We start from the raw sequence: 72,089 nt of genomic DNA on the forward strand, positions 1-72,089 counted from the left end.
TATACAAACATGGCTCAATTGAATATTTCATTCATAAGGAAATTAGTTGTTGATTGAAGAACTTGGTGGAATTCTACATTTTTAATGCTTCAAGTAGTCATACAATACAAAGATGTATTTGATCGTTTATCACAACGAGAGAGTCAATATAAAGTTTTTGTCTAGCACACATGATTAGCAAATGGCAAATGAAATTTGCCAAAAGTTGGAAATATTTTATGATGTGACACTCTTGTTTTTTGATACCTCTTATCGAACTGTCGACATTTTCTTTCCAAAGGTATGTGAAATTAAGTTGGCTTTGATGCAATGGCTTAACTCTCCTAATTCTATTATTCAATAAATGGCTACATCTATGGTTTTAAAGTTTAACAAGTATTAGAGTGTGATCAATGGAGTGATAACTATAGGTATTATGTTAGATCCCAGGTATAAAATTAATTTGTTGGATTATTTTTTCTCTCAGATATATGGTTATGAATCTGATTGTGAAATTGAAAAGGTGAAGATTCTTTTTAAGGACTTGGTAAGAGAGTATGAAATGTACATGAATTATAAGAAGTCACTTTTTTCGTGTCAAAATCCGAACATAAATGTAGGCCAAATTGTTGAGGAAAGAAAATATGCTTAGAGGAAAGATTTTGCAAAACATCATATTAAAAAAAAAAGAATCATGAAGTTAGAACTCTATTATTACTTGGAGAAACTGACACTACCGGATTCAGATAAAGAATTTGACATTTTATTTTAGTGAAAGGCTATTGGATTAAAATATTCAATCTTACAAATGATTGCAAGAGATTTTCTAACCATTCATATTTCAATAATTGCTTTTGAATCTTCTTTTAGTACTAAAGATCGAAAATAGTTATTAAAACCTTTTACATGATCAAATGATTACTTAATTGATTAGATAGAAATGATGAAGCCAAAATTTTGGATATTGATCGATATAGTAAGTAAAAATAACTGGCACGGTGAGAGAAATTCGTTTTCTTTATCCAAGAACTTATTTTGGCATTCAAGAGAAACAACACTTCAGCCACTCGGACATAGTATACTGAAATACACAAATCAGAAAGACACAAATCTGTGTCTCAATTTAACTTGGCCAAAATCAAAGCAACTAATATAATTGCATTATATCTCCTTCTCTAAACTAGCACTTTAAGTTATTAACCATCTCACAAATTTATAAACTAGCACGTTAAGTTATTAACCCTCTCACAAATTTATGGATACCACAGTATGTAGCAGAACAAAGCCATACTTAACATTTTTGGGCCTTTGCGATCAGAATCGACGAGTTGGGATACTCTGCTCATGCCTGAAGACGTTTTGAGGATCCACTTCGCTCTTAATCCTTACCAATTTTTCGAAGTTGTTCTTGTAATAACTATAGCCCCAAGAACGTGCCTTTTCGTAGGTCGTACTGTTCTTGGTGTTTTCTCCCAAATCAAGGTCCCTGTAATTCACATATGCTTCCCTTGGGAAGCTAGAAACATAAGGACCCATATAGTTGTAAAGCTTCCTAATCCAATCTATGTGCTTTGCAGGATTCTTGTCTCCCTTTTCCCACAAAGTCAGGTACTGAATTTTATACAGTGTTCCATTTCTGTGAGGAAATGGGGTGTCAGATTCTGAAAACTGGTTCATCTTTCCACCATACGGGTTCCAAATCATCAAGGGGCTATCTTCTATCAGCAACTTTTGCCACAGCCCTTCAAGACCCGTTTCTGGTATTGGTTTTCTCACAAAATCTGATTTGGCCTTGAAGAAGTTCTTGAATGTTGGCTTTCCTTTGAGAAGTACTTCAGGAGGGGTGCCACTTGGAAAGCCTGCAACATAAAGCACAGATTTGATCCAGCTAGTTTCCAAGCAATCCTTTCTTGTCAAACCCAACTCAGGGAAGCTTTTCTTCATGATTTGGAGGAGTGTGCTTGCCCCACCAAGGAAGAGAGCATTGTAAGAAGTTGTGACAGTCCTCTGAGTCTTATTTGAAGCACTGGATGGCTGAATGATGACTCTGGTGAACAGGTTTTCATCAACATAAGGAGCCACTTCCTGCCATCTGTGAAGAATCTTGGTTGCACCTTGTTCAATGCTCTTGGTAACTGTAAAAACAGTCACAGTTGGTGGCACTGGAACCAGGTTTACCTTCCACCAAAGAAGGATGCCAAAGCTTCCACCTCCACCTCCTCTTATTGCCCAAAACAGGTCTTCCCCCATGGCTTTCCTGTCAAGAATTCTGCCATTGGCATCAACAATTTTAGCATCTATGACATTATCCACCCCAAGACCATACTTTCTCATCATGCTTCCATATGCTCCTCCTGTAATGTGCCCTCCAATGCCTAAGCTTGTGCAAAGGCCTGCAGGGAAACCATGAATGGAACTCTTCTCATATATTCTGTAGTACAGTTCACCAGTCGTGGCACCAGCTTGAACCCAAGCAGTGTTGCTTTTGATATCAACATTGATGCCACGGAGCTTGACCAGGTCAATAATTATGAAGGGGTTCTCGATTTCTGAAACATAAGAGATTCCCTCATAGTCATGGCCTCCACTTCTCACAATGAAGTGTATTCCAAGTTTCTTCGAGCAAATTACTGCTGCTTGGACAAGAGAATCACCGTCGGGGGTGAATATAAACTCAGGTTTTGGTGCTGAAGGCACCAAACATCTTAGGTTCTGTGCGGTTGAATCAAGGATGCTGATGAATGAAGGGTTGCTTGGACTGTAAGTTAATGAATCAGGTGAAGAGTTTGTTCCTGAATTCAATTTGAGACATTGGACAAAACTTTGTTCAAGTGAAGCTGAATTAGCCAATGAAACTGATAGAAGGAGGACTAAAAGTGACAAGGGTATGATTGGAGACACCATGCTTTTGTGCTCTGTTTTGTGGCTAAGAAGTGTGTCACCAATGCTCTATATATAATTGGAGCTATTGAGCCTCGTCGTTTAATTAAGCATTATGAAAATATCAAATTATAGAATTATATTTAGTAAAAAGTTACTTTGACATTGACAATTTATATAGGGATAAAATGATTTTAGCAAATGTTAATTTTTATATCTCTAAAGAAAAAGAAAGAGTGACAAGTAGTGAGAGATAAACAGTGAAAGATATGAAGAATAATATCAGATAGGTGTTAAACGTCATTAAATTTATGCTATATTTTATTATTGTCCTATCTTTTAAATATAATATTTGATTTTTTCGTTCTTCTCCATGAAAAAAAAAAATTAGAGATGACAAAATGGATTGAATCTAACGGGTTGGCCTGTCACCATGTCAAAAGTAGGATGGACTGAGTTGAAAATTTTAATTTGAGGATTACTTCCTTTGTTATCACATATTGTTTCCTACACTTCCCAACTTCTTTTATTTTTAAAACTGACCTTATTTAAATATTTATTTTTCACTTTTATCTATTTTAATCTAAAACTCTAATCTAATTTCACTCTCTTTCTCTTTTCACTGCCTGCCGCAGCCCCACACCCCATACCACATAAACTTTTCTTCTTCCTCTCTTCCTATTTCACTTTTTTACCATTGTAGCCTCACACCCCCTGTACCCTCACAGAAACTTTATGTTTTCCTTTTACTTTCTTCTTCCTCTCCTCCTATTACTTTTCTTATTTGTGATTTTCGTTTCTTCCTCCTTTTTCGATGCTTCCATTGTCATTGAGTTGGCTCCAAAGGTGGTTGGTTCGCGAAGAAGAGTCTGGTTTGTGGTTGATTTCGTCCCCAGAAATGTTGGTATCTACGCGTTGTTGTTTGAAAAACGTAGAAGAAACCAAATCTTGAACGAATACGGGAGATCCGTTCAGCCTTCAACGGATCTTGATTTCCGTCGACGGATGTCAAGATCCGCTGAAGGCCCAACGGATCTCCCATATCCGTTCAAGCCTTCGCGTTTTGCTTCTTTAATTTTATTTTATTTTTAGTTTATTAATTTTATTTTTTTATAAATTTGTATGTGTAGTATATAATTTTAGATTTTGAATTATTTATTAATTTAATTATAATTATTTAATTTATTTAAAATTTGTTCTGTATAAAAGAAAATCGTTGAAAGGTCAAACGGATATTGATTTCCGTTGACGGATGTCAAGATCCGTTGAAGGCTAAACAAATATCTCATATTTGTTGATCTGTAGGGCAAAATGGGAACGAGAAGGTGTAAGGAGCAACATGTGGTGGTGGAGGGAGTAACCCTCCTTCAACTTTGTTAGCCTATTTTGGCTTAGCCTGTCCAACTCGTTAATTTAACAAGCCAAAATGTAGGTTAACCTGAGATAACCCATTAGCGCTTTTTATGATTAAAAATTAAAATAAAAAATAATTTAAAAGATTAATTTTTTATATTATTTTTTAAAGATGTAAATATATAATAATATTGTATTTTAAATCATTAACACTCACAAATTAACTTTCAAATATTATTTATAATAGAATAATTTAACATGTAAATGTAATAATTATTTTAATTTATAATTAAATATATATTTTGTTCTTTAACATCCAAGGAAAATTGGAATTAGTCTCTTTTGAAACTTTTGTCCAATTTAGTCACCCAACTATTGAAATGCTTGGGTTTAGTCCTTAGACGGTAACAATCTTATAAAATTTGTAACTTGTGTAATGACGTTCCATCATGTCTTTTCATTTTTGACACATCATTATACATGTGTGTATTATAATTATATTTCTGGATTATATCATATTATGATTAAAAATATATTATGTTATATTATATTTTTTGGATATACAGATTTTCAATGTCCCTCTTCTTCAAAATAAAGACAACTTCGGGTTCTCCTACCTTCAAATTCCATAAACATGAACCGCCACTACCACAACACAAGGGCCTATTGCAGATCGATCCTAGTACAGTCAATGTTACACCAACGACACCAGTCACCATCGAAAGATTCATATGTGTCCGCGTCATTATTCCCCCTTTTTTGTTTCATTTGTGTGCAAGAGACAATCACGTAATAGCCACCACGACACACCTCCACCATCGTCGGATGCAGTGGTCTCTGATGTTGTTGTTTGAAGCTAGAGTCGCCACCGGCGTCACGCAAACTCTGCATGTTCCTCCTTTCCTTACGGATCTCGTCCCTTCCTCTTCCTCTTTCTTAAGCCTCACGACCCATCACCACTAGTGGCTTTGTCGACATCAACACAACGACTTCTTCTTCATCTCAATGGCACGCGAGATTAACCTCTAGATCAAGGTCTTTTTTTTAGTATTTTGTTAAGATTTTCATTATAATTTGGTGTTTTTCTTCTTATATCTTGTGTGAAGATTCCGTGTTTGGTTGTTCGCAATGGGTGTGAGTTTTGTATTTGCAAGGGAGGAAAAATCAAGGTTAGTGATGTTAGAAGTCCTACATCAACTAGAGATAAGGCCAATTTAGAATGTATAAGTGGATGCAAATCTCATTTTACAAGCAGTTTTTTTCTAGTTAAGTTAGACTTAAAGTCTACTTTATTATTAGAATTTATCATAGCGAGATTTTTTGTTTGTTAGGCATATTGTTTCACTCGTTATTGGGTCGTTATCAGACCATCCATTACTACCTAGTCTCACGCATAAGATGTATATATACCTCGATGTGAGGGAGGTGTGTTAGAAGTCTCACATCAACTAGATATAAGGCCAATTTAGTATATATATATATATATATGTAGATATATATATATATATATATATATATATATATATACATATATATATATATGTAGATATATATATATATATATACATATATATATATATGTAGATATATATATATATATATATATATATATATATATATATATACATATATATATATATATGTAGATATATATATATATATATACATATATATATATATGTAGATATATATATATAAATGTGTACAAACCTCACCTTACAAGCTGGTTTTGTGAGAGTTGAGTTAGGTTTAAAGTCCACTTCTTAACAAGGTTTTGGTTGGCACAGATGAATGGAATTGAGATGGAAGTGAGGACTTTTTTGGTCCTCTTTTTTTTGGGTTGGGATGGAGAGAAATGAGTGTGTGTTTTTGTTATGTGAATGGAGCCTTAGGTAATGTAGATGGTGGGTTGTTGATGGATGAAAGTGTGGTTGATAATGGAGGGGACGAAGGGATGAATGGAGGTGTTAATTAATTATACTGGTAGTGTTGTTGGATGAATGGAGTTGTGTTCTAGTATTTTGGTTGTTGGAAATTTTGAAATGGTAGTGGAGGGGATGAATATGGTGAGTTGATGAATGACGATGGGAGAAAGATCAATCCGGATTCTAGAGGAACATGGATGAAGCGTATGTGAGGAAGAAAAGGAAAATGAATATAAGCCTTTGGAAGAAAAATGAAATTGTTGGTGTATATCAATGAAGCCTTAATGAGCTTGTAGTTTTTTAATTATAATATAATATAATCCAAAATTATAATTATAATACAAACACGGAAAATAACATGTTAAAATATGAAAAGATAGGGTGAAACCTCCTTACATAGGATAAATTTTGTGGCGTTGTTATAGTTCGATGACTATATTGAAGTATTTTACTAGTTGAGAGACTAAATTAGATAAAAATTTTAAAAAGTGATTAGTTTTAATTTTTATTGAAAATTGAGAGACCAGAAACGTATTGAACTGTTTAATTTGTCTAATTAAAAATATTAACTAATCAATTAAAAGTTTAGAAAATATTTAATATAATTAAATTTGCTTTTAATATTTATTAATATATAAAAAATTTTAAAATTAAAAATTAAAAAGTTAACACAAAAAAAAGTGACGAAACAGTCTAGTACAATTCATCAATCCATTCTATATAAAACTAATTATCTAGTGATCCATTTTTATTTATCAAGTCAGCTCAATCCAATCCATTTTTAACTAACAATGACAAATCATACTAAAATTTTTTGACACCCCCATGAAAATAAAATATTATTTAACATTTTTATTCATTACTATTACTAACAAATACATTTCATTAGCAAATATATCCTTTTAATACTATTATTCATATATTTTGCTAATCAAACTGATTCAAATGTTTTAATGATATTATCATATATTTAAAATGGACATAAATACTTCATATATATATATATATATATATATATATATATATATATATATATATATATATATATATATATATATATATATATATATATATATATATATTATCAGGATTTTACCTTTTAATTGGATATAAGTACTTACTATAAATCTGAATGTTTTAATGATACTTTTAAAATTCACCTTTTAATGGACATAAATAGTTACTAAAAATCTAATTTAGTTCTGGAAATGTTATTGAGATCGGATTTAGCCCATAACATTAGAGTGCCATATACTGTTGAAGGAAACTTGAGCTCAGACATACGTCATATAGATGAAGAGTGTTGGCATTGATTTGGGGTGAACAATCTAATCTTATAATTACGAAATTCGAAACATAAATTTTTTTCATATTTCTTTTAATTTGAAGAGCATCGACCCATTATGATATAAAAGAAAATGAGAATGAGGACTTTGCTTCATCCCATAAAAGGGAGCGGCAACCCTTTAGTCATGTGCAATGACCCCACACGTTTTTTAATGATTTTGTCAAGAATAAGAGACAAACATGCCTAGATATTTGAGATGTAGTGTGTTCATATGCATATTAAAATTAATTAACGAATTATTCTGTGACTAATGTAAAATATTATTATGGGTCTAAGTATAATTATTATGAAATGTCCGTAATAAAAATAAAATAAAATAACTTACAATAACTAACTATATTTGTGTTTTTTTTTAATTTATTTACTAATCCTAATTATAAAATTTAGGGATTTTATGTGTTTGTGTTGTTTATGATATGAGATTATGTTTGAACCACTATATTTTTTAATTAATTGAAAGCATCTTGTCACGTGAATCGAAAATCAATAATTTTGGATAGTCTTGATTGGAAACACAATTTCATATTATGCAAATTGAAAATTTTGGATGCACACCGATATGAAACTAAAAGCCTTATCTGCAAATAAATGTTTTGAATTGGTTTGCGTTAATGCAAATTGGATTATGTTTGGTCTCTAGTCATATCACTACTAATTATTAGGAGAGTCTAAGAGAGAAAAAAAATAGATAGAATAAAAGAGGTTGGAGAAAAAAAAACCAAATAGTACATTTTATTGAATTTAGCATGAATCAAGTATCTCCCATTATAATTTATGTTAATATATGAAAACGATAAATCTTAATATCAATAGAAGTTTTATGAAATTGACTTAGAAATATAGAAAAACTATAAATAACTTAAAATGCATCGAAGAAACAGAATTATGTGTAAATGGAATCCATTTTCTGGAACACTGGTGGTCATAGCCTTATGGTCCACATCGTTAATCAATTACCATGTTTTTTACTTTAGTTGATTGCGTTACGTAATGTTCGACGATCCATCCTCAAGTAGTTTTGTAATACTTGTTTTCCAAGAGTGATTAAAGTAACAAATATTCCCCAGTGTTGAACCTTGAAGTCACAATTCAAGATGATATGTTGTTTTTGAACGTATACAACTAAATTTTAAGTTGCAGTGTAACTATATGAAAAACAATTTGAAAAACATGGTACTAGAAAAATAATAATTTTTTCATTTGGAGAAATAGTTACATTATGTTTCTAATTTGTAAAAAACTTTTGTTAGTAACTCAACATGTCATTAATGTTTGTTTTGTTATTCAACATAAATAAAACTTATATAAAACTATCTCACAAAAAACGCTTGTGTTTTGAAAAAGAATCAGGCAATAAAAACACATCCTTAACATAATATTTCCTATCAAGCCTGAGTGCATCCATAACTCTCTTTTTTCACGTATTTACAGTTAAAACATAATTTATTTTAATTAAAGACATTTAAATTTTCCCATGTATTATAAATTACAATAGCATTAGAATGCCAACCCCCACATTATTTTAAACAAAAGCTTTGTTATTGGTTAAAGTATTCTGAACATTTCATTTGTTGGATTATATGCGGCTCAACATTATATTTTTATTTTTATCATATTTATTATCTATTAGTTGCATGTTTAATTTCACACTCAAAATTTTTATTTATGTCCGAAATTACTTTTGAATTGAAATGATTATATACGTGGCTGTTGTGTTGGATAAAAAAAATATATTGAGTTTTGCTAATTGGTTATTTTTAAAAACAATATTTAAAAATAAACTACTTCATTCTTTAAATTAATTTTAAACAAAGTTATTTTCATTAAAAGTCAACTTTACGTACATAACATAATAAGTGAGAACAACTTTTGACTATTGGGCAACTCGTTCGTTGACTGGACCCTTCACTACCATAATTAATACTTTCCACAAAAAGAGAAAAACTGGAAATAAGTGAGAAAATAAAAAATGTAAAGGAAATTCAATGGCCCAGTGAGTTAAAAAGTAAAGAATTTATTATTCTTTTGTAAAAGAAACGCTCCAAAAGCAAACTTGGTTAAAAAGTGAAGAATTTATTCATTCCTTTTGTAAAAGAAACACTCCAAAAGCAAACTTAGATAATTTTACGTTGAATATATTCGTAGTTGTAAAAATATTAATAATAAGTCTTAGTGATATGATTAAATAAAATTAATCAATTATCCTATATAACCACTTAAAAAAATATGACAATGTTTTCTAATATTTATCACTTAAATCAAATATAGTATTAATAGTTATGATTTAAATTTATAAATAGTCCTAGATTAAAGAAAGGTTAAACTAATTGGAAGTTCATATTTACGTGGGTTTTTCTTAGTTAGATCATTGTATTATCGATTTCCTCAATTTAGTTCTTAAAAGTGAAAAATTGACTCAATTAGGCCCCTACCGTTAAGTTGGTTTAACGGGGTTAAGTTTTTTATGACCTGACACCTTGACGTGGTAAGTTTTTAATACGTAACATAAGCAGGGTATTACGTGGAATTTCTTAAGTTTGACGTGAAAAATGTTTGATTAAAAATTTAAAAAAAAAAGGTCATCTTCCATTGCAACGAAGCACCACTCAGAAATCCTCTTCCTTGTCCATCACCCAGAAATCTTCTTCCCTATGCATCAAACCTATGAGAAGAAATCCAAAAATCAATTTCAAATTATATTTGAATCGGGCCTCACATCCCAAATTTCAGAACATAAAGAACCCTAGATGCGAAACCTAGACACAAGCCATACTCTACCGTCTCTTCTTCCAATCCCATACTCTATATCTTCTGTGTTTTTGAGAATGAGCCTGCACTGTGTAGATTATGTGAGAATCTTGTTGATAGTCACTTCAATTTTCATGTGCTGACGGTGATGCAGATTTGTTTGGAGCAGATTAAGGCGTCGTTGTTGGTGGGTTTAATTGATATGTTTGGGAGTATGAGCCAATTCCAAAGGAAATGGGGTACGGTTGCTTAGGATTATTTAGAATAACTTGGAGGATCCTCTGAGTCAAACAGTGAAGCAGGTGCATCTCATTTTTGACTTGTTTCTCGACATTCAGTCTTCCCTTTGTGAGGGTGGGGAGAGAATAAAGGAGTTTTGGTGAAGATTGGATAAGATCTTCTTTCGTTGGGTTCTCGGTAAGGGGAGATATATTCCATTAGCCTTGTTGACGAAGAGATTGGGAGCGAGAAAAATGTTGGAAATGACTTCAGATCTACTGTTTTAGATAACACGGACATATATTGATGATGATGTCTGTTGCGCTGCCACATCGTTTTCGGAGTGGAGTGTGCCTTTGCATTTGCTAAATTTAGAGTTGTTGAATTAGGAATGGGATCGGAAGATGGTTTGGTGATCGATAACTTCAAGCACACTAGCCAAACCGAGCTTCACCCCTTCGACATTATCGAGACCCTGATAGAAGAGATTATTGCCGGCACCTGCCATTAGATTGGACTCCACTCCAATCTTAAACCTAATTTAACTTTAATAAATCCTAATTTTTTGTGGTGTGTAATTTCATATTTTAATAAATCCACTTAAACAAAGACTTCCATAGATAAAGATTCCAAGGAGGTTTAACCTTAAAAAAAAAATATCAATACATACAAAAAAATATGGCACGCTCCACAAGGCAGAATTCAACCCTGTTAGAAAAGGAAATAATAAAGAATAGAGGTAGTTGAACAACCACCCTTTACATTTCTCATCTTTATCTCTCTCTAATAAATAAGAAAATAAAATAATCGAGTCCAATCTCATTTCGTTCATCTTTTAATTAGTATAATAAAAATAGGTTAGAATAGAATGATATGGCCTATAATGATGATTGAAAATCACGTTTGGGTTTGTATTGGGGTTAGTACATAGCAGGCTAACCCTATAAATTAAAAAAAAATGTTTAAGTTCTTTTTATTTCGTGAACATAATTTTAATTGTTAACTTCATTAACTTGGCTAAAATATATTACACAATTTAGTTAAAATTTGATTTTAACATAAATTTGTCTTTTAGTATATTAGGGAATTTGAATTTATAGAAAAATTAACCACGATGATAAATATATTTTTGATATTTTAGAGAATACTTTAGAAAAATATATATTTAAGTTTAAACAACTAATAACATTTAATATTATAAAAAAATAAATAATGGTTGGATGGAGTAGTTAGAAGGTTGAATCACCTATAATGTCCCATCATTTTACAAATTAAGTAGATCAATGCAATCTATATTTTTTCATCTTTAATAATGTTTAGTGGATGAAATAAGAAAGAGTGAAAATATGGATGGCGAAAATAATGTTAAATTTTTGTGAATTAAAAAAAAAGGAGACTTACTTGTAATTATCTAATATATTTTCATATACTTTAATTCAATCAGGTTCTTTTTTAATCAAACATTTTTATTTTTTATCTATTCTTCTTTAGTACATTTTTATTTTTTATCTATTCTTCTTTAGTACATTTTTATTTTTTTATCTATTCTTCTTTAGTACATTTTTATTTTTTTATCTATTCTTCTTTAGTACATTTTTATTTTTTATCTATTCTTCTTTACGTGTGAGTTTAGAAAATTTCATTTTAGAATTAACTGTATGATTAGAATAATGATACTTGATTATTTCATATTAAAAATTTAAAATATAAATAAAATTTTTATAAATAAATTTTATTATTTTTTGTAGAAATCATTTCTTAAAACTCTGTCTCCTTTCTTTCTAATATAACCAACCACTCATCTTTTTGAAGCTTAAACAGAGTAGGATCTCTCCTAAAAGTGAACTTTAAAAAATCATTTTATTAGTTTTTCCAATAGGGTAAATTGATTCTTTGTCTATTTCTTGATCAGTTGTGTTTTCTCATGTAAGTGGCTTTTTATCAACTTGCATGTGGCAATTGTGCTTGTTCTATGAATCTTTGTTGAGTAGCGGTCCTAATGTTGTGTTATGATCATGTTTGCGTTGTTCATAAAGATATTTTGGGTTATCTGTGTATCTAAGGGTGCTTAGGGGTTCTTGGACTGTTTTGGGTCATCTGTTAGGTAAGGGAAGCTAGTTATCTTTTTTCTAAGTTTTTTATGCTTTGAAAGTTTGAATTGCATGTTTGGTTTGTCTTAAGATTTGTTGAAATTATGATATTGGTGGTTAAACTATTGAATTTCTGTTGTTTGAACTGGTTGCATGTGGATTTTAATTATTTCAATTGATGTTGAATTTAGGGAATGGGAATATGACCATTTAAGCATATTCACACGCAATCTGATATTGAAACCTTAAAATTAAATAATTATATTAAATCAGATGTAGTCCATTGTCTTAGTTGTATGTGAAATCGAAGCAAAAAAGGGGGCCTATGACAGTGGTTCTTCTTACAACTACTGTCATAGACCCAATTTTATTTATTTATTTTCTATTTTCGTTTTAGTGCTTATGTTTTGTTAACTAAAGCAAAATATGAATTGTTTTGCTTTGGTTTATAATTGAGGCCAAAAACCTTCCATTTTTTTACCTCGTCCTATGTCTTGATTTTAGAACCATTATCAATTGTCAAAAGCAACCGTTGTCGTATCCTTCCCTAGATTAGTGATGGTTGAATATTGAATCCCCTAATCAAAGACTAAGTGTCATCCATTGATAGACACGCTTCTCACTAGAATCGGACACTACCTATTGGTACCTATCTTTGCATGTTGAATACATCAACACACTAGGTAACTTAGCCAAAAATGGCTGCAAATCGCCACAAGTAAAATTGTCAGTAGGCCTATAATTGAGACCCATCCATGTGAGGGCCCATGGCTAGTAAAATATTCCTATAAATATTGTTTCAATCAAGTTATGACTTCACTTTTGAATTATTCATGCTTTGAATAGAATCTATTGACTTAAGTGTTGTAGAATCTTCTGTAGGCACTCCATCATTCAGTAGAGGATAAAAGAAGTTTGGTGGAAGAGTACCAAGTAGTAGAAGTTTGTGAAGTGGAAGAAGACTCTTTAAGAGATACCTTCAGCTATGTAAGTACAATCATTATTACATGTGTTTGGTTTGTACAATTATTTATGAAATAAACTTGTTGTGGAGATGAGATTCATATATAGACCAAAAGTATTTATGTAAATGTTGTAAATCTTTAGTAAACTATATATTTAAATTAATTTTATGAAATGTCTATATATTATTTTGTATACATTGGAGTTGAGATTTATTAGTAAATCAGACAACAATTCTTTTAAATAGGTCAAGTTAAGTTAGTTTAATTTTATTGTGTTGAACACTAACTTTATGAAGTTAGAGTTTGTTTATCAACAATACTTGGAATGATTTAATATTATTAAGTTGGATATGATTTAATTGAATGATAATTGTTTTAGGGTGTAGAGTCCATATCAACGTCCAATGTCCAGAAAGTAGACCTAAGGAATCCCAAAATTATCTTATGCTCCAAGTCTCTTGTAGTTGTTCGTTCAAACCGTTCGGAGGGCACCAATAGAAAGTACTCTAATGTCAAAGTCGGTTTGACGTTTGATAGTTCAGATATTAATGGTGTAGTAAAAACAATCACATATCTCCTTATCTCAAATCTATATTATAGATTTCAAAATAGACATTTGATTAACAACGATCTAATTAGGACACAATTGATGATAATCACATTTCATCTTAAGTTGTTCAGCATTAGAGCTAATTATTCTAACAATTGATCGGTCTGTCAAACTTCGTGACCATTCAATACTAATAATGGTTTATTCGAGTGTCTTATTAACAATTTAACTATCCAATAAGTCACAAACCAAACTGTCATACGGTGTACTAATCAAGAATGTAAAAATATTATGTAATAATTAAATATAATAAAAAGTGTTGGCAATATAAATTTAAATGTCGTATTTACAATTAAAATTAATTTAAATTTTTTGTACTCTACAAATGGTTAAAAAATGTCGCAGGCTTGTTCAAACAAATCTAGAAGAAGATTTCACATCCAGATTATTCATCTATGCAAAATTTTGTGTATAATTGTATAAACTCAATCTTACAAGAGTCTACTATTATATCAAATACTTATGAATATACAATACATACATAGCAAAAGAAAAAGGGTAAAACTTATAATTTGATAAAATTTGTCCGTTGAATATTTTATATAACGTTTTTATACAGATTATCAGTTTACAGAATTTCTTACACAAACAAATTTCTTAATAAAAAAAGTACTGACGAGATAAAAATAAGTAGAAATTTGACTGAAATTAGTTTAAACATAAACCTTGTATGAAATAGTTAAGCAATTTTTTGTATAGAAATTTTATATTAATAATGTGACGATAAATGGTTGAAAAAAAAACTAAGTTAAGTAGTTTATAATTTGGGCATGTGAAAATTTGAGAAGTTATTTGAATTTTCCTTGAAAGAGTCCTTCATCATAGGCTTGATATGCGTCCTTGACCTTGTTATATGTTGTACAAGAGGATTTTAATGTGCTTTTTCAGGGGTCTTTGGTCCACAGCAAATCTATTGCGTTTAATCTTCACCTCATGTTCCACAAAATCATGATGATGATAACCAAAAGAAAGAAAATCAACCTCTCACGGCGAGGGTCATGTTCAGAAGAGTATCAAAAGCTCAATGTTAAACACTAATTAATTTTCAATAATAAGAAATATGTGAATATTAGTAAGCATAATTGATCATGAAAGTAATTTAACATATATAAAATGAGAAAAATTAGAATATTCGAGATTTATCATCAAACTAAATAAAGTCATATTATGGATCAATTAATTGCATTTAAAGATTTTTAAATTAGTCATTTTTCTCTATAAAAAAAAAGTGACAGATTGAAATCTAATTTATCAGAATATCTTTTAGAACTAAAATTTTGACGGGTTATCAAATTCTAAAAAAAATATAATATTTATACATTATCTGATGTGATTATTCACCTTAATAATAAAGTCTTAAAAGACTTGAGATGATTTCTTAACTCTCCACAGCATCTTACATAGACTAATATTAATTCATAGTGTAATTTATCAAGACAATTTTTAAAAATAAAATCATGACAAAAATGAAATAATTGATCCTTTATAATTAGAGAACTTGATGTTTAAACAATAATATATATATATATATATATATATATATATATATATATATATATATATATATATTTAAAGATAAAAGTTCATTTTGAATTAATTTTTATATTAATCACTAGTAATTTATATTAAATTAATATAAAGCCCTGTCCAGCCGTTTATTTATTAGTTTTTCTAAATAACTTTGCTTATTTTAGAATTGTTTTGTTTATAATTTTAGTTTTAGAGTTTTATTATTAAATCATGATCTGTTATTAACTTTTGTTGAATTTTAAGGACTTATAGTTATAGAGTATATAAACTACGTTTTATTTAAACCATTTATTTAGGTTATTAAATTTGTTTATGTTCTTTTAGATTGACTCAATCTGTTACTATCTTATACGGTAAAATGTCACTAATATTACCCAGGAACAAATACAATTAGTAATGTTAACAAAAGTATCTCTAAAAGAAAGCCTGCCATGTTACTTTACTGTCAAATGATTCGTTTAGAACCAAAAATTAATATAGTAACTGAAATTTCAACATATATAAATTATTAAAAGGATAAAAGTAACTTTTTTTTAATCTTAAGAGAAGAGATAATTTAGACTATAGAGTGGCATTGGAAGGAACAAACTCATAATAGATACAATTTGTGCCTGCAATAATCTTTAGTTATATTACTTTGCTCAGGACATGATAGGGTTAATTTCTGGTTTAATTCTTTTCCTCCGTTTCTATTTGCATTTTAGTGTTAATGCAGTTGTATAATACGGAAAAAAGTCGAGAAAGCTATATGCATGAAAGAACTTAAGGTCAGTAGTCAAACAAGTTACGTAGAGAAGACAACATGTGAAGTCGAATACAGGAGTGATTATTTTATATTTCATTCATAATAAAAAAAAATCATTTTATTACAATTTCATCCATTAGATATTCATTTAAAAAATATTTTTAAATATTTTAAACTCATAATTATCTATGAAAACCCGTATATATTTTAAAAGAATATTTTATAAATCTTTAAAATAAAATTTAAATTAAATTACAAAAAATATAATATATAAATTAAAATTTTATTTTAATTAAATTTAATATGATATAAGTAGATTGAAAAATATTTTATTGCATATTTATCATAAAATAGTGATCATGGAAAAATTTTATATTATATACAAATAAGTTACATTGCATTTCACTAATTTTTTATGATATTATAATATTTATATTTATTTAAATTAATATTAATATCAGTGTAATATAATTTCAACATTTAATCTAATTTGCTTTTAATATATATTAAAATAGTTAGTTTAAAACTATTTTATAACATTTTAATTTTTTTTATCATCATCTACATTAATTGAAATGAGTTTGAGGATGAATCATATTTTCTTTCTCAATCTAAAATTGAAAATAAAGTTTTTTTTTCCTTTTGCATTGATTGATGAAAATGGAGAGAAAACTAATTTACAAGAATCTTTTATCAGAGGTGTTACTTAGTTCTTTTCATACACTTAATCATAAGATTAAGATCTAAGTCTTATAAAAATTTATTATTAAGGTATCCTATTAGATTTGTAGTACGAATGAAAAAATATTTTTTGTTTTTAAAAAATATTTTTCTGTCAACAACTAAATAATTTTTGAGATTGTATTTTTTTATAAGACTTTTTTGCATTGGATTAAAAAAATTGAATAAAATGTTAAAAATAACGTGTAAAATAAAACCTATAAAAGCTAAATTAAGATCACCTACAATGGACTTTAGATGTTAGAAGGAAATATCAATAATTTTTTTTTTCAATATCTCTTTAAAAAGGAAAACTGATCTTTCACATTCAATTTACTTTCACTTTTCAAAGACATTTGGTAGGTAAAGCTATTAATTAATTATAATGATTCTCTGGTTTTTAGTTGGTTTCCTCTTGTTCAAAGCATGCTTTAGACCTCAATTTAGAAAAAAGGAGTGATTAAATGTCCCTCAACACTTTTGGATCTTTTTCAATGTAAAGTCATGACATGCTTCACCAACAAAGAGTGTTAGAAAAAAACTTCTTCGTTCACGAAAAAAAAATCATGTATTAGTAACGTTTTTAATATCACGATTATTTAAAATTGGCCTTATTTTTTAAATTGTACTAATTTATTAAATAGTTTAAATGACTCCCTTAAAAATGTTGGTAGTGTCTTTTTTTCTTTCAACAAATAGAACTCATAGTTATTGAACAAACCCTATTCTAAACAATTAGATGGGAACCTATCCAAAAAGCTCAAACTTACACATTAGATATAATTAAATTGCTGTTAATGATGACATATATATATATATATATATATATATATATATATATATATATATATATATATATATATATATATATATATATATATATATATATATATATATATAAAGATGACATTCATAACATTAGCATTGATGGAAAACTTTTAACTTTGAGTTGATTCAAAAGTAGAAAAAGGTTAAGTGCCACAAAAAAGTTCAGTAGGGACAGATCAAGAAAGTTTCAAGTTAAAAGAAAAGTGAAATGTAATTTACCCGAAAAAAATAATATTTGTCAATTTGAAATTTTCTTCTTCAAAATTTAAATTGTTTTCTTTTGATAGTATTTTTATTAATCTTAATATTTTACTGTTATATATTTAAAAATTTTCCTGAAATAAGTATGCACGTTCTTTCATAATTTGAAAACATTGAGAAACTTCTAGCAAACTACTCAACTTTTTCAACTAGATCATGGTGAGTTTCAAAATTCTCATTTTAATTCATCAAAGTACATGCTATCATATGGTCTTAAAAGAATAGTAAATAAATTAGAAAATAAAAAATTTAAACCACTTTTCATATTCTTCTCTCTCATTTTTTTTATGCAGCAAACTTTTTCATAATATAATTGCACCTTGCAAAAAGCAAATGGGTACCATTCTCATTGAAATTGACCATTATAAGAAGTTTCAGCTGAAAGCCCTAAACCGACAACAAATATAGATTGTGAGTAGGAAAAGGATGACAAAATAGTTAAATCAATAACAAAAGTATGCTTTTTATTATTTATGTACATCATTCACTTTCTACTTTAAATTAAACTATGCTTTTGGTGGCACCCCTCTTCTCTAGATATCCAAAATGATTGTGTTTAATTTTTATCTCCTAAGGTTTAATTCTTTCTTTAATCAAAATATTGTTCTTTCTTCCACGTTTTGCTTGGTTAAGGATGATAGATAATTATAACCGAGTTTAAATTAGATTTAAGTAAAACTAAATCAATCAAATGATTATATATATAAAGATATATATATATATATATATCATTGGTTATTATCGTCTCACAATTCTTGATTTGAAATTCAACAATAATGTCTAACAAAATAACGTCTATTAAGGAATCATCTAAGATAACACATAAAATACTATACATGTTTAAGATAACACATATATTACTCTAAACATACTTTTTTCTAAACCTAATATACACATATTAAACTAACCACTAATGAACGTCTAATGTTTAAATAGTGTAGAAAATAGTATTTTATTATCTATTGTGTTGTTTTCTATTTATTTGTGCAGATCATAAAGAACAAAACATTATTCAAAAGTTTTGTATTGGTTCAAAAGAACGTTAAGAGATAGGAAGACATTCTCGAAATCTTTCTTCAATGCCTATTATTTGACGTATCCGTACCAGCAACACATTTGTCATTGGAAAAGCACGATAACATTTGACTTTGTACCAAAAAGTTATACACCTACATGAAAGTCAATGCTTTGAGTAACAAATCTTTTTCGAAAAAGCCTATATAAAGAAGATCGCATGACGAGAAGACAACAAGAATCTTGAATTATTATTACACATACGCTGTCAAAGCCTATATAAGTTTTCAAATATTCTTTTTATTGTGAAAATATCCTCTTTACGAGATTCATTATCTGTACTTGTTTTCATAAAAACACTTTGCCATTTTTGTAGAATCAGAAGTGATTTAAAATATTTGTTTGTTTAACTCAAGTGAGTTAAATGATACAGTTAGTTGGATTATTTTATACTGTTATACTCGTTGTAAACAAGAAGTGGTTAAACTCGTTGTAATATTTTCAAAGATTAGTGGAACCCCTTAAGAGTGCTTCTTATGCATGTAGACCATTTATGATTGCATGTCTCTACTGATTAATGGTTTTAATGACATGATTTAATAATGTTTGTGTGATTCTTAGGGACAAATAGAGTTTTTCTTTGCTTCAAGGGGTTTTTATAAGGTTTTAGATTTTTTTTTATCATCTCTTAGGTAAGGGAAACTAATTACCTTGTTTTAAGTTATAGATGTTTTGAAAATGTTAAATTGTGCATTTAGTTTGTCTGAAATTGTTTGATTTGTTAATATTAGTGATTGAGTTGCTAAAAATCTAGTTGTGTTAGATGTTTGTGTGTTATTTGCATTGATTGAATTGATGTTGAATTGAGAAACATAGGATCTGATCATTTGAGCAAGTTGGTATACCCTAACACTAAAAGTTGTTTTTTTACCAAAGTACTAAGTAAGAAATATCAATTGGACCATTTGAATATGTTCCTTTTTCCCTAAATCACAATTTTAAGTATGCTAAAATCTAATGTAGTGTTGAGCGGTGTAAAGCTAGCGTTGAGCACCTATTCATTGTGCATGTCTCAGAGCATTTTAACTCCAGACTGCGGAGCACTAGGCTTGTACCGTTGAGTGCACAAAATGTGAACGTGGTGGTAGGGTATCACTGAGCGCCACTTTTCACTGGAGGTGTGGAACTATGTAATTCCAAGTCATTAAGCGACAAAAGAATGTCGCTTAGTGACATTCGATTATCCAATTAAAAGGACAATTTAGAAGTGACAAAAAGAAGAATCAAGGTTCTTCTTCAAATTTCAAGTGCTATGGTTGTGGAGATTTGGGGCATGTCAGAACGGACTGCCCAAATGCTAATAAATGTGAAGAGAAAAAAAGGTAGGAAGTTCTTCAAGAAAAACAAATGGGAGGATAATCAATCAAACTCTTCATCAAGCTCTAGTGACTTGGATGAGGAAACATATTTTTGTTTAATAGTAAAAAATGAATCAAGCTACAGTAAGGTTAGCAATTCTAATACTTTTAATGAGACACATGATTATGATGATTTACTTTGTGCCTTTCAAAAGTTGTATGATAAATCTGAAAAATTAATTTCTTTATATAGTAATTTGAAATCAAAATATAAAGCTTTGAAAAAGAAATTTAAAAAATCTCTCTTGAAGAAGAAATTTTGAAAACCAAAGTTTCAATTTTAGAGGATGGTAGAAATGTATTTGATGAGTGTGAATGTTGTAAGGAGCATGAGTTGAAAATGACTAATCTTGAAAAATTAATTGCAAATGTTTCAAAATAAAAAATGCACAATTTTTTTTTTAAGGAAAAAGATTTTCACAAAAACAAACAAGCTCCTAAGAATAAGAATAAAAGAACCCATAGGATATGAGTTGAAAAAGGAACAACCTATTCTAAGAAATTAAATGTTGTCACACATTTTTATTGCGTGAAAAAGAGGTCACACTTCAAATAAATGTAAAATCAAACATTTTGATGTTCCTAACGGAAGATATGCTTGAAATTCTATTATAAAGTAACATGTCTCTAACCTCAAAGGACCTAAATAAGTTTTTGGGAACCAAAATGTTTTTTGTTTTGTTGGTTATGTTGAAATCAAGAAATTATCTTTGGATGTTCAGGAGTTGATTTCAATGGAATTTAGAAAGATTTATTTTTTATAAAAAAGGGAAAATATTACATTTAGAAGGAATTAAATTTTATTAAGTTAAATTATTTAGGGGGAGCTCTTTAACCATGAGATCATTTTTTTTATTATGATAAAAAAAGGGGGAGATATATTTGTGTTGACATCTTGTGATAACTTGTACTTCTTTAAGAGGGAGATATATGATTATATTGATATCTTGTTCTACCTTCTATTTTAAAAAGGGGAGAAAAGTTATTTATCTATCTTCTAGATTAACTACGTTTTTCTCTTAAGTTGTTGATTAAGAACAAAACATATCACAAGTCTTCAACAATTTTTTATCATCATAAACAAGGGAGAAATTATTGACAAAAGAAGATGAAATCTTGCTTCAATAAAGGGTTTTGATGATGACGAAGACTCATGGAAAAGTGTTGAAAATTTAAAGAGTCATTGAAATAAGGGGATACATTGAAGACTTAATAATTTAGTTGTTAAAGTCTTGTAATTTGTGAATCTTATTTAAAATAGTTAAATTAGTAATCTAGAAGTCAAAACGCAGAACCAAAGTAGTAGAGCACTAAGAAAGTTTTAATTTTTCATAAAAGTTAGCTAATAATCGATTATCACTAATGATAATCGATTATCCAATAAAAATAAGTTTTTCAAAAGAGTCTCTTTGATAATCAATTATCACCTTTTAGTAATTGATTATCACAACAAAAAATATTTTCTTAAAAGTTTTTGTAATAATCGATTATCACTTGAAATAATCAATTATCAGCGAAACTTGTGACCTAACTCTTTAGTTTCTTGATATTTTTTATCACTAATAATATTTTTTATCACTTTGATATTTTTATCACTAATTTTCAAAAGAGAGAGTTTATTTATTTTAGGTAAACCTAGTTTTGAAAAGAACTTTTCACTTAGAGGTGTAAAGTTGTGACTGTTAGAAAAACTTTTTATGGTTATGAAAATGCCTTTAAAAAACCTAGTGGGGGTAGAACAATCACTACAGGAAATGTGTTGATTACCGAAGGCATATTACCGACGGCCTTTAGTCCTTCGGTAAACGCCATTTACCGAAGGATTTTTCGACCGCACGTTCTTTATCAAAGGATATGAGCTGGTGACATAACTTACCGACGATCATTGGCCTTCGGTAATGTCCACGATGGGTTAAGTTCTCGAATATGATATTTGTTCCCATTTACTCCAATTTCCCCAATTTCCCTCCCCTTTGCTCTCGTCTCCAGCTCCCCTTCCCTTTCCTTCCCCATTGTGCTCGTGCCTTGATTTAATGCTGGTGCTCTCGTCTCCACAATCTGGTGGTGCTCTCATCTCCACAATCAGTTGCTTGGTCGTTTCATTGATGGCAATTTGAGCGTTGTGTGTTAGGTTCGGTGACGTTGCTTTGTGGGTTGTGTTACTTGTTCGTTTGTGTTAGTTTGGGGGTTCTGCGACTCGCTTAGTTGACTTCGTTTTGAGGCTTCTGCGGGTAGGGTTCGTAATTAGATTCTGCCTCTAGCGTCGTGGGTCGTGGGTTTTGGATATCGTGGGGAGGTCGTTGCGGTAAGCCAATGTGGTTGTTTTCTGTAGTTGTATACTATCTCTGTAAAAGTTAGGTTTAATTATGAAATCTGCAAAAATGAATAGAATGAGAAAAAGGGAATAATAGAAAAACACATTACACTCCAAAGTTTCTAAATGTAAAGAGAAACCTTTGCAACTCCATAAAAACAACACAAGATGATTTGGTCAATATGATGGTTGAAGAAGAGAGATGTCTGTTGATGTAGGATCCGCTTGAATAGGCAGTATACATTCTCCCTTATTTGTTGGGATAATTGTAGTCTTTCAACCATGGCACCAATTCTGACTGCTCCCAACTTAATGATCTCGCAAACAAAGGAAATGTACATAGGTTGAAATGCTTAAAAATGATTTAATGGAGAAAGAAAAAAATTCTTTTCTGCCAGTGATAGAATGTTCTATCCAAGAAATTGGAGGGTAAAAATTATGTAGAGGACAATTAAAATCAAAGCCCCTAGTTCTAAGTAGATAGAACCATGCTCGACTTATAGTAGGACCTAAACTTGCATATATAACACTTATTCCATCTAGTCCTTTGGGAGACCTAAAAATAAAACCTTTTGGTACATTCTTTTTCTTAATATATAAATAATTGGAAATCACAGAAGCAATGTAGAAAGATTTAGAGAGCTTACTGAACTCAAGACCCGAAAAGGATTTCTTGGACAATTTTTGTTAGTGTTTGTCTGAATTAAAGTCTTTGCCACATCAAGAATGAGGATTGAATGAGCACAGTTTGTGATGACATTTCTGTTGTAAGATTTTAGCCAATTTTACACCAATTTTGGTATTACATTTTACAACTTTTGGGTTCTCCATAGTGAATTTTTAGAGCTGTCAAAACGGGCCACCCGGTCCGACCCGGCTGGTCCACCACGGGTTGGTCACTTAGTGAGCCAACCCAAACCAACTCATTTATTAGCGAGCTACAAAAATTCAAACCCGGCTCGACCCACTACGGGTTGGTGGATAAACGGGTTGGCTCACTGACTCACTTAATTACAATTTTTTTAAATAAAAAAAATTTACAAAATTTCTATAATTCAAATCTAAACAAATTTTACTTCTAAACTTCACTCCCAACATGAGTATTTAATTAATTTTGAAAATAAGGAATTTAAATAATTTTTTCAAGCAAAAAAATAATAATAAATATTTTTTTATAAATTTAAAATTAAATTTTAATAAAATAAAATTAGGTAGGTGGGTTGGTGGGCCAACTCGGCCCACCACGTGTTCAACCCGCATGAGCCAGGTTGAAATCTGACCCGCATAAAAAAAATACAATTTTTTCAAACCCAACCCGGCTCAAACCTATGGTGGGCCGGGTTGGCTCACGGGTTGTGACCCATTTTGACAACTCTATGAATTTTCATTTTTGAATGTGATTATTTGTTTCAATCATTGTTCTATCGTTGTTATGATAAATGAATCATGTTTTAATGCTCAATTTCAATTTTAGTGGTACTGGATTTGTGTTGTAGCATTTTGTGGTTTATGGTGCATTTTAAAGATTATTTAAAGATTATTATATGTTGCAAAATGTAGGTTTTTGGAGGAAGACCCAGTGTTCAATTATTATAAGTTGGTGCCAAATTTTGAGGTCTTGCAAATTGGGAGAAGTTGAGCATCTGAAAATAGTATGTAGTTAGTGATATTTAATTGTATTTTTCAAAGTCCTGTTATTGGTGCGTGAATGTGCAATTATTGTAAAACTTGTTGGGTATGTGCTGATTTTAGCATTGTAAATAAATTTATTGGAGTGTTGTGCACTATCGACTTGTATTTGATATAAATTGTGATTTGTATACTCAAAAACTATATAACAGACCTAGAATATGAGCCTTAGATTAATCTTTTTGCATGAACTTTGTTTGTTTCTTTGTATGAGAATGCTTTTTATTTTTTGTCAAGGGTAAGACTTTAATGCCTTTTTTAATTATTTGATGTTTTAAGTTTGCCTTAATGCGATTGACTTTTATTTCTTTATATGCAAGTTTGTTCCATCCATGGTTGCTTCCCAGGCCATCACACGATCAATTAAGCAACAATATTTGAGTCCATGGCCTACTTGAGGAGCAATACCTATAGCCGACAGAGAACCATTCTGGCAACGTTTTAAGGTGAACAATCAATTAAACTAATTGTCATTCTTATTTTAGTATATTCATTAATCAATGTTTCTTTTGTTTATTGTAACTGATGAAGGTGTAGTGGAAACCTGAACAAGAAACTCAAATACAAAGAAATTTTCACAATAAAGCATCTCATCGCCTGTTAGAGATGTTTAGGGATGCCCGCAATGCAGGGGAGCAACCTTACTAGATCGGCGAGCACATTTTGGAACTCTTTACTCGCTCATTGGAATTCAGCAGAGTTTCGCAATAAGTGTGTTACAACCCAGAAGAATAAAGCTTCTAAAAAGGGTGACACTCTGCATACTAGTGGGTCGATGACGGTTCATAAGCATGTCATTCGTATGGTAAACCTTCATTACTTTTATGTTTCTTTCATATATAACTTATGCATTTTCTATTTCATGTACACTTCTAACTCTAAATTATGTTACAAGCACAAGCTCTGGGACAAGCGGTCCATGTTGATGAGGTCTTTGCACAAATTCATGTTCGGAAGGGAACTACTGAATTCGTTGATGAAAGGTCTCGGAAGACTCATATAAGCAAATAACACTAGTACTACTAGTAATTTTTATTTATGTTATTGTATCATTCCCTAACTTTGAATGTTTGAACAGGAAGAATTTTCTACTAGACTTTCGCAGATTAGATCAAGACATGGGTCAGCTCCTGCACCGGATGTTGTGACTAATGAAGAAGACAACGACATTCGTAGGACACAATGCTGGGTCTATGTCGTTGGTGGGAAGAAAAAGGGACGAGTGTACAGTGTAGGACAACTTGCTGCAAACTACATAGTAGAAAGAGGAGGTACTCTGAAGCACCAACCTTCTTCTTCAACCCCCACTACTAACGAGGCCGTCGAGCACCTGACACAGCTACTACAACAACGTGACCAGGAATGTCGTGATTTGAGAGAAGAATACAGTGAATTGAGAGACGAGTTTACAAACTTTAAGTCCCTGGTCATGAGAGCGTTGCCTGACACTTCACAACTTCATTCCACCGTCCCTCCGACCCAACCACGACCCTCCCCGTCACCCGCCGTCCCTCAGCAGCCCATATCAGTCCAACCCACATCAGTTCACCCATACCAGTCCAACTCACACCAGTCCATCCATCTACAAAGTAGTAGGATGATGAAGATCATTCTGATGATGACTGTGTAGATTATTAGTTTTATTTTGTTATTCAATATAGTTGTTAGAACATTTGGATGTTAGAACATTGTGATTATGCTACATTACATTTGCTCATGTCTTTCAACCATATACATTGTTGGTCTAGATGAACATATTGTTTTATGTTTTATGTTTCATGTTTCATGTTTCATTTACAAATACAAGTTCTTAAATTTGAACAATATAAATGATGTTATATTGTTGTTTACTCCATCAATGATTGGATGATTTTGGGATGCATATCATGGAGGTCTGTTTGTGGTTTGAAAATGTTATGCATGTTTGTCTGTATTGTAAACATGTTATGCAAGGTTGTGTAGTTGGATAACAAATACAAATATAACTTGATTTTGTTTAGTTCTTACCGACGGTCATATCCTTCGCTAATTATTGACGGCCTTTGCCCTTCAGTAATTACCAAAGGATATGACCGTCGGTAACTATTACCGATAAAGGATTTACCGACGGATATGTGGTCATCGCTAATCCGTCTATAATTCTCTATTACCAACGAATTTTGGCTGTTTTTGATGGACTACTGATGTACGTTTGGCAAGTGTACCAATCGTAATTGTAGTAACAAAATATCGTCCTTTGGGATTGAATGAGTTGAGTACCAGTTTACTAACTTACTTAATTTTGAGTGATGCAATTTATCCAGTGAAATGATGAACATAAACAAGTGATGAAAATTCAAATGATATAAACAATGTTAGAGAATTGATTTCATACCTTTTCATATAATTTCCTCCCCTTTTCAATCGATGTGTAAATTATAATTATCCCCTTGAGTTTATTTAGAGCTTGTTTACCCCTAATCCCTTAGTAGGCAAACGTATCCCTTGAATTTGAATCCCCAATCCCTTAGGCCAATTACAAATTCAACAAGATCATGAAAAACAATCATATCTCAATTCAAACTAACTAGTCCTGCCCAATTTCCCAATTGTGACAACATCTAATCTGTTCTATTTATAAACGCAAGCAATTCCCAATCTCCCAACTGTGAAACTGCTCATAGAATAGATATTAAAACATAAATAGAACACTGGGATAATTAAAATGAACTTAACATCAATTGAAAAAGGTTCAGAAAATATAATCCAAAGCACTACATCAATCCACTAACAAAAGGAAATTTAGTTCTGCATAATGGAAAAGAAAAATCAAAAAGCAAAAAGTTCCACAAAAATTTGCAGCCAAAAGCTCCCAGAAGAAGATGAAGAAGACCAGCCTTTGTTGTACGTGAATCCCTTTTTGTCTCCCCCTTCCACGTGTTTTCATTCCTCTCCCATCATTTCCACCAATTCCTCCTTTTTAGGAGAGTGGTTTTCCTTTTCCCTAACTTCCTCCAATTTTCCTTTAATTTAATCTCTTTAAATCAGTCATAAAAGAGATCAATAACTGCTCAATAACTGCTCCTGGAAACTTTCACAGCCCATGGAAAACTCCCCACTCTGCCTGTGTTCTTCTCTGCTTTAATTCTGTTTTCTTACGTGAATCCACAGATTACTCCACAGGTTGTGGGAACTTTCACAGCACAATTGTTGAACTTTCTGTTTTGCAACTCCATTTAGAAGCAACATCCACAGGTTGTGAGACTGTTCATATCTTGGTTGTTGAACTCTCTGGTTTCATCTTGGTATCTTGTACATCAATTCTTCCCAAATTGTGATTTTGGCACTTAGAATCATCAATCTACAATAAAAACACAAAATGCCAATGTATGATCCGAAACAAAGATAATCCATGACTAAATCCTTCAATGAATGCAATTATGCATGCAAATGACCTAAACTAAGACATGAATGCAATTACATTTACTCACACATCAAAATACCCCATGCTTAGACGTTTGCTTGTCCTCAAGCAAAGAGAATTCAACTAACACAGAATGATTATGCACACATAATGATATAAAACCTAAATGGAAACATACCATCTCATTTCAAGTTCAGTTCAAACAATGATATGCCTCAAGCCCATACTTCACAAAATTTCAAGCATAAAGACTAACTTATTGGGACCCTAAGTGCAATTACTGAATTGAGGTATGACACAAGACATTAAGGCAGATAATATTTGACATTGAAGTGTCCTGAAAAAGATTGTCTATTAGGTTCCTCACTTAGAAAACACTTACCTGCCAACCAAGCATGGGTCTTCCACTTGCCACACTCAGTCTCAAAGGAGTGTCACTTCCCCAGTAACATATAGTCTCAAAGGGGTGTCAATTTATTCCCTCAATTTATTGTCTTGTTGTTGGTTTTGTTTTTATTTTTATTTTTATTTTTTTTTATATATATATATAAACTTTGACAAACAATTCTCCAGTAACCAAGTGCAGTGAGTGTCACCATAGAAACCTAACAAAAAATATTTTCTATCTTTTCCCCAAATATTATCTTCCATTAGTATCTTAGTGTCAAATCTCACTGTGTAGTGTGTGAAGTTTCCCAACAAGCAATCAAAAATCTATTCACAATGTGCTTAGAAAATATCATTGTTCAAAACATAGAACGCAAAGCTAAAATGATACATTTCCATATAAACGTTAAATGCACATGCAAATGCAAAATGTAAGATGTCATACAGACAAACACCCTAAGCCTACATATTTACAAAGTCCTCAATATATGGAAATTAAAAAAAAAAAAAAAAATACAGGGGGTTAGAACTCACAAGATTAGTGATGACTAGAGTTGAGCTTGGTGAGAACTTCTTGTAAGAGTTGTTCCACCTTCTGCTGATGAAGAATTTGATTGTCCCTAAATTGGATGAATTCCTGATAATGTAGGATTTGTTGTGCTTTGAGTTCAGTAAGGGACTGCTGGATATGAGTAAGAGTGTCAACCGTAGAAGGCCGAGGAACTGGAGGTATGTGAGATGACGGTTCTGGATCATGATGAGGGGGATTTTGGCATTGAGAAGCAGAGAAGGTCCATCTATCTTTACCCCGCACTAATGTGAACTCTGGATTTGGAAGACGTTGAGGTTGCAAGCCTGTGATAGCACTCATGACTAAGCAATAGTGATCTTCCCTTTTCACCAGCATCTCATTATGGATTAACATTTCCAAATAAATTCGTGAATTTCCTGAGATTGCCTTGTCATTCTCCAAAGAAATGTTGAGATGTAAAGCAATAATGGTGATCAATCCACCAATTGCTATTTGCCCAGATGATGCTTTTCCTACCTTGAGAAATTGCCTTGCCAACCAAGCTCCTGAGTCCAACGGAACATCGTTAACCATACCCCACAAGAATAATAATTCGGACTTTCGAACCGCAGAATGACTATCACCCATAGCAAATAGTGTATGAGCCATGAGGCGGTGGGCATATCTAAAACAGGGGTGTTGGATATTAGCCTCCTTGGAATCAGATGAGACAAAAGAGCTTGATTGAGACAATTGATACCAAAAAGACCAAGCATCAAAACTTCTAGGATAGTTCCTTTCACCTCCATTTGGGAAACCAAAGATGGCATTGAACTCAGCTAAAGTGAGTCTATAAGATACATTATGCAACCTAAATGCTATCAGCCCTTCTTCACAATCCTTTTCCTGCAATATCTCTGCTTCCACAGAACTCAAGAATTCCCTTGTGATTTTCTCGTAAGCAGGGTATTTTAAAGTGACAAAAGAACTCTAGCCAATATTTTCAAGCATCCAATTTAATTCATCCGACATGCCTAAAGTGCTCAAAGTATTTTCATCACAATAACGCGTAGGCACAATCACCCGCGTGAGTAATGTGGCATACCTCTTCCGCTGTTCTGTATTTTGAAAAGTGATGCCATTTGAATTAGCAGAAGCACGAGCCCTTTTCCTTGGACGTTGCTCTGTGACTGGTGGCACTATGTTAGGGCGCACAGATTCAGCAGCAGCGGTGGGCTGTTGCGGCAGCGAAGCGGATTGCGGAGTTTGTTGCGGCAGTGGAGTAGAATTCGGAGTGGACGACGAGGATGCATTTCGGTGGTTTGGGTCATGGGAGTCCGCCGCGGAATGCTGATGAGCAGAGCGGAGTGGTGGTGATGGCAACCGAAGTGGCGACGATGGTGAACGGGATGCTAGCAATGGCGAACGGGATGGTGGCGACGCTGAACGGATTCGTGGCGGAGACGGTGTCCGCTGATCGGTGGAGTCGACAACGACGACCGGTGGAGGTCCACCAGGGCGCCGCGGTGCTGTGGTCTTTGTCCGCATTGAACGTCGCAGTGGCACAGTGGGTCGCCGCATTGCAGGCACGGTGGACTGCGGTGGTTGGCGGCGTTGGCGTGTCATCTTGCCGGTGGCGGATTTGCTGCCGGAATTTGGCTGGAGGAAAATCCTGCAAAATTTAGGGTTTTTCAATTTTGTAGATGAGTTCAAATGAGGGACACTATCTTCAGCCCCTTTCTTCACTTCTTCTTCAGTTTTTTTTTTTTTAATTAATTAGAAGAACTAAGGACCTCCAGTTTTGGCAGCACCAGGTGATGCTGTGAATGAAACAATAGACCTATTTTTGTCATAATTCCCTCCCAAATACAACTTTAACCTTTGACCATTTACTTTAAAGCTCCTCTCAGCATGAAGGTCAGAGATTTCAATTGTTCCAAAGGGAAGAACTTTTTGAACCACAAATGGACCTAACCACCTAGATTTGAGTTTTCCAGGGAACAATTTAAGTCTGGAATTATACAATAGAACTTGTTGCCCTAGGGTAAACTCTCTCAGCACAATTTTTTTATCATGCCATTTTTTTGTCCTTTCCTTATAAATCTGGGCATTCTCATAAGCTTGCAATCTAAATTCATCTAGCTCATCCAATTGAAGCAGCCTTTTCTCACCTGCAGTCTTCAAATTAAAATTTAGCAATTTAATGGCCCAAAATGCTTTATGCTCAAGTTCCACCGGTAAATGACAAGATTTTCCATACACCAACTGATATGGTGACATTCCAATTGGAGTTTTAAAAGCTGTTCGATAAGCCCAAAGTACATCATCTAATTTCCTTGACCAATCTTTCCTAGATGAGCTTACAATTTTTTCCAAAATTCTTTTCAACTCCCTGTTAGAAACTTCCACTTGTCCACTGGTTTGGGGATGATAAGGGGTAGCTATTTTGTGTCTCACACCATATTTGCCCAAAAGTGATGCAAATTGCTTGTTATGGAAATGTAAGCCCCCATCACTAATGATTGCTCTTGGTACCCCAAATCTGGAAAAAATTTGTTTCTTGATGAAAGAAATCACCACCTTGGCATCATTTGTTGGTAACGCAGCAGCCTCTACCCACTTAGATACATAGTCCACAGCAACTAAAATGTATTGGTTTGAGAAAGAGCGTGGAAAGGGCCCCATAAAATCTATTCCCCAAACATCAAAAATCTCCACTTCAAGTATGTTGTTCATGGGCATCTCATGTCGCTTGGAAATATTGCCAACTCTTTGACATCTATCACAGTGTTTCACAAAACTATGGGCATCTTTAAAAAGGGTAGGCCAATAAAAGCCACTTTGCAACACTTTAGAAGCTGTTCTCTCAACTGAAAAATGCCCCCCATAATCTGACCCATGACAATGCCAAAGGATGTTCTCAAATTCATTTTCAGGAACACATCTTCTGATCATACCATCTCCGCATCTTTTGAACAATAAGGGGTCATCCCAAAAATAGTTCTTGGCATCATGCAGGAATTTTTTCTTTTGCTGAAAAGTAAGGTCATTTGGAATTATACCTCCTGCTTTAAAATTAGCAAAATCTGCAAACCATGGCAAGGAAGTAATGGCCATCAACTTTTCATCTGGAAACTCCTCTTCAATAGGCTTGATGTCCTTATTCCCTTCTTCAAGCTTCAATCTTGAAAGGTGATCTGCCACCAGATTTTGCTTCCCTTGTTTATCTCGGATCTCCAAATCAAACTCTTGTAATAAGAGAATCCAACGTATTAATCGTGGCTTGGCATCCTGCTTAGTAAATAGATATCTCAAAGCAGCATGATCAGTGTAAACAATGACCTTTGACCCAACCAGATAGGATCGAAATTTATCAAATGCAAACACTACTGCAAGCAATTCTTTTTCAGTCGTGGCATAATTCTTTTGAGCTTCATTTAACACTCGACTTGCATAATATATCACATGAAACACTTTTTCTTTTCTTTGTCCTAATACAGCACCCACAGCATAGTCACTTGCATCACACATCAATTCAAATGGTAAAGACCAATTAGGTGTTGTCATAATAGGAGCAGAAACAAGTTTTTCTTTTATAGTTAAAAATGCTTGCATGCATGCATCATCAAACACAAAAGGGGTTTCTTTTTCAAGAAGATTAGTCATAGGCTTTACTATCTTAGAAAAGTCTTTGATAAACCGCCTATAAAAACCTGCATGACCTAAGAAACTTCTTACCCCTTTTACATTCACTGGAGGAGGTAATTGTTCTATTACTTCCACCTTTGCTTTATCAATCTCAATGCCTTTTTCAGAAATGTGATGACCAAGAACAATTCCTTCTCTTACCATAAAATGGCATTTTTCCCAATTTAGCACTAGATTAGTTTCTTGGCATCTTTTTAACACTAAGGTTAAATTAGCTAAGCAAGAATCAAATGAAGAGCCAAATACAGAAAAATCATCCATAAAGATCTCAATGCAATTTTCAATCAAATCAGAAAAGATGGAAAACATACACCTTTGAAATGTTGCAGGTGCATTGCAGAGACCGAATGGCATTCTCCTATAGGCAAAGACGCCATAGGGACATGTAAATGCTGTCTTTTCTTGATCTTCAGGGGCTACTGCTATTTGGTTGTAGCCAGAGTACCCATCTAGAAAGCAGTAATATGCATGCCCCGCTGACGAAAGGGTCGCGCCTCTCGTAAAAAGTTGTGCATAAAAGAATGCAGTACAGTTACTAGGAAGTGACTCCTAGGTCGTCTCACAAGGACCAATTTGGGTTCAGTCTCAGGTCAACACGTAGGGGGGTTTTGTGAAAGTTTTGTTTGTGGATAAATTAAAAAGCGTTGAAATAAAATTCAAAACAGTAAAACGAAATTAAAACAGTAAAAACGAAATTGCTACAGTAAAAACGAAATTACAGCAACATAAAACAGTAAAAATAAATCTGGAACAGAAAATAAAAATACAGAAAACGAAAATACAGAAAACAATAAATACAGTAAACAGTAAATACAGAAAACAGTAAAAACAGAAAATAAATTACAGCAATAATTAGTAACAGCAAAACAGAATTACAGAAAATCATTTCAACATATAAAATATTTTAATGCAAAAGAAATGGAAAGACAGTAAAACTTCCCTATTAACTGTGACCAATTCATCTACCAAAAGAAATTGAAAATTCAACTGCTTAACAGAAATTGCCATGACACTTATGTGTTGCAAACAAAGAAAAGTTAAAACAATTAATTGGGATGCTACTTCCTTCCAGGAACAACGTGCACTTCCAACTTCTTCCTAATTTAATCACCACATGGTCCACTCATTACAAAAACAATTGAAAGCAATTAAATGGAAAGCTAATAACGTGTAACTATTACTCCCATACATTCCAAAAGAAATAAAGAAATGCAATCAAGGTGGCCGTGGGCCACTTGCCAATTCTTCTTCACTTTTCATGGCTCCACCACTTTTGGTTTCTACCTAAACTTGCTGACTTGCATTCTCCACATTAATAAGTCCAATTGCTTCTCCAAATTAAATGAAAGATGCTTGCTGGAAACTAACGTCCCACTCCAAGTAACCGTCCACTCTTTTCCTTTCCAATCTTGTACTCCTTTTTCTCCATGCTCAATCACGTTCCCTTTTCACCAAAAGCCACTTCTCCTCTTCATTACAAGTCCTTCCTCCCTACGTGAGCTACCATCCAGCAAGAACAAATCAACATCCCCAAGGTTTCACATGCTTCTCCTCTTCTCTTTACCGTGAACTCCTTCCTCCAACTGAACAACCCTTTTTTTTTTGGTTCATTTCTTTTAAGTGATAGCATCCTACTCTTCTCTATCATCTAAGGAACTAAAAGAAGTAAAATCTTGCTTAAAGAAACCGAGAACTCCCTCAACAAATAAACAACTTTCATTTTGAGTTTTTCTACTGATTAAGTGACGGCAGTGTACTACTCTACTGCTAAAGCAAAATAAATGAACTTGATCATTGGTCCAACACAAAACCGTGCCCTTCCCACAAATTACAGAATGGAGATTGTATAATTATGCAGAAAATCAAAAGATGCAATATCATTCAACAAGAGGAATAAACAACCAATTCATTCATCATCAGAAATATTTTACAGATCTCTTGAAGTTAAAAAACATCAAAGTAAAAGAACAAACAAGTGTGGTGACTGGCTTCCTCCTGACCGTGTGCTTCTTCTTCCAGTATGCAACACCAATTTGCTTTCCTCTTGTTCAATCCATGCTGGGTGTACTCCTCTGTGTATTCTCTCTGTGTGTAATCATGGAAGTGAAAGAAAATCCAAGAGCCTCCTCAAAGAGAAGTTCTGGGAAGAGCCCCCTGACTCTAAGCCGTCCACTTCCCTTTCTTCTCCTCTGCATCCTCTCCCAAGAAAAACATTCTCTCCTTCTCCCTAGAATCCATGGACCGAGAGATGTTCTTCAGCAAGCATGCAGTCCCCCTTCCAATCATCAAGTGGCAGCTGGACTTCCAAATGCTTCTTGTGTTTGCTGCTGACCGTGTAGCTCTCTTCTCCATGTGTTGGTTTTTGTTCTCCTCTTTTGTTTTGCTAGCCGTGTGATGTTGTGCTTCTCCAAATTCTGAATTTGCTCTCTCCTCCTAAACGTTCCAGCCAAGAGTAAGTGTGCCCCCTTTTTTTTACCTTTTGTTGACTTGCCAATGTTGCAAACCGTGTGGAATGTGGCCAGCTGGAAACTCCTTAATTTTGTTGAGCTTTGCCAAGTCATCCTTTCAACAAAAAACCGTGAGAATCTCTTGTAATGGTGGCCCCCATTTTTCTACTTTGTTGTCTCCCATTTCTTCATTTGTTTTTGTCTTATGCGTGAGAAATGTTTTTGGCCATGAGGTGCAAATGTGTTATGCCGTGTGGTGTTGTCTTTCTAAGCCACTTTGATTTCTTCTTCAACCAATGGTGGTGGCCCCTACTTCTTTTATGTTGTCTCCCATCTAAAAGAAAGAAGACTCCTCATTTGTGTGATGATAGCCGTGAGTTAGCTTGGTGTTTTTCTGATTTCCACTTGCTTCCAAAGACCATGCACCTACATGAGAATGTGCACCTACATGAGAATGTGTTTCCCACTTCAATTTAATCCCTTCCAATTCCATGCATGTGTTGGCCGTGAATGCTTGAACAATGGCAGCAGCTTTCTTCAAAAACAAAAACCGTGAGCTCCCTTGAGTCCATGTGGTCTTCTTTCAACAAATTAATTTTCCAATGGACCTTAGCTATTGCAAATTCAAGAAAAATATTTATCAACACACAGAATAAATAAATACAGTGTAGCTTGTTCCAAACACAGTGTGTGAATGTTTTTCCAAATGTTCCAATTTATATTTCCAAAATTTTCCCCGCAATTACTAATGCAAATAATTACCTTAGATAATTCAAATTAATTAAAATAAGAATTATTGGTCAATTTAAGCACAATTAGTAAAAACGGGAAAATATCGGACATTTTAGCACAATTCCCTGATTAAATTCGGCACAATAAGCTAAGTGAAATTGAGACAATATTGACTCATCACCCGCCAATTTCTCCACCATTTGATCTATGAATGGAAGTGGAAAATGGTCCTTTCTTGTGGCTTGATTCAGTCTTCGGTAATCTATGCACATCCGCCACCCTGTGACTTTTCTTGTAGGAATGAGCTCATTGGCTTCATTGATCACCACTGTCATTCCTCCTTTCTTGGGTACAACATGAACAGGACTTACCCACTCACTATCAGAAATTGGGTAGATAATTCCTGCATCTAGCAATTTGATTACTTCTTTCCTTACCACTTCCTTCATAGTCGGATTGAGCCTCCTTTGTGGTTGCCGCACAGGTTTGAAATCCTCTTCCAAATAAATTTTATGCATGCACACAGTAGGACTAATACCTTGCAAATCATCAATTTTCCACCCAAGGGCAGATTTATACTCCCTCAGCACCCTTAAGAGTTTATCTTCTTCAGTCGAGGAAAGCTCATTGCTCATAATTACTGGATTCAGCTTTTGCTCATCAAGGAACATGTATTTAAGGTGAGAAGGGAGTTGTTTCAATTCCACCTTGGACGTTTCTACTCCTCCATCTTCACTCTTGTGTAAATCTTCTATTCCTCTAGTGGAATTGAATATTGGCTTCAACACTTCCAATTGATGAGCACACTTCACCACCTCTTCATCATTAATTTCTCTTTTCAACTCCTTTGCTTCCATTCCTGACAGTAGAGTTCTCTCTAATGGATTCTGCTTTACATGGAAATTTATCTCCTCCAACACAAGAGACTCAATTATTTCAGCTTTGAAACAGTCCTCTCTGTCAAGTTTGTGCTTCACTGCTTCAGTCATAGAAAATGTGACTTTTTCATCTGCTACTCTTAACATCAATTGTCCTTGTTCAACATCTATCAATGCTCTCCCTGTTGCTAAAAATGGTCTTCCCAAAATGATTGGGACTTTAGCATCTTCTTCCATGTCAAGAACCACAAAATCAGCTGGGAAAATAAATTTGTCTACCTTTACTAGAACATCTTCCACAATTCCATAAGGATAAGTCATTGATCGGTCTGCCAATTGTAGAGTGATCATAGTGGGCTTTACTTCACCAATACCCAGCCTTTTAAAAATGGACAAAGGCATCAAGTTGATACTTGCTCCAAGGTCACACAATGCCTTACCCACCATTATATTTCCAATCTCACATGGAATGACAAAGCTCCCTGGGTCTTTCAACTTGGGAGGTAATTTTTGCTGAATTATTGCACTGCACTCCTCTGTGAGCATAATTGTTTCATCATCTTGAAGCTTCCTCTTCTTTGACAGCAAGTCTTTCATAAATTTAGCATAACTTGGCATTTGTTCCAATGCTTCAGCAAATGGAATATTAATGTGGAGCTTCTTAAAAACATCAAGAAATCTTGCAAATTGCTTTGCATGTTCTTGCTTCTTCAACCTTTGAGGGAATGGAATGGTAGGGACATACTCCCGCATCTTTTTCTCACTCTCTTGATTTTTCTCTCCCTCTTCCTTCTCCTCACATTTTCTCTCAACTTCTTTTTCAGCACTCTCTTCTACTATTTCATCAACTCTTTTCTTTTTCTCTCTCTCCATCTCACTCTTTTTTTCATTCTCTAACACTCTTCCACTCCTCAATTGAATTGCCTTGCATTGTTCCCTTGGGTTTGGTATAGTGTCACTAGGGAATGTGCCAGGAGGACTCTCAGAGAGTTGTCTTGAAAGCTGACCAATCTGGTTCTCTAAATTTCTTATTGAAGCTTCCTGGTTCTTGAAGTTTGTTCTTGTCTCACTCATGAAATTTGAAGTCTGCTCCACAAAGGTAGAAGTTTGAATAGTTAACTTCTCTAGTGCATTTTCCAACGTAGACATCTTGTTCCCTTGATTGCTGGTTTGAGCTTGATATTGATATGGAGGCCTTGGCGGGTTAGATTGGATTGGATTACTCCAAGGTCTCGTTTGTTGGGGTCTCCAATTTGCATTAAAGTTGTTAGAAAATTGATTTTGTTGTTGTCCCACTACATTCACTTGTGCCTCTTGTTGATTGGCTTGACATTCACCATTCTGATGCATTCCTCCACAAAAGTCACACACTGGAGATATTGTATTAACATTATTTTCTTGCATATTTCCCAACTTCTGAGTCAAATCAGTGATCTGTTGTGTTAACAACTTGTTTTGGGCTAGGATAGCATCCAAAGTATTAACCTCCAACACTCCAGCTTTTCTATTTTGACGATCAAACTGCATATTCACTGTGTTGTTTGCCATTAGCTCAAGAGTCTCCAAAGCTTCTTCTGGTGTTTTGAGATTGAATGATCCTCCACTTGCTGCATCCAAAATTCCTTTAAAAGAGGGAGAAAGACCATTATAAAATATCTGCACCTGTAACCAAACTGGTAAGGCATGATGTGGGCACTTCCTAATTAGCTCCTTGTATCTTTCCCATGCCTCATATAAAGATTCAGTGTCTTGCTGCACAAAAGTAGTAATCTCGTTTCTCATTTTAGCTGACTTGGAAGGAGGAAAGTGTTTAGTTACAAATTTTGTAGCCATATCCTCCCATGTAGAAATACTTCCTTGAGGTTGTGATTGTAGCCAGTTTTTAGCTTTATCCCGGAGAGAAAAGGGAAAAAGCCTCAAACGAATTGCATCATCTGAAACTTCATTAATTTTCAAGGTATCACATATTGCCAGAAAATTCTCCAAGTGAGAATTAGGATCTTCTGAATTTGCACCTCCAAATTGATTTTGTTGAATGACTTGCAACAATGCAGGCTTGATTTCGAAATTGTTAGCTTGAATAGGAGGTCTCACAATGCTCCCTTGATAACTATTAGGATTTGGCATTGAATAGTCACGAAGAGTCTTTCTAACAGGTTCTTGGTCTGCCATTGTTGATGTCTCCTCTTCTCGCTCAATTCGTCTCTGTTCCTTTCTTCTTTCTCGCTTTCTTCTTCTTGCACTACTTCTGTTGCTTCGTGTTGTGCGTTCAATTTCTGAATCAAAAAGTAGATCTTCCGGAGCAACAGTACCTCGCATAAACAACTTAAAGACACAAAAACACTACACAAAAATTATACGTTACTAAACCTTAAGCTAATTAGATCACTAATATCAACTAAAATCAATCCCCGGCAACGGCGCCAGAAACTTGATGTACGTTTGGCAAGTGTACCAATCGTAATTGTAGTAACAAAATATCGTCCTCTGGGATTGAATAAGTTGAGTACCAGTTTACTAACTTACTTAATTTTGAGTGATGCAATTTATCCAGTGAAATGATGAACATAAACAAGTGATGAAAATTCAAATGATATAAACAATGTTAGAGAATTGATTTCATACCTTTTCATATAATTTCCTCCCCTTTTCAATCGATGTGTAAATTATAATTATCCCCTTGAGTTTATTTAGAGCTTGTTTACCCCTAATCCCTTAGTAGGCAAACGTATCCCTTGAATTTGAATCCCCAATCCCTTAGGCCAATTACAAATTCAACAAGATCATGAAAAACAATCATATCTCAATTCAAACTAACTAGTCCTGCCCAATTTCCCAATTGTGACAACATTTAATCTGTTCTATTTATAAACGCAAGCAATTCCCAATCTCCCAACTGTGAAACTGCTCATAGAATAGACATTAAAACATAAATAGAACACTGGGATAATTAAAATGAACTTAACATCAATTGAAAAAGGTTCAGAAAATATAATCCAAAGCACTACATCAATCCACTAACAAAAGGAAATTTAGTTCTGCATAATGGAAAAGAAAAATCAAAAAGCAAAAAGTTCCACAAAAAGTTGCAGCCAAAAGCTCCCAGAAGAAGATGAAGAAGACCAGCCTTTGTTGTACGTGAATCCCTTTTTGTCTCCCCCTTCCACGTGTTTTCATTCCTCTCCCATCATTTCCACCAATTCCTCCTTTTTAGGAGAGTGGTTTTCCTTTTCCCTAACTTCCTCCAATTTTCCTTTAATTTAATCTCTTTAAATCAGTCATAAAAGAGATCAATAACTGCTCAATAACTGCTCCTGGAAACTTTCACAGCCCATGGAAAACTCCCCACTCTGCCTGTGTTCTTCTCTGCTTTAATTCTGTTTTCTTACGTGAATCCACAGATTACTCCACAGGTTGTGGGAACTTTCACAGCACAGTTGTTGAACTTTCTGTTTTGCAACTCCATTTAGAAGCAACATCCACAGGTTGTGAGACTGTTCACATCTTGGTTGTTGAACTCTCTGGTTTCATCTTGGTATATTGTACATCAATTCTTCCCAAATTGTGATTTTGGCACTTAGAATCATCAATCTACAATAAAAACACAAAATGCCAATGTATGATCCGAAACAAAGATAATCCATGACTAAATCCTTCAATGAATGCAATTATGCATGCAAATGACCTAAACTAAGACATGAATGCAATTACATTTACTCACACATCAACTACGGTCGTCAGTAATGCCCTTCTTTTTTGTAGTTTCACAAAGTGAAATCTTGAGTAATTGAGTGTTGTTGTTGTTGTTAGGAGAAGTTGTTCATCCTTTGTGTGATTCAAAGGAGGTGATCATACCTTGTGGATTCAAAAAAATTGTTTCTTCATCTCTTGTGTGATTCAATAAATGTGTCTTCATCCTTGGGGGGCTCAAAAGAGGTGTTCTTTCTTTGTGAATTTCAAGAAAGATGTTTTTCATCTCTTGTGACGTTAAGAGAAATATTTTCTAGACCTAAATTATCTTCTCTATGATTGTGAATTATGGTTTAGTTTAATAATTGGTTAATCTCTTTTAAGTGATTAACAACTGGATATAGGATCTTTTGATTCAAACTAATATAAAATTTGTTTGTACGAATTTTTCTTTCCCTTTACCTTTTATTTATTTGTTATTATCTTGAAAGGAATATTTTTTATTATAAAGTTATATTTATGAAAAGGAATTTTCTTTTAAAAGCATAGCTTTATTAACAAACCGATTCATCCCTTTTAGTTTTCGTCCAAACGCAATTATTCGAAATTCTAACCATACATCTTATTTATGCTCGGGTAAGGAAAAATATGAATATTAGGATATTTACTTGGAAACAAAATATTCGCATCACATTGATGAAATAAAACAGAGGATATTTGATTTATTAGTATCATTACCATGCAAGAAAGAACATACTTGTTGAGAAAAATATTTTGTTATACTTAATCAGACATAGACACATCTTTTTACACAGAAAATGAATTGTATTTGTTTGATTTTCTTAAAAACTTTCTTTGACATATAGATGCTTCAAACTTCCCAATTATTCACTCCTAAAATATGATAAAGTCATATACGTGCAGAAACCCGTAATATAATACATTAATGAAACACGTGTTTTATTCTATTGTCTTAGTAATATAATTTTCTTCAAATTTCATAATGGAACTACTTTTTCTTGTCAGCTTTGAAACCCTTTCTCTTTATTTGTTTAAAAGACAATTAAGATCTATATCGTGTCTCTAAATTGCAAGAGTCAAGATTCTATGCATTTTATTATTACTACAACTTTGGAGAATGAAATTAAATGGAGATGTGTCACCCATGATGAAGATTACCAATTATTTTTCAAAACTACGGATAGAGAATAAAATAAATGGGAAGTTCTTTTTTAAAATTGCTTTAATAGCTATAGTCTTTTGTTTTTTTTTTGTGTGTGCGCTCTAAATTAACACCACCTATAGTGTAGGAGAGAACAATTTTTAACATGAAATATGTATATGATGTTATGATGACGTAGGGCAAGAGTTGTGTTCCGTTACTAACCACCATGTGTATATTGGCTTGTTTTGGTGCCCACATGCACATGGGTTGACCCTTTTGATTTGAACTTCAACCTTAATTTGAAGACCCATTTGAAATGTGGAAACAGGAAACTTTCACAAAATAATTGCAGTGTTCGGTCACAAAAAGACATCCACACCCACAAATCTCAAACTCTGCAAAATGCAGTTTTTAGCTTCTGACCAAGCATACACAATGCACTTGTTTGTTTCAATCATTCAACTAAGTTTTCTCCCGGTTAATGCGCAGGACAATGTCCCTTTTCTGCTTTCATAACTAGAGCTTAATTTGCGGTCTAATTTATTATCTGGTTCAACCTTATATAGATTGTACATATAGCTTTTACATGGTGTCAATTCTTCAACTTAAATCATGCACCAAACCTAACACGCAAGCTTTGTTTGACAATATGCTGGTATAGACCATTCATTGTCTCCACCAAGTTTTGCCTCTAGAGTTTCGTGCACCAATTCAAAATCCACTAAGGTACCCAGACTTGGGAAATCTTGGCTGTGGTGCAACTGTATACAGATTAAAGACTTCTCAGCTCTGAAGGATTTTGTTTCAAAAAAATCTTTTTGCATTCATATGAGAATAAGAAATTATTTTGTAACTTTTGTTTTAATTTCTATTTGGATGCCATTCAAACCTAACTGGTTAAAAACACACAAGTTTACAGACTTCCTCTTGTGCAAATATCATTCACTAAAAAATCACTTCGAATTAAAATTCGTTTATAATAACAAAATTTTATTAAAAAAAACAAAAATTTTCAATAAAAAGATAGGTTTTCTTTTGGTTTTTAGGCAAAAATTAGCTCCTTATTACGAATTTAGGCATTTTTTTATTTACGTAAATGGACAAATCATACCGCTCCCACACAACTTCAATTGAATAAATTGTGCAGAACATGACTTCTTGCACTGTCACATAAAAAAGGTAAAATCGTGCACCCTATTCGTTTTCAAGTATTGATAATTGATTACGAACACATGTAATCGATTATACAGTGTTAAAAAACACCACAACTTCACTGGTAATCGACTAACCGTGCTGAAATTCAAATAAAAGGGTCTGATTATGAATTACATTAATTACATTTATAAAAATTCGAATTACCAAAGGTATTTTTGTGCATAAAAAAATTGTCACAGTTTCCTTTATACTCATCATAAATGAGATTAATTGTTTTCTTTATATTGAATTAAATACTCATGTTTCCTTTATACTTATCATAAATTGGATCAATTGTTTCTTTTATACTCAATTAAATAGTTTATACTTAATTTAAATAATTTACACTTATCTTTCCTTTATATTCATCATATTGGAACAATTGTTTCTTTTATAGTGAACTTAAATAATTGACATCATTGAATCAATTGTTTTCTTTATACTTAATTTAAATCCTTTATATTCATCATAAATGAGATCAATAGTTTATTTTATACTGAATTAGATAATTTATACGGAATTTAAATAACTTACACCAATTTATAATATTAGACACTCATGTCTTCTTTATATAATCATTGGATGAATTGTTTCTTTTATACTCCATTAAATAATGTATACTAAATTTAAATAATTTACACTCATGTTTCCTTTACAACGAGTAATTTTTACCTAAAAATATAAAAATATTAAAAAACAAAAAAATAACTATAAAAAATTTATCTTCGGTAAATTTTGCTTATGAATACAAATAAATTATCAATAATTATATATTGATAATTATCATAACTGTTATATGTGTTTTCTTTTGATCTTTTTCTTAATAACAGATATTTTATTGATGAATTTATTATTGACATAAAAAAATATTAACAATAAAAGTTTTAAAATTTATTAATAAAATTTATTTTATTAATAATTCTTTATTAGTAAAATTTTATTGGTATTTATGAAAGTTTTTATAGTTATTACTAAACCATAAATATAATTAAGAAGATAATAAATTAAAGATATCATCGAAAGAGTTTATTCACAAGCACTTTAAAAAAAATGTCTGTTTAATTTATAAAGAGTGTTATATTTTAAAAATTTGTCTAGTGTCAATTGAATTAGCTTACACCATGGTCTTTTCACCTTTTAATATAAATGTTGCACATACAGACTAATCTGGAAGAGCCAAGATCCAAAAGCATTTGGTGAGTGTTGAGTGAATGATTGGTTTGTCCATTATTTAAGCAAGTCTTGGGTTTTATACACGAGGACTACCACGAAACATTTACATCTCATTTATATAATATAATTTTATATTTAATTTAATTTTATATAGGAGAATTATGAGTAAGTTAGAAGCAATGACAGGGTGGTCCTGGTTTTGGTGATTGCACCTGAACCTTGCCATAAGTGTAGAATCAGTAATGCAAATGGTTGTTAAAAAAATTGCAGAAGGTGTTGAGTGGGGCGAACAAAGGACAATGAAACTCTTCCAAAAGTATATGTATACCATACTTTACAATGTGTGTTCTTCCTCTTTCATGATAATATATATCAGTGCCAAAATCTTTGATTCAATGCAATCAGTTTCAACCACTGAAAGGTGAAAGAGCTATAACATCAACTAACTACCGGTAATAAGTCACCCATTTGAGGCTTATTCAGGGACATTTTTCTTATGTTCATGAAAAAGGTGCAATTATTATTAGATATTTCAACTATGAAATGGCCCATGGAACTTGTGCTTTTTGTCCTTTCCTCATTGTTTGTTTCTTCTTTTTGGTTCTTGACCACCTCATCCCCTCAATTATCATCCATCAAGTGATATTTGCATGTATGGAGGAAACTTACATAAAATATTATAAATAACTTTCTAGTTATTCTCCATTTATATCATATCCAATTTTTCACTTTTTTATACATAATGTATTCAATAAAATAAATGAATGAATTAAAACTTTAAATTTGATTAAAAATAGTATTTTTTATTATTTTTTCAATTATATTTAAAGTTTTTTTTTATAATATATGATAAATCTTATAAAATATAAGTAGATTTATATATTTCACTTTTAGCACAATAAAAAAAATTATAATATTAGTATAATAACTTAATTCCACTACTTTGCTTGAACCGTTAAAAGTTAATATGGTTGAACAAGTGTTTAATATTCTGTCACATGTTTAATAAAAGCACATCTTGCCTTAATACATGCAATTAATCTTTTAAAGGAATTTGCAGAAGGACATTTAGTATATTCAGTCTTTAGCCACATGAAAATTTGGTCGGCAAACACATTGACAAATCAAAAATTATTTTTCACACGTATAAATACGCTTTGAGTATTCATGTCTAGGTATACTTGGGCCTCATGTTATAACCTAGGTGATTTGATCTCATACATGACAATTAACCGTGACATTTACACGACGTTGACTAAGTTCACTTAAGGTTACCATTAAGGTAGAATTAATAATCTTGATTAACTAAAGGCTAATAAGGATAATTAGCTAAATGGGCTAGGTCCACATAGGTAAGAAACCCATAAAGTAAGGTTAAATAACTCATAGAAACTCATTCACTATCTCTTCTCTTATATTCTCCATCCTTTTCTTATATTTCATGTTATTTTTACATGTAGTTTTAAACCTATGAGTTGATTTGTTATAATTTCTTAATTGGATTATGAGATTAGATGAATAAATTTGCTTGTTCTTTTTTGTTTTTGTTGTGATTTATTTTTATTTGTGTCTTTTTCTTCTTAATTAAGTAAAAGTAATGATTTTTACATTATAGCAAGTTAGCACAATGTTAAATCTACATAACATATCAATCATATGAGTAAAAGTTTTTATTTTTAATTAAAAATTTTACTTTGATTAAAGTTAGAAACTTTCATATGATTGAATGAGTTTTTGCCAATAATTGAGAATGTACTTTGATTATTGGTAAAAAGTTTAACAAGAGTTAATCAAGAATGTACTTTGATTAATTATCTTTTTACTTGATATAAGAGATAAAAAAATAAACATGATTATGTTGGGTATCCAAGTGTGAGAGAAATGAGAAAGTAGAGCAGTTTATAAAGGTGAAAGACCCATTAATCTATTGCCTTAAGGTTTTGGGTAAAGAGTAGTGTCGATCCCTTATATTGTTGGCCCAAATGTTATTGATGTTTGTGTAACCCACAGGGTAACCTCCTCCTCGATAGACCCAACAGTGGTATGAGAGCCGATGGTTTGTCTTGGTGATCGGCTTAGACGAGTTCCGTCAAGATACGACCCTTCGAAAGGGCTACTCGTAGTTGTGGTTGGTTGGGAATCCTTCCACTAGAGGGAGAGTGTACCTATGTGGAAGGGACTCACCCTTGAGGGGGAGATTGTTGGGTATCCAAGTGTGAGTCCAAGTCCCACATTGGATAGAAATGAGAAAGTAGAGCAGTTTATAAAGGTGAAAGACCCATTAACCCATTGCCTTAAGGTTTTGGGTAAAGAATGCTGTCGATCTCTTATATAGTTGGCCCAGATGTTATTGGTGTTTGTGTAACTCATAGGGAACCTCCTCCTCGATAGACCCAACAGATTAGACATAGTAATATTTTAGTTAAGAATGTACTTTAGTTAATTTTATTATGATTAATCTACATAGTTCTTGCTTTTAGTTGAGAATGTACTTTGGTTAAGAGTGAGAATGCCAACAAATTAATTAAGAATTTACATTGATTAATTTGAAAATATAAGACAATAATTAATTGAACAATAATATTTAAATAAGTAATGATGAATCCTATTTTGAAAAAACAATGAAATCAACCTGTTTCCTTTATCATTGTTTTTATCTTTTTAAATCTTTTAATAAATTTATTTCTTTTTATCTTTTGTTATTTTGTTCTTTAATGTATTATTGATCTTTATCTTCTTTATTGTTTTTATTTTACTAACCTTTTTATAGTTTTTATTAAGAAGCACTTGCTTTTTGTTGCATTTTGTTAATTTTATTTTAATGATGAAAATAAGGGGTGGAAATAATCAAATAGGTAGCACAATTTATCTTTGGTGGCAGTAGAGTCTATAAACACTGAAAAACCTATTAGAAGTTGGAAGTTTTCATTTGTTATGGAATAAGCACTAGTAAAAAAATAGCATTTAAACTCACACAATAAGTCTCAGTTTAGGAGAAACCGAAGCCTATCAGAATGCGGTGGCATTTTTGTAACTCTGTCGAACTTATATGCCTCGGTTCAAAGGGAACCGAAGCATATAAGCTGTATTACCTCAGTTGCAATTTTAACCGATGCCTATAACCTTGAAAAATTCAACAGCTTTTCAGATCCTGCTTACTACCTCGGTTTTGTGGCGAACTGAGGCATATAAGTTGAATGTAATTTCAAAAATGCCATTTTATATTTTTCTTTTATTTATTTCTGAGGTGTATAGGCATCGGTTGCTTTGTTAACCGAGGCATATAGGCATTTATTGCCTCAGGTAAGTGAAGAACCGAGGTAGTATAGCTTTTTATACTTCAAAACTCGTTAAAAATTTTAACCTACTGTTTAATCTTCTTCTTCCTCCCGCAAGAGCTCTTCTTCCTCGCGCACCCAAGAAGTCTTCTTCTTCCTCGTGCAAGCCTCCATTGCTCTGGCGCCATCCTCGTTGCTCGCTTTCTTCACACGTTGGTGCCTGTGCTTCTCTCGCTGCTGCTCCAAAGTGTCTCGTTGGGCTTGGCTGAGTTTCGCGAGATCGGAAGGAAACTCTTTTCTCATGGCACGACGAGGACGCGGCGACAGCGATGTGGTGGCGGTTAGGCGCTGGATCTCGTGATTTGGGGCTTGATTTCTAGTTTTGGTGATTTTTGTTTCTAGGTCGCAAATGGAGTTTCTGTGAAGACGAAGCTTTCAAAGGCGTTGTCTCGCAATTTCCATGGTGGCACGATGGCTTCGCGTGATGAAGATGAGTTCTTGCGGTGGTTGTTGTAATTAGTTTCGCGTAAGGAGGAGATCGCGACGAGCTCGCATGCTTGGAGGTTCGGAGATGATTTAGTGGAGGCGCGGAGAAGGAAGAAAACGCGGCTGGGGTTTCTGGAAAAATGGATATCCGATTTGGATCTAAAAAAATTAAAAAAAAAATTAAAAACACTCTACTGCCTCGGTTGGCTGTGAACCGAGGCAGAATCCGAAACCTTTTGCCTCGGTTCTGAACCGAGGCAAAAAGTCTACTCCTTTCTATCTTGCCTGTATATGTCTCGATTGCGGAACCGGTGCCTATAAGCGAAAATAACTGCTGTCGTTTCTCTTAACTGCACTAATGAAGTTTGCTACTGTTTGCCTCTTTGGAGTCTTCTTTCAAAGATATAAAAGGAAATAGAGAAACTAAATTAATACTCATGAGATTTGAGTTAAATGTTCAAGTTTTCTCAGTGTTTTGCAAATAGTTTAATTGTACAACTATTCTTCCATGAAACAAAATAAGTTGGTTGACCAAAAACACTTAGTCTATTGCTTCTTGTACTCTCACAATTCTTAATTGCACTCTCGTAATCACTAATCACTAATTGTGATTCCACAATAATAGGAAAAGACTCAAACACTCTCTACCACTACACACTATTACCATTGCTATCGTCATTTTGTCGATCACCATTGTAGTAGAGAAAGAAGAAGGGGTGAAGAACACTACAGAGGAAGAAAAGAAAATGCAAAAGAAAAAAACTTATTCCAGAAAGATCTTTTCGGAACATTTTATATATGTTGGAAAGCCTTTTTCAAAAGTATTTCATGTTGAAATATTCTGGAAGACATTGTATACATTCCAGAAAGTTCTTTCCAGAAATTCTGCTGTAAAAAACTTTTTCAGGAGTGTATTCGGTGCATTTCAGAAATCTGATTTTAAAAATTCTGTTCCGGAAACTTTATTCTAAAAATTTTTTTCCAAATAGTCCAAAAAGTTCCGGAACATATATTCCAGGAGTCACTATTTTAGAGGATAAAATATCATTTTGTAAATTTGTGGGGTGCACGAAGAAATTGTTAAGATGCAGAAAGTAAAAGTAAATATTTTACATATGAGCTGGACTTGATTGTTGTCGGCCATCAGAAAGGGATGAACAAGTTCTACTGTTTCATTTTCAGAGAATGGTTGGCCTCGGTTTTATTTTATGGTTTGTAGTTAGCTAACTCTACAAAAACTTGTCCTTCTGTACTCTGTTCAAGGTGTGAAGTTGTTAATTTTATAATGACTAGTATTTGAACCCGTGAACAATATCTTTTTTAATTATTTTTAATATTTAATAATAAAATAAATTCTATAAAATTATTAATTTTATATATTGAATAATAATAATAATAATAATCAAAGTAATAAATTATTAAAATATTGTGTATATATTAGTTTAAATTATTATTAAATATATTTTATAATAATTAGAGATAATATAATGCGTTAAGTTTGAAATAGATTAAAAACAATTAAAGTTAAATTGTTTTTTAGTTACTAACTTTTGATTTGAAATTAGAATTCATTCCAATTTAAAACTTTAATTTAAAAAAATTGTTATTTTAATTTAATTATATTAATAAATCTCGTTATTTTGATTAAAACCGAGTATCATTCATTTTTTATTGTGCAGTATTTTTCACTACTCCTGGTATCCCTAGACTATCCTGGTATCTTCCTGATATGTTGTCTAGTTAAGTTTCACCCACTTCTGGTTTCCACTAGACAAACCATGTATCAACCTGATACACTGTCTAATTAACGTTTAACTCAACCTAATTAATCGTTAAGTGTTTGTATTCTCTTCAGAATTTGCAATCAATCAAATTTCTTACAAGTCCTTAGACGATTATTCTCACAGAGAGGATAAGTTTACAATACAATTCAATCTAATAGACTTTTTAAAATTTTCTCTCTTCTTACCAGTGTAAGCTTATGATTATGTGAAACTGGAGAGTATTTTCTTTCTTTTATATTTGCTTTTCTTCTGAGATATTTCTTTCGTATTTGTGCGTCTATATATTCTCTTCATCTTCTCTTCAAGAATCTTCAATTTGTTAGATAGTGCTTGTTTTTTATCTTTGAATTTTCTTAGCATTTTCATGGGTAGAAGTCATAAGTTAAAGTCAACTTGTCAGACCAGGCATGATTTTCCAGTACTTTATGAAAAGTAGGTTGTATGAACCCTTTAGCACGACTTTTGATTGTGAGAACATTCCATGAATGTCTTCTTTATCTAACGTTCACTTTTGACTTATATATGATAGAGAATACTTAACATAAGAAACTGCAAAAAGTATAGTAGATATGTATGCAAGAAGATATATCATTTTTCTTATCACTTTTTTTGTTTTAAAATGTTATGCATTTAATGTTCTTTAATGCATGTTCAGAACAACTACGAGCTTTTCAAATTTCCTATCATTCAAACAAGATCTGAGTGTTTAAGCATTTTTGTAGAGATGCCAAGTAGTTCTTAAGAATTTTTCATCGTTGGATGAAAATGTCGTTTGGTACAAGGTATCGTTTTGCCTATACGAGGCGTTTATTAACGAAGCTTTATTTAGTGATCCTAGTTTAGTTTAAGAAGTGTTTAGAAAGATGTTGTTCAACACATGTTTTGGAGCAATGTTTATATCTTTTAGTGTGTTTACCAAAAAGCTCATTTTACAAGATATAGTGAAAGATGACTTCATATTGTTTAGCAAAGTATAACAAGAGCACGTTTAGTAAAACTCTTTTATGTCATATTGTCATGTTTACTCAAATCTCATTTATTTGTACGTTTGTTGAAATATCAGCGCATTTGTTGAAATATTAGCGCATTTGTTGAAGCTTTTCTTTTGGACATTCAAATTTCAAAAGGCTTTTTCACAAAACACTTATCTTTCAACGATATTATTTTCCACAAAGATATCACTTTGTCATATGCTCATTTCGTTTATTGTTATTTGTTAAACTTCAAAACATATGAGGATGTTAGACAATCCAGTCTTATAGATGATCTTGTCTTACCAGACGTGTGTGTTTTTTCAATAAAGCGCTTTAGGAAAACATTTTAAACAAGAGAAACAATAACAAAAGTATTTTTATAGTGGTTCACTCAACCTAAGCTACATTCAATCTCCCTTAAGATCTCTTAAAGGGTTTCAATAATCTTTTTCAAATATTACAAACAAGTATAAATTACTTTTGGTATACATCGAGTATTACGAACCACACCTGGTTCCCCTAGTCAACCTGACTAGTTTGAGTTTAACTACTCCTAGTATTAACCCTAGAAATTGTCTAAAACATTTAACTCAATTGAGTTAAACAATATAAGTGTTTTAATTCATTTATAAATATACAGAAACAATTAGTATTTTAATTACAAATACAAATTTAAATAGCTCTCAAAGAAAGGATAAGTATAATATAATGAAATATGAGAACTTGCAAAGTTCTTTCTCTTAGAATGAAGAACTTTAGATGTATGAACTTGTAGAGCAACAAAGTAAGTATTCAAATGATCTCTTATATTTTATATTCTTTTTTCTCTTATCTATGCCACAAATTTCTCCTCTTATGCAAATCCTCTTTATATAGTCTTCTTTAAGAGATGACCGTTGGAGACAAAGTTGACTTCTTAATAGACTTCACAGCCTTTTTAGGTATTAGTAAGACTCGGCTCTATGTTATAGAGTGACAATGCTTTATCATCGCTTTCTTTCATAGGTAGCTTGTACGATCTTTCAAAGCTAAAAAAATTGAGGAAATATTCCAGAAATATCTTCCTATCTCTCAACGTCTTTTTGTTATTTGTGTAGAGCTTTTGAATAAAGCTTGGTGTTGCGTATTTAAAACACTTTTCACTTTTTCGTATAGCATTAAATGTTTTAAAGATTGATGATCATTATGCATGTCACGTATTGAAAACACTTTCGCACATGTCAGCATCGTTTGATAAAAGCATTGTTTGAAGGCAATGCATTCGATGCGTTACATTTTAGATGATATGATGTTTAGAAGCTTGTTTCATAAAGTTGTCTAAGCTATAATACATCGTTTAGTTATGCTTAGCAAGGGTAAAGGTTCAGACGCCTTATCATTTTGTTCAACAGTTATGGTGATTATACACCCTGTTAGGAGTTGTATAGTGTTTGCCACTTTTTATGTCAATTAATTAGACACATTTGAGATATCATATAATTATGTATCATTTGATGACATTTAGCGTGTTACACTGATACCTTAGTGTTAACCCTCGGCAAGTGTAACCGAATCGTATCAAGTAATAATAAATGGTAAGACCAAGTATCGTTTCCCAAAGGACTCACGGCCTAAACAGTTGTGTAATTTGTTGATTAAATTAGACTTGTGAACGAATTCTTATAGATTTAAATGCAAAGACTAAAAAGTAAATATGAATGCATGTATTGATCAATTGGACAAAAGAAGCAAAACATGATTGAAATATATGGAATGATGATGTTGTTGGGGTTTTCAATTAATCCTATCCACTCTCATGTATTCAAGAATTCATCTTTCTTCATTAATGTTAATGCCACTTTCTAATTTACCTTAAACCCGATGTCTCGGTGAAGAAAGCCTACTCCTAATCACTAGTTTACAATGTCTTGTCTCCCTAGCAATTATTCATGCATTACATTCGCAGAGAAGCTTAAAGGCAACCAATCCTCCTATCCCTATGTCTAGGTAATATTGCTCTTGGGAGAATTTCTTCATGTCTAGATTTATCTATATGTGTCCATACAAATAAAATCAATGATCATGCAATTGAATGAGTTAAACAAAGCATGCATAGAGTATAGAAGAAAAACCCTAACAATTAATGAAAGAAAGCATATGGATTAAAGAACCAATTCAATACATGAGAGTTTCAAAGGATTACATTGATTCCCCAACAACAATGAAGGTTTAGTTCACCATAGTCATGGTGAAACTAGATGAAAAATAATGAAAGAATGAAAGATAGAACCCTAGAATTTGAAGAGTGGAGCTTGAGCATCCAAAATCCTCCTCCAAGGGGTGAAAAAAGTGTGATTTTGCTTCGTTCTGGCCAAAGATGTCTACCCTAAGTCAACTAAACCCCTTTTATAATTTCTAAAAATTACACAAAATAAGCCCAAGCCCATAAAAATGGCGCTCAGCGGCACTTTTGTCGCTCAGCGGTAAGTGCGACTCTTCAGAATGAAGCTCAGCTGCATTTTTAGCCCTCAGCGGTGATTTCGCCACTTCAAAAGTGACGTTCGGCGGTAATTACCGCTCAGCGCAACTTTTTCTGCACTCTAGTTGACTTTTCTGCATTCTGGTTGACTTTTCTGCATTCCAACCATTCGGGACTTTAACTCTTCTTTCAAATCATTCCAATAACCTACAGAATCAAAGGAATCTAGCACAAAACCATTAAATTGACCTTCAAGTCTCTTATTCACAAAACTAAAGCAAAAACATGAGTTAAAGGAGGTTTCTAAGTCAAAAAGGGTTGATTGATTATCAAAATTAAGTATAAAAATACCGGTTTTTCAACCGTTATCACTTAGATGATTCATTATGTTAGACACTTAATGGCTCAACACATTTGGATATTAAATCTTAAGCATCAGCATATACTTGAATTATGTTTCTATTATATCAAACGTTGTTGGCTTTTAGACAAAATTTACTTCAAGTATATATTCTTTATAAATTTTTATCTTGTTTAATTCTCTGGATAAACTGTTATATCTGATAAACACTTATTTCATTCAGTATTATTCTTTAGCACATGCGAACGTTAGACGTTACATTCTATAATCAATATTTTGTTGAGTGTTGTTTGAGACTAGATTGTCTCGCAACTCATGTTTTGAAGTTTAACAAGCTATGTGCATGATTTATAGTAGGGAACCTAATATTTGCTTAGTTCTTTGAGAGAAAATGGTTGGAATATCCATGAGAGAGTTTGACAGTTGCAAAAGTAGTTTATAAAGTGATTTTGTATGAACCGATGCTTTGCGTTAAGACCATTTATGTGTTGAACTAGACTATGAGATCTGTTGGAAGTCCCACATCGACTAGAGATATAAAGTCAATTTAGAGTATATAAGCGGGTGCAAACCTCACCTTACAAGTCGATTTTGTGGGATTGAGTTAGACTTAAAGTCCACTTCTTAACATGGTATCAAAGCTAGGTTAAAGTCTATCTTAGCGAGATTTGTGTGGATATATTGTTTCACCCACTATCGAGCCACTATCGGATCATCCATTAATGTCTAGTCTCACACTCGAGATGTATATACCTCGACAATGTGAGGGAGGGTGTGTTGGAAGTCCCACATCAACTATAGATAAGGCCAATTTAGAGTATATAAGTGGGCGCAAACCTATCCTTATAAGCCGATTTTGTGGGATTGAGTTAGGCATAAAGTCCACTTCTTAACAAAATCATGAGTGATTGCATTGTTGCTTTAATAACATGTTTCATGATGTTTTATAAGACAACATATGTTATGCATTATAGGATATGATCATGGGTGTGGTTAGAATATTAGTTGAGGCACTAGTACAAATACAGCGTATAATGTCATACGTTCAACGTCCAACCACTGAATAACTAATGTTAAAAATGACCGGTGGTAGTTTTGTAAATAAATGCAATTATTAAACGTCGTTTAGAATTGTAATTTGACGTAAAAGGATATAAAACGTCGAATGCCACAGAGTTTGAATAGGAGATTGAAAATTCATTCACTTTATCTTAGCGCAAGAGACGTTCTTGTCTTCTCAAACTTTTGTCGAACGAAGTTTGACGTTCATCACATGTAATCTTTCTTTCATTTGATACAAATGCATGTTAATTAACTACTTTATGTATGATTTTCGTTTGTTTTGACCGATTATTTTCGTGTTCTTGTCCTTCATAGGCGCATTCTACTTTCTCTCTCACTAGTAACGACACTTTATTCCGACGAACCCACCTCTTGAAGGTTAGTTTTCGTTTTCGTTTTGAAGAACTTATTTTTTGAACTTGTTTGTTGTTTTTTTTATTGAACTTGTTTGTTGTTGTTGTTTGGTTGAACTTGTTTGTTGTTGTTGTTTGATTGAACTTGTTTGTTATTGGTTATTGTTGTTTGTTGTTGATACTACACTACACGTTATAGTTTTTTCTTTATAAAATACTAGAAACTGAATTTTTTTTTCTGTTTTTCAAGTCTCGTAAAGTTGTAAAAAATATCACAATTAATTAAAAAAATAAAAAAAAATTGATTAACGTCGTATATTGACAAAATTCGACGTTAAGTTAACGTCAGATATTGACAAAATTCGAGTTAATTTAACATCGAATTTTTTAAATCCGACGTCAATTTAACATCTTCTGATATGACGTCGTTTGCAAATTTACCGTTAAAAGCCCAAAATATTTGACATTGCACGCGATTTTTGTACTAGTGAGGGATAAAACATAATTTTTATATTTTATTTTGATTATAAAGTTGATTGTTTGTATGTTAATTTATCCTTATTATTTGTGTGACTGCGAAGGATCGTTCTTTACACGGGAATATAAGATAATGCAAATGTAGTTTGGTGGATAGTGGTTAAGAAATGTATTGAGGTTTTAATGGAAAAAGTTTTATTTTGGCAATTTTGCATAATAAAATGTATTAAAGATATTTAACTTTTTTTATTGTTAGTTTATTTGGCAACTTTTTTTATTGTTAGTTTTTCCTTATTAGCGTTTTTCTTTACATATAGTCAACTAACTCGGTGCTACCTTATCTTCATTACTCAAAACAAATAAGAAAAAAAAAAGAAAACTAATTCTGTTTTAATTTTTTTTCCTAACCTTATGCGCAAAGCCTTTGTTTTGCCATCCCATCCATAAAACTAAAAACTAAAATCAGTATACACATTTGATTCGTTGCCAATAAGAAAGCACAGTGAAGGAGAAACCAAGGAATGAAGGAGTTTTGTCTGAAAGGATGAAATTTCCCCACATACACAGATTCACAATGTACTACAAAATGAAAAGGTTGAAGCACTCTATTCGAGAAAGACAGCAAAGTCAACTAAATGAATTGATCAATTTAGGTTCCTTATGCCTTGATTGGATATGATGGAATGCTCTGTTCATTCCAGAAAAAGTTTTCACGATCAACTTCACTCTTAACCTTCACCAACCTTTCAAAATTTTTCTTGAAGTACCTGATACCATAGACTTGTCCATCTTGAAAGTTATCTTTACCATGACTATTGATACCAATATCAAGGTCCCTGTAGTTAAAGTAGGCACTCCTTGGATTCTTGGACACAAAAGGGGTCATGTAACTGTGTAGCATTCTAATCTGACTCAGAAACCTTGCTTCTGCTGCAGCTCCTGCTTCCTGCCAACTCACAGTGTACTGAATCTTATATAGATTCCCCGCACGGTGAGGAAACGGGGTAGCATCAGAAGGGACCTCATTCATTTTCCCTCCATAAGGGTTAAAAACAAGCTCCACCTTTCCCAACTCAGTCATCTTTTTCCATATCCATATCAACCCATTTCTTGAAATTGGGGTCTGAACATAATCAGATTTCCTTTTGTTGGAATGCACCGAGTAATGATTTCTGTCAAGCAATGCATTAACTGAGGAACCATCGTTGTAATTAGCCCACCAAACCACAGAATCAATCCACCCCATTTCATGACAAAGTTCCTTCTTCAGTCCCAGCAAAGGAAACTCCTTCCCCAACAATGTCACCACCTCATTAGCCTCTCCTAGAAATAAAGCCTCAACTGAGGCTCTGATGGTTTTCTGTCCCTTCACAACAGGTTGTAGGACAAGCCTCAAGAAAAGCCTATCATCTGTGTGTGGTGCAACCTGCTGCCACTGAACAACCAGATCAGTGGCATTCTGCTCCAAAGTCTTGTCAACTTGAAAAACCGTAACCCTCTCTGGCACTGCAACAAGTTTAACAGTGTATGATAAGATGACTCCAAAACTTGCTCCTCCCCCTCCTCTAATAGCCCAGAAAAGATCTTCCCCCATGGTTGCCTTGTCAAGAATCCTGCCTTTGACATCAACAATTTTAGCATCAACTACATGGTCAACAGATAACCCATATTTTCTCATCATGTTACCATATCCTCCTCCACTCAAGTGGCCACCGACTCCTACAGTTGGACAAGCCCCCGCAGGAAAGCCATGAACTTTACTCTTCTCCCAAATCCTATAATAAACTTGTCCAAGACTGGCACCAGCTTGAATCACAGCAATCTCATTCTGCAAGTCCACTGTGACACTCTGAAAATTGAACATGTCAAGGATGACGAAAGGTGCCTGGGAGACATACGAAACACCTTCAAAATCGTGGCCTCCACTTCTGATCTTAAGTTGAACACCGATGCTTTTGGCGCACACCACAGTGGCTTGTACATGGTGTTCACTTACAGGGGTGACAACAAGTAATGGCTTTTGGATGAAGGGGGAGGTGAACCTTGCATTTCTAGCAAAGGCTCGAAGAACTGAGGTGAAGGATGCATTGGCTTGGGCATAGACTATGTTGGAAAAGTGATCTTGTTGGTTTCTATGGCTTTGAAGACACTGAAGAAAAGTGTGGTAGATGGAGTCTCTTGATGTTGTAGCCTGAGAGTTAGAGACATGAAGAAGCAGAACAATAACACACAGAAAAAATGGTAGGGAATTTGGTTTTTCCATTTGTTCTATTCAGGAAAGTTTAGAACATGGTTGGTTCCTTTTATGACTTTAAGTGATCCAAGTTGGACCACCCATTATGTCTTCCTTGTTAGCAGTGCAACATAATAATTTATTTCTGGTGTCATCAACCCATTTGAAGATATTTTTATGATTCACCCTGTTTTAATGACTCGATGCCAAAAGTGTGTCAGTATTTTTCCTGTGTGCTCGATCATTTTCTAAATTTGTTGATGTCCTTTGATGCACTCGGATAACATGGGAATATATATATATATATATATATATATGTTCAACATAAAAAAATGTCAAGTATAGGAACGAGTAAAGAACACCTACATGTAGAGAACTCTGTCAAAGAATTTGACTTTATTAATTATCTTGATTCTAATTCCAATTAATGGACTGAGGATTTAGTAATATGTTAAAAGTTATAGTTTGTTATTGTGTTATAGTTATTACTTAAGAGAATGAGACATAATTAATTTTGTTGACGAAAGTAGCATTTTAAACTTTAAACTATAAGTATTTATCTAAATTTTCACATAACGATAATGATAAATGTGATCTATAATCATAAGTATGTACCAAATAAGTGTAATAACTCTAAAAATAGAATGATTTTATTTTTAGAATCTATATATTTTTTATATTAGAAAAATCTTATCAAACAAGAAAAAGACATATATAGATATAAATAAAGTGTAATTACACTATTGTGAGTTAAAGTTTTTTTTTAAAAAAAATTGTTTATGAAAAGACTAATATAATGAGAGATTATTACTACATAATACATATACTATATACATAGATTTATTATAAATTTATTATTCTAGACATCTACTTTAAATAATTGTTCTATCGTCTAGTTTTATTGTCTTTACATCATCGTAGTGAACAACATTTATAAATAACTTTCCTCAAGAACTGTATTCAATCTCATAATTCTACACATTTAAATAACTAAGAACAACTTAATACGCACTACGATTAGACATAGAAAGCACCCAATACTAGTCAGGTAGAGAGCTCCTTGAAAGAAAATCTCAAACTTGTCATTATTTCCCTAATAATTTCTAGTACTTAAGAGATGTCATCCTCCAAATAATTTATCACACAACTCCTAGATTATAAATCCGTTATATTTGCATGAAGTTATTCTTCAAAAGAGGAATGTTATGTTTCATATCACTCAGTTGGATATGAAATCTTATAAACACAACTTTATTGATGTATCAACTGCAAAACCTCTGTGTACTTAACTTGGAAATGTGTTATGTATTTGATGTTAAATTCAAAAACAATTTAGTAGATAATTTGGAAACACTTTGTATTTTTTAAGCCAAAAGTCAAATTGATAATACTTATAAATATGTATACTTAGTGTAACCTTTTGCAATTTAGATAAATAAAAACAAAAAGCTAAGCTATATGTTGTTTCTTTTATTAGTCACACGCTATTTTTTTTTTAACTTGTGAAAACATTTTTGGAAAAACCTTTGTGCACATAAAAGTTTAGAGACCCGTGTATTTTGGATAACAAATGCATAATTAATAATGAAAATCTAGATTCCTCTTTTATTATTTTTAAAAAACCTTTTTTACAAGAAAAACTTTTATTCCGGGTATATACATGTACCTTTGAGTGAATATGGATAATTATATTTATTAGAACTGTCAAAATGGATGACTCGGTCCGACCCGGCTCGATCCACCACGGGTTGGTAACTTAATAAACCAATCTAACCCGACTCATTTATTAGTGAGTCAAGAAAATTCGAACCCGGCTCGACCCACCACGGGTTGATGGGTAAACGAGTGGGCTCACTGACTCAGTTATTTACAATTTTTTTAAATAAAAAAAATTTACAAACTTTCTATAATTCAAATATAAACAAATTTCACTCCCAAATTTTACTCCCAACATGGCTGTTTAATTAATTTTGAAAATAAAGAATTTAAATAATTTTTTCAAACAAAAAAATAATAATAAATATTTTTTTATAGAATTAAAATTAAATTTTAATAAAATAAAATAATAAGGTAAGTGGGTTGGTGAGCCTACTCGGCCGGCTCAAACTCGTGGTGGGCGAGATTGACCCGTGGATTATGACCCATTTTGACATCTCTAATATTTATACTTTAAAAGTGGGACATGCAGTTAGATATTAATAATTATTTACTATGCTAAAATTTATCCAAATGTTTTCATAGTAGTCAGGTTTTTATAATACATTTTAATGTCTTTTTCAATTTAAATGTAAAAGTAACTAATACAATATTTATCTATGTAAAGAAGAGTTTAAAATGGAATAAATTCTAGATGACTGAGTCATAAGTTTATCTATTTTTTTTGCAATACATTATTAATTATACTTATTTATTTAAATAAATAAAATAATGCAAGTAACAGAAAATATTTTAATATGTTAGATTACAAATTGCCATTTGCAACATTTTCTTAAGGGTATTTCACCATGCACCTCTCGTCCCTTTATTCTATACTTTCAAAGTTTTTTAAAATATTTAAATTATCCTGTAATTAAGAAGTTTTTAATATTTAAAAAAATAAAAGTAAAATGATCCAAGATTTTTTTTAACTTTGTTGTGTAGAGTGATATTCTTCTCTCATACTTTTCTCTCGCATTTCAATACTCTTCGCATCTCATTTTTCTTCTTCTTGGCTTTCCTCTTCCTCTCTCCATTCTCCTAGTACACATGCCATCTTATTATTAAACATTTGGTTTAAATCCTCGGATGGTCCTCGAATGGTCCTTATATTTGTATGAGAATCTCAAGTGAATCGTCATTTTTGCAACTGTCTCAATTGGATCATAATATTTGTAAAATTGAGTCAATTTTTACAAACGGCGTTAAACTAATGACGTGTTTATGCTGATGTGTATTGTTTGATTAGGTGAAATTTTTATTTAAATTAAATAATTATGACATGACAAATTAGGGTTTTTCATTTTGCAGAGGGGAGGAAAAGGTTGCGTCGTCACACACGCAGTGGAGGTACGAAGGAGATTGATTTCATGGTGGAAGGGTTCCCTACTCTACAAGTTCGGGATTATTGTTATTGCCATGGAGGAGGCTCGTAGAGATTTGCGAATCATAGCGGCCATGGAAGTATTGCATGAAGAAGACGAACTGATGAAATTGATTTGGAGTTCCTCCTATTTCTGGTTTTTCTAAGTGCAGGTTCGGTAGTGGCGCCACCGCCGCGTGAGCTCACCGGCTCCGCCTTCCTGCCGCCGCGCATTATGCTCCTGTGTTCCGTAGTTCCCGATGTCGTACCCCAAAACATCGCCTCTACTACTCTGATTGGCCACCATCCCTATCCCGTCTTCAAGATCTTCCTCAAGGGGCAAATGTTCCCGATGGGGAAAACATGCATCACTAGCAACGTAACAGTCTGGCTGGAGTATATCAGCGGCGCTGGCGTGGATCCAGAGTCGAATCTCGTATGACCCGGTTTGAAACCACGGACACGGATTTGGAAATGGACGAGCTTCAAGACAATGTCGGCAAAGGAAGGTTGACGCTGGTGAACTATCGCAAGTGAATTAGGAGAGTAACTACTTCAATCAAATCCCTCAACTTCTTCAATCTTGCAAGTATCTGTACTTTATCAAAAGGAAAGCTCCTTCTCCAAATGAATCACGTGACCCCTTCTCACAATTAAGGGACAACCCCAAAATGGGGATTTCAAGTGGTCAATGACCACCTTCACGGACCATGGCAAGCTTTTTTTTTCTTCAAAAGTTGTGTTCACAGGTTGTTTTTCTCTAGTTTTGTGTCCAAAATTTTAAATTCGTTATTCTTGATGTTGTGGGGGGATTTCTAGTAAAGGTGACACAATTGTGGCTATTGTGATTTTAAAAACCTTGATTTTGTGTTCAAAATTGTAGATGAAGATTTTTCTTAACTTTCTCGTGACCCCTGTTGTCGTTAAATGTGTGATCCTAAGATTATGTTTTGAAAACAAGTTTTTTTTTCTTCCTTTTAAATTTCTTTTGGCAAAGTTATATGATCCTTTTCAGTGTTGATGCTTGATTTTATTGAAGCAGGGTTCTCTTTTATTCTCCTGCCCTTTCGTTTATGGTGATCTGTTTTGCATCTTTGTTTGTGATTTTTGGTCCAATTGATTTATAAATTTAATATATAAGAGTAAAATCGCTACTACAGACGCGGGTTCAGAGACAATTTTTGGCCGGTGGCGGTATTCGTTGGAGCCACTGTCCTAGGCTGGAATCCCAATCCGGAATTGATGGTGGAGGGTGATGAAGACGATTGAGGGTGATGAAGACGATGGAGGAATCCCATTAACATTTCCAATTAAATTTTGTGTCATGTCATAAACTGTTCATCTAAAAATGTTTCACGTAATATAATATTACTACGTCAACATATTAAATGTGCACTACGTCATCAAAGTTTAACACCGTCTGTGACAACTTAACGGATGAGACAAAATTGACTCAATTTTACAAATAATATGACCCAATTGAGACAGTTGCAAAAATGAGGACTCACTTGAGATTCTCATACAAATATGAGGATCATCCGAGGGTTTAAACCTAAAAATTTCATATCAATTTGAAATACCAAAATTTTTTAATAAATAAAAGAAAAATTAATAACTTATTTTATACAAAAATTTTAATAAAAAAACTAATACAATAAATTAAAGATTTATAATTAAATTATAAAATCATAAACTAATACTATAAATTATACATTTATAAATAATATAATCAACTCACAAATAATTTAAAAACTATTGTACCGTACGGTCTCCCAGGGACGATCAACCACTTTCTACCGAACGGCCTCCAGAGGCTGACCGAGCATCCATATCGAACGGCCTCCAGAGGATGACCGAGCATCCAGACCGAATGGCTTATCCCAAGCCGAACGATTCTTCTTAGGCCGACCACTAGGCCTACAACCCTGACCGACCGTCCTGGCCGACCAACCACTAGGTCGGCCACATGGTTAGCTAATAAACAGTAATCGCTCATTAAAGCCCCTAATGAAGATTAAGGTATGGTTGGGCCATCATCAGGCCAACAAAAGGTAAAAGCCCATTACAACTACTATAAATAAAGGTCCCAGGTATGATTTCTGGCGCGGTTGCATAACACATGCTCTACTTGCGATAATAACTACTTGGTCACTTTACTGACTTGAGCGTCGGAGTGCCTTTAACAGGTGCTCGTCCGCCCGGCTTGGAGAACGAGGAGGGAGAACAAATACTACAACTGGAGAACGAGAAGAGGAGAGAACCCGTCCGGTCTTCCTCAGTTTGGAGCGCTTGGAGGAGCAACGTCCATCCGCTTTGAGGAAGCCCGCCCGGTCTCCTTTAGTTTGTGATCTTTACAAGCCATCCGGCCTCCGAATACAGCATGAAACGCTTAGGTCCGCCTGGTCATCATAGTCTGCCCAGTCTTCGAGATTCGTCTGGCCTTCGACACAATGTTATTATCGAAACAACTATAAATGTGACTTTTATATTATAAAAATTAAACATTTAAAATGCATTGTTTATATTAATAAAATTTAATAATTATAAAAGTTAAGTTAACTGGTTTCAAAATTGTTAAGTTAAGTTAAGTTAAAATGCATTGTTCATATTTGATACACATATTTCAAATTTTATCTTTTCAAAAATATTTTTATTAAATTTATAAAAATTATTTTTTAACAATTAAAAATTTTATATTTAAATTATAAATTCATACAAATTGATACATAAATTTAAAAATAATTATAAGCAAATAAAATAATTAAATAACTAATATAATTAAACTTTTATATAACAAAAGCATATCAAACATTCGGATATGGACCCCTAACAAACAACACATCGGATATTGACATCTAATATAGTTAAAATCGAATTTTCATATACAATACGCAGATATGAAGTTTTTTTCTATTCCATTACATGTTGATGTGTTTCTCATGCTAGCAAAATAGATTAAAACAAAAATAAACTGCTAACCTCCCACTAATCTCCCACCGCCAATGCAACCAGTACATTGCCAGGAAGTATGCACCCCAACCAACAATGCAACCAAGCACCCCAATCAGCAATGCAATCAAGCAACAACACTCCAACCAGCATCTCTCCCACAAGTAATGCAACCAACAAACAATACTCCAAGCTCCCCTACAACACTCACTAAGAAGGAAAACACTCGCTCAAGACAACAATTGATATGGAGTACAGAGAAAAATGTTGGGAGAGAAACACCATTAAGCAACTGAAGATATTATCAGGGATGCAATTCAAATGGGGTGTAGTAAATAGTATACAATTTATGAACAAACATAAAGTTAACAAATAACCACCTCATTAATTTGGGATATTTTAAGAAATCGGAGGTGCAGAGTAAAAAGTTTGGAGACCTAGGGTGAAACATTTTTTTAATGGTCCATCCAGTACAATTCAATAATTCAGGGCTCCTTCTTCCTGCGGCCATTTTTTTTACTGCATCCCATAAATTTGAAGTTCCCATTTTACTCCTATACTTAAAAAGTCCTAATTGTAAAAGGCTCACCCACACCATTCTACCTCCCTTACTCATTCTCTCTTCATTCTTTTCATCCGTGTGTTCCTGCACCTCCAATCCCTCTCTATTGCATCTCTATACATCTTATCTTTACCTAAACATAAAAAAAAAAAAAAATTCATTTACAGATCTAGGCAACATAAACCAAAAGATATATCCCCATCAATACAAGCTTTGCGTAATGCCATTGCAGCATGAATTGTTTCTGCAAATGCTATAATGGTTGGATTCAATGTGAGTGTTTCAAGTCCGCACCAATTCTCGTTCTCCCACATCCAAACTTCCCATTCTCCAAATTTCACTTCCCAAAGTCCCAACCCTGAAACTAAAAGATGTAATCCCTTTTGGGCGGAATAACACCATTGGTTTTGGCTCAGCCCTCCGTCGCAAGCGATATGAAGAAAGTTGCACTATTCGACTTCAACCTGACCCTATCTATTACAATGGTGGAGTTTCTGGTTTTGATGGCTGCACCGGACATGATATAGTTCACCCCACTTGGTGAAGAGGAGTGGTATTTGGCTCGAGATGCACTTGTAAGATGAAAAAAAAGCAAAACCTGTCTAGAATGAGTATTTTAAAAGCAATTTTTCAATTCGAAAATATATTTCGAAATACGGAAACTATTTTATATTTCATGCGGGGTATTTCAAAATACATTTTTTCTAATCTATAAATACTTTATGAAAAATTCAATCCAAAATATATCTTTTTTATATTTTCTTAATTGAGTATTTTGAAAATTATTTTCTAAATCTTGAAATACTTTCCAAAACACCAAATCCAAAACATATTAGAAAAAATAAAAAAAAAGCCGTATAAGGATTTTTGTTATATTTTTAACTAGAGATAATATAGGAATTAGATATTTTTATGGAAGAAGAAAAAAAAAATTAATATCATTTGAATATTATATATAATGAATTCAAATAAAAATATAATAAATAAAAAAAATATAAGGACAAGGTTGATATTATATAGGTTTAATGATTGGATAGGTCATTTTTTTGCAGAATTTCATTGGTTTTTTCAATTGTGTCTTTAATTTTGAAAAATTGAAACAATTTGAAAAATTGAAACAAATAGAACCTGCCCTTAAATTAGATAAACACCGTTTAAGTGGCATATATGTGGCACCCTAGTGTTTTAAATGACGTGGCATAATATATATGGTAATTAGATGATTGTGACATATATTTTCTAATTTTTGAATTAAAAAATTGGGGGAATTGTAATTGAAGACAGCCCCTTTCTTACGAATTTGCTTAATCACATTTGCATAATTCATAATTAAAAAAATGGTAATTCACATTTGCTTAATCAAATTAGAAAAAAGTGTGAGAGCTTTTGGAAGTTTTTGGTTCTGTGTTTGATTGATAGTCAGGGAGTTTGGGTTCGTGATGAAGGCAATGGAGATGAAGGATGCATGAAGAGACTTCGCGAATTGGGAGTTTCTACAATTAGGGATTCTCTCTGCTTCGAAGATGATGATGGTGATTTGGTTTCGCGACAACAATTTTTGTGCGAGTTGCGTTTCTGTGTTGTGGTTGCAGGTGGTGGCTAATGGCGACATGGTGGCCTGAGAGAGGAGATTCTTTGGCGACACGGTGTTGAGAAGGTTGATGGTTGCGGTGTGGATGGTTGGTGAGGCAGTGACAGGGGCTAGGGTTTCACAATAGCGACACAAGGAAGGGAAAGAGAATTAGGTTTCTAGAGATAGAAGACGAATTTGATGAAGCAAATGTGAATTAGAGAAAAGGGCTGCCTTCAATTACAATTCTCCCAATTTTTTTAATTCAAAAATTAGAAATTACATGTCCCAATCATCAAATTATCATATATATTATTGTCAGCATATCAAGTAATGACTATTCAAACGATGTTTATCCAATTTAACAGCAAAACTCTATTTGTTTCAATTTTTAAAAATTAAAAACTCAATAAGGATCCTATTTGAGATTCTGCATAAAAAAACTTTCGGAATCATTAAATAGGTATGCAAACAATACTTGCTTTCAAGAGGACTTTAAGAGAACTTTAACCTTCAGAAGACCTCTGTTCTATCCATTAGACAATGGACACTTCTAATTTATTCTGGATTCCTTAACCTTTTTAATTAAATCTTATTAACTAAAAAAAATTAAAGAATCAAATATAAAGAATTCAAGAAATTATAAAAAGATGCAGGAAGAAACTGCCATCATTCAGCTTTGTTTCACTAGCATTCTTTGACCAGAAGCTCAAATTCTGAGGCCTTACTTTCACATTGGATTATTGAGCTAATTGAATTATCAAGTTACAGATATCTTAACTTAATATGTAACTTGAATTAAAATAATAGATATCTTAAAATCTTATCTTATGATTTTTATTAGTCAATTTTGAATGAGATCATTAACCAGCAATCACTTTCTGCCATACTTCAATGGTTCCTTTCTTTCCAAAAAGGAAACATTTACTTGACTTTAACTTATCCTTTCTGCTGGACTATTCAACAAACCTAAACACCAATTCGAAAATTCCCAGTACACAAAAGAGCTAGATATACATTTTTTCTTTGCAGGAAAGATAAAAATAAAACAACCTAATTACTATAACTCCATATTCGATTACAGCAATCATATAAATAATTCAAGGAGGAGCAAACCTCCCACCTTTACCATCAGTTTCCAATAAAGACTGAAGTGTGACAATTCGGAAGCACCAGATTTACTTGCACCAGTAGTGTTCAATCCTGCAGTCAGTGAAGAATGACATTAGAACTCTAAGTAGACAAAAAGGTATTAAGTTCTTCTCTTCTGTTTTTTAAGTAGATTGTAACTGTAAGAAGAAAGATTATTAATATAACCTGTAACCTAGAGTGCTTAATGATTCATTCCAGAAAATCACATACTAAATAAATCATGTTTTACATTGCGTAATGTGTAACTTTGTGCTGAAATTCACGTAAGCAGGAATCAAAGTGATGGAATTTCTTGAACTACGCAAATTCCACACTATCACAATCAAATTATCTACTAAAATAGTAGGAACAACTAAGCCAAGCAATTCAAAAGAACTAACAAGAGCATCAATTTAATTGTTGTATTATCTATATTACTAACCTGTATGAGTTGGAATACTCTGTTCATTTCTGAAGAAGTTTTCTGGATCAACTGCAGTCTTGATCTTCACCAACCTGTCAAAATTGTCATTGAAGTACTTGACTCCATAAACAGCTCCTTCTTCATAGCTATTATTTCCAAAACTATTGGTACCAATATCAAGGTCCCTGTAATTTAAGAAGGCACTTCTTGGATTTCTGGACACAAAAGGGGTCATGTAACTATACAACATTCTAGCTTGTCTAGTAAAATTATTTTCCAATTCAATCCCCGGTTCTTCCCAATTCACTGAGTACTGAATCTTGAACAAGTTCCCTGCACGGTGAGGAAAGGGCGTTGCATCAGACGAAACCTCACTCATTTTCCCTCCATAAGGATTGAAAACAAACCCAGTTTTCCCCACTTCAACCATCTTCTTCCATATCCCTTCCAAACCCTCTTTGGAAATTGGTTTCTGCACATAATCAGATTTCCTCTTGAGGAAACTTGCTGAATTTACATTCCTGTCAAGCAGTGCATCAGGCTTTGTGGTATTGTCAAAATTTGCCCACCAAAGCACAGAATCAATCCAACTCATCTCAGTGCAATTCTCCTTGTTCAAGCCAAGAGTAGGAAATTCCTTCCCCATCAGTGTAACAACTTCATCAGCACCTCCAAGAAACAAAGCAATGACAGTGGCTCTGATGGTTTTCTGGCCCTTCACAACCTTAGAACTCACAGGCTGCAACAGCAGCCTCATGAAAAGCCTATCATCAGTGTGCGGCGCCACCTGCTGCCATTGCAAGACAAACTCAGTGGTATTCTCATTCTTATCCAAACTCTTTACCACCCTATAAACAGTAACAACTTTAGGCACTTGAACAAGTTTAACAGTGAATGATAATATGACTCCAAAACTTGCCCCTCCCCCTCCTCTGATAGCCCAGAAAAGATCTTCCCCCATACCCTTCTTGTCAAGAATCCTACCCTTGACATCAACAATTTTAGCATCAACAATATTATCAACTGACAACCCATGTTTTCTCAACATGTTACCATACCCGCCTCCACTCAAGTGGCCACCAACACCAACAGTGGGACACACCCCAGCAGGAAAGCCGTGAACTTTACTCTTCTCCCAAATCCTATAATAAACCTCCCCAAGTGTGGCACCAGCTTGAACCACAGCAACCTCGTTTTGCACATCGACAGTGATGTTCCTGAACTGGAACATGTCGATGATGATGAAAGGTTGATCGGAGACATACGAGATGCCTTCGAAGTCATGGCCACCACTCCTGATCTTGAGTTGAATCCCAATGCTTTTGGCGCAAATCACAGCACCTTGGACATCGGATTCTTCAAAGGGAGTGACTATAAGCAAGGGTTTGGGGGTTGAAGTGGTGTTGAATCGGGCGTTTCGAATGTAGGCTTGGAGAACAGAAGAAAAGGTCGAGTTGGTTTGAGCAAAAACTATGTCGGAAACATGGTCTTGGGATTTAGTGTTGTTTGTGAGACACCTGAGGAAAGAGGTATACACAGATTCTGCTGTGGGTGCTGCCACTGAAGCGGTCACATTGAGAAGAAGAAAAATCAAAAGTACAAATGGCAAGGGACTTAAATTTTCCATTGGTTTGGTAGGTACAACTGTTGCGATTGTAACATTTATTTCTTGTAAAAAGGAGTTTTCTTACTAGAGAATTTTTTTTTTCTTCCCACCTCAAAAGTTCAAACACCCACAGTTTGAAGTGTCGGAACAAGATTAGATAAATCTCGACTTAGAACCCAAGAGAAAACTAAGACGCATACATATGTTTCAACTACATCGTGCATTCCCGTCAAATGCGGCACTTTGTTCGGTACACGTGATTGTTATACTATTTTGTACTCGTGCATTTCCTGTGAGCAATATTCAAAGAGTTGGGGTTGGATCATAATTGAATACTTGTTCTGTTTTTTTTTCTAATTAATAAAAGCATAGCACAACTACGGTCCATTACCATAAAACAAATAGGAAGCAACAAAGAAATGGTGATGATGTTTGTGGCTATCTGATACTGGAGTTTTTAAGATGCCTGTTTTCTTTCCATTTAGTAGAAAATCTGATACTGAATATATCTACGCAATCACAACAGCTTATCCGGCAAATGCTTCCTTAATCAAACTGGCAATCAGATTATTAACAATTGATTGAGCCTAATTGTCACTATTTTTTTCTATCATATGATAACTACGTGTTGACCGATCGATTGTATAATCAGTAATCCCTGTGTGTTGCCACACTCCTTAATAATAATAGAATAGTATACAGTTTGATTTAAGTATACTGAAAGAATAAGTTTAATTTGTACAGGTGTCAATATTTTAACTCCTATTTTAATGCTTACGATTCATTTTAAAAGATTCTTTTCATCATTAAATGCAGCATTTCCGAAGTCTTTAGAAATACTATTTACGAGGAGATAATAAATATTTTCTTGTTGAATTGAAAAACATTTTGAAAAAAAAAAAAGATATTCTGAAAATAAGTGTTCTTGTTTAAAGTTTGATTTTCGCAAAGAATCAAAATAAATAAAACATTAGTGAATACCTTAAGGAAATTTCAAATATTTTATAAAAAAGACATTAAATCGAAATACTTGCTCATATATTTAGTATTGAGTTATTTTCTTTCACAATTCTATTAGTTTAAGATATATATAACTATGAAAAGAAAAATGATTTCTTGGGCTCATTTCAGAATATGTGTGTAAGAAAAGGAAAAGTTAAAGCAAGAAAAGAAAAAATAAATCATTTTGTGAGCACTTAAAGACAAGGATAAAAGACAGAAAACAGAAAATTGTGGATCCCAACAATAAAACTCTTAAAGGTTCAACACACAAGAAATAAAATCACGGTGACAACACTTTCTTTTGCAAAGGTTGAATACGTAAATGTATCAAATATCTGGTTTGACGTGCAAAAGAGATATATGCTTTTTGAGTCTCTTTTTAGGTCAATACAAAACTTGACAATACTAGTTCAAAAGCATAATGACACCTTCTTACATTTCTATAAATAAAGTTGAACAACTTGTATCAAATGGAATCTTGGATCCATTAATTTCTCGAACCTTGATGTTTGTGTTGAATGCATTAAAAGTAAATAAAGAAATTAGTTATGTATAGAGCTACAAATATCTTAAAATTGATACATAGGAATATTTATGGACAATTTCTTAACTTTCGTGAAATGGTAAATACTATTTTATATCCTTTATAGATAATTATTTTAGATATGCATGAGTTTATTGAGGATTAACATATGATTTTAGTATGCATATTGGATTTATATAGGTAAAAACATGTGGTTAGATACAATTAATAATTGTTAGAAAACCCCTTCAAAAAGAAGATGAGATGAAAGAACCCTTTATCTCATACTTGTTTGGAATTTAATAATGACAATGAATTATTTATTGAAGGAAAATGAAAATTTAGCATATTACAAAATAGTTATGAACTAGCCATGAGTATGAAAATCTAAATGATAAATAACTTCTAAGAAGTATCATCTCAAAAGTTTTCTTGATATCAATTTTAATAATTATGTTTCTTACAAAAATGAAGGTGATTAAACTTTTGATGCAAGATCTATGTAATATGTAATCTTTCTTCCTTTTAATAATATGGTATAAATCTTGAAGCCAAGATTGCCACCTTGTCAACATATAGTTTAGTTATAATCTTACATTTAAAGTTGGCTAAGGTAATGCATTAAAAATAATCATTTATTAACACCATTTTCTTGGAAAATGACCACAACCGTATTGGAGTTTTGACTAAAAGTGATCTATATCAATCTAGGAAAAATTGAAAAACAACTTTAAAAGACATTAACAAATATCACTTTGTTAAGACAAGATCGTCTAGGGAGACAAGACCGTCTAGCAATACTTGTTTTGAAGTTTAACAAACGAATATTTAATGAAATAGTGTTTATTGATTAAAATGAAATGTTTTCTAAAAACATTATTGAATAACATAAGCAAATCATCATTGATAAGTTATTGTATACAATATTATAGGTTAAACTACTTCTGTAGTCCCTATTTCTATTGGGTTTTTCCAAATAGGTCCCTTTCTTAATTATTTCTCCAATTGGGTCCCTAAAAGTGAAAAATTGAAGCAATTGGCTCCCTGCCATTAAATTAGGTTAACGGGGTTAAGTTTTTAAGACTTGGAAGCTTGACATAGTAAATTTTTAATATGTGGAATAAGCAGAGGGTGTTACATGGAATTTCATTATATTATACATTTTAAAATTAGGTTTTCTGAAATGTATAATATCATTACGAATTAGGGTTCATTAAAATTGGGATTAAAATTCGAAAATTCACTAATTCTTGTTTCATCAACAAAGATTCTTGCAGCCTCTAATGCTTTCTTCCCCAACATCTTCACCTTCACGTTCCAGTCAAAACTTTTGTTGTATCTACCAAGTATGATCTCCTAGACTTCACTACAGAACTTCTCTGTGTTTGCGCACAAACAACCCTCTCAAACAACACAATATTACTCTACCCACTAAATATGATTTGCTACTTTTCTTAAAACAAAAAAGAAAGAAAGTGAGTGACTTTGAAAACCAATTGATGACACAAATGTTACTCCAATGTTTTGGACCCAGCAAAACTCCTTGCGCCTCCGCGAGACCATGCCACGAGAGCTCCAACGCCTTCATTTCTCCTTCCTCGAGCAATTGTGAGAACCAGCGTATCCTTCATCTCCGCAAGTCTCTTTCTTCACACCAACCTGGAAACCCAGAGACATCACAAAAAAAAACAAAGCTTAAACCCATTGCGAGTTCATCTCTCTCGCGCAAACAAAAACATGAGAAAACCCTCAATCTCAAAGGAGAGGCCATGGGAGACATTGGACTCTACTCCAATCTCGAACCCTATGTATTCGTGATTTGTTGGTCTTTAATCGCGAACCCAAATTGATTTTGATAAACCCTAATTTGGTGA

The 72,089-nt window shown here is 32.9% G+C and overlaps 4 protein-coding genes and 1 non-coding gene across 5 annotated transcripts; 1 reads left to right on the forward strand and 4 right to left on the reverse strand.

Annotated features, from left to right (window-relative positions):
* Positions 1-987: 987 nt before the first annotated feature.
* Positions 988-2,890, reverse strand: LOC108319387 (berberine bridge enzyme-like 13). The gene has a single exon (XM_017550501.2). It carries the CDS (start codon positions 2,881-2,883, stop codon positions 1,294-1,296), a length of 1,590 nt encoding a protein of 529 aa, XP_017405990.1. The 5' UTR covers positions 2,884-2,890; the 3' UTR covers positions 988-1,293.
* A 27,832-nt stretch (positions 2,891-30,722) lies between these two features.
* LOC108319358 (uncharacterized) lies at positions 30,723-47,505 on the reverse strand. The gene is made up of 6 exons (XM_052872137.1): positions 47,341-47,505; positions 37,601-39,027; positions 36,006-37,417; positions 32,853-33,121; positions 31,834-32,750; positions 30,723-31,716 (listed from the first exon to the last, which is right to left on the reverse strand). The coding sequence occupies exons 1-6, from the start codon at positions 47,503-47,505 to the stop codon at positions 30,723-30,725; spliced, it is 5,184 nt and encodes a 1,727-aa protein (XP_052728097.1).
* On the forward strand, positions 38,381-38,487 carry LOC128195121 (small nucleolar RNA R71). Its single transcript, XR_008246693.1, has one exon. It is a non-coding gene; the product is annotated as a small nucleolar RNA R71 (small nucleolar RNA).
* An 8,075-nt stretch (positions 47,506-55,580) lies between the features above and the next one.
* LOC108319382 (berberine bridge enzyme-like 21) lies at positions 55,581-57,505 on the reverse strand. The gene has a single exon (XM_017550494.2). The coding sequence runs from the start codon at positions 57,418-57,420 to the stop codon at positions 55,816-55,818; it is 1,605 nt and encodes a 534-aa protein (XP_017405983.1). The 5' UTR covers positions 57,421-57,505; the 3' UTR covers positions 55,581-55,815.
* An 8,835-nt stretch (positions 57,506-66,340) lies between these two features.
* LOC108319373 (berberine bridge enzyme-like 21) lies at positions 66,341-68,836 on the reverse strand. The gene is made up of 2 exons (XM_017550483.2): positions 67,103-68,836; positions 66,341-66,732 (listed from the first exon to the last, which is right to left on the reverse strand). Exons 1-2 carry the CDS (start codon positions 68,709-68,711, stop codon positions 66,617-66,619), a joined length of 1,725 nt encoding a protein of 574 aa, XP_017405972.1. The 5' UTR covers positions 68,712-68,836; the 3' UTR covers positions 66,341-66,616.
* Positions 68,837-72,089: the final 3,253 nt, after the last annotated feature.

This window comes from Vigna angularis, chromosome 1 (genome assembly GCF_016808095.1).
Source record: "Vigna angularis cultivar LongXiaoDou No.4 chromosome 1, ASM1680809v1, whole genome shotgun sequence".
Classification (NCBI taxonomy): Eukaryota; Viridiplantae; Streptophyta; class Magnoliopsida; order Fabales; family Fabaceae; genus Vigna; species Vigna angularis.

What these genes read in the sequence shown, in the direction of transcription:
- LOC108319387 (XM_017550501.2), bottom strand. Translation starts at nt 2,883, where the DNA reads ATGGTGTCTCCAATCATACCCTTGTCACTTTTAGTCCTCCTTCTATCA.
- LOC108319358 (XM_052872137.1), bottom strand. Translation starts at nt 47,505, where the DNA reads ATGAGAAAAGAGTTTCCTTCCGATCTCGCGAAACTCAGCCAAGCCCAA. An exon ending in CAATTGAGGAGTGGAAGAGT is followed by an intron (nt 37,418 to 37,600) that starts GTTAGAGAATGA and finishes ATTCCCTCAAAG; the next exon opens with GTTGAAGAAGCAAGAACATG. An exon ending in AATGGTGGAGAAATTGGCGG is followed by an intron (nt 33,122 to 36,005) that starts GTGATGAGTCAA and finishes CCCTTTCGTCAG; the next exon opens with CGGGGCATGCATATTACTGC.
- LOC108319382 (XM_017550494.2), bottom strand. Translation starts at nt 57,420, where the DNA reads ATGGAAAAACCAAATTCCCTACCATTTTTTCTGTGTGTTATTGTTCTG.
- LOC108319373 (XM_017550483.2), bottom strand. Translation starts at nt 68,711, where the DNA reads ATGGAAAATTTAAGTCCCTTGCCATTTGTACTTTTGATTTTTCTTCTT. An exon ending in GAGTATTCCAACTCATACAG is followed by an intron (nt 66,733 to 67,102) that starts GTTAGTAATATA and finishes CACTGACTGCAG; the next exon opens with GATTGAACACTACTGGTGCA.